General features: G+C 32.4%; 5 protein-coding genes, 1 long non-coding RNA gene and 1 other non-coding gene across 9 annotated transcripts; 3 read left to right on the top strand and 4 right to left on the bottom strand.

The window, feature by feature from the left end:
• Window positions 1-33: 33 nt before the first annotated feature.
• On the bottom strand, window positions 34-2,223 carry LOC110640804 (protein SRG1). The gene is made up of 4 exons (XM_021792305.2): window positions 1,844-2,223; window positions 1,001-1,248; window positions 530-857; window positions 34-424 (listed from the first exon to the last, which is right to left on the bottom strand). The coding sequence occupies exons 1-4, from the start codon at window positions 2,045-2,047 to the stop codon at window positions 188-190; spliced, it is 1,017 nt and encodes a 338-aa protein (XP_021647997.2). The 5' UTR covers window positions 2,048-2,223; the 3' UTR covers window positions 34-187.
• Window positions 2,224-8,019: 5,796 nt separating this feature from the next.
• Window positions 8,020-8,091, top strand: TRNAE-UUC (transfer RNA glutamic acid (anticodon UUC)). Its single transcript has one exon. It is a non-coding gene; the product is annotated as a tRNA-Glu (tRNA).
• Window positions 8,092-30,746: 22,655 nt separating this feature from the next.
• LOC110649822 (probable anion transporter 6, chloroplastic) lies at window positions 30,747-45,876 on the top strand. 3 transcript variants are annotated; one of them, XR_009142558.1, is made up of 17 exons: window positions 30,747-31,346; window positions 31,823-31,968; window positions 33,492-33,591; window positions 33,895-33,947; window positions 34,778-34,852; window positions 39,135-39,215; window positions 39,454-39,515; window positions 39,945-40,012; window positions 40,973-41,088; window positions 41,327-41,363; window positions 42,214-42,309; window positions 42,475-42,616; window positions 42,730-42,782; window positions 43,440-43,526; window positions 43,637-43,756; window positions 44,860-45,177; window positions 45,558-45,876. XR_009142558.1 is itself a non-coding variant. In XM_058132115.1 (15 exons), exons 1-15 carry the CDS (start codon window positions 30,963-30,965, stop codon window positions 43,736-43,738), a joined length of 1,602 nt encoding a protein of 533 aa, XP_057988098.1. In that variant the 5' UTR covers window positions 30,747-30,962; the 3' UTR covers window positions 43,739-44,316. The 3 variants fall into 3 exon arrangements, 1 of the variants encoding a protein (XP_057988098.1); XR_009142557.1 differs by having other exon boundaries at window positions 45,553-45,876; XM_058132115.1 differs by lacking the exons at window positions 44,860-45,177; window positions 45,558-45,876 and having other exon boundaries at window positions 43,637-44,316.
• Window positions 44,999-47,848, bottom strand: LOC110649821 (heparanase-like protein 3). Its single transcript, XM_058132114.1, has 9 exons — window positions 47,442-47,848; window positions 47,267-47,303; window positions 46,971-47,154; window positions 46,732-46,880; window positions 46,416-46,646; window positions 46,129-46,318; window positions 45,897-46,022; window positions 45,506-45,605; window positions 44,999-45,430 (listed from the first exon to the last, which is right to left on the bottom strand). Exons 1-9 carry the CDS (start codon window positions 47,685-47,687, stop codon window positions 45,074-45,076), a joined length of 1,620 nt encoding a protein of 539 aa, XP_057988097.1. The 5' UTR covers window positions 47,688-47,848; the 3' UTR covers window positions 44,999-45,073.
• An 8,271-nt stretch (window positions 47,849-56,119) lies between these two features.
• On the top strand, window positions 56,120-57,293 carry LOC131171901 (uncharacterized). The gene is made up of 3 exons (XR_009142559.1): window positions 56,120-56,268; window positions 56,880-56,975; window positions 57,159-57,293. It is a non-coding gene; the product is annotated as an uncharacterized LOC131171901 (long non-coding RNA).
• A 1,101-nt stretch (window positions 57,294-58,394) lies between these two features.
• On the bottom strand, window positions 58,395-60,658 carry LOC131169217 (heparanase-like protein 3). The gene is made up of 7 exons (XM_058132116.1): window positions 60,471-60,658; window positions 60,232-60,380; window positions 59,924-60,154; window positions 59,620-59,809; window positions 59,383-59,508; window positions 58,992-59,091; window positions 58,395-58,917 (listed from the first exon to the last, which is right to left on the bottom strand). Exons 1-7 carry the CDS (start codon window positions 60,542-60,544, stop codon window positions 58,561-58,563), a joined length of 1,227 nt encoding a protein of 408 aa, XP_057988099.1. The 5' UTR covers window positions 60,545-60,658; the 3' UTR covers window positions 58,395-58,560.
• A 3,906-nt stretch (window positions 60,659-64,564) lies between these two features.
• LOC110649820 (heparanase-like protein 3) lies at window positions 64,565-67,610 on the bottom strand. The gene is given in 11 exon segments (XM_058132113.1): window positions 64,565-64,822; window positions 64,825-65,028; window positions 65,031-65,076; window positions 65,142-65,241; window positions 65,528-65,654; window positions 65,765-65,953; window positions 66,068-66,298; window positions 66,384-66,532; window positions 66,623-66,806; window positions 66,919-66,955; window positions 67,101-67,610. Coding segments are annotated over 11 exon segments (1,605 nt in total). The 5' UTR covers window positions 67,347-67,610; the 3' UTR covers window positions 64,565-64,730.
• Window positions 67,611-72,089: the final 4,479 nt, after the last annotated feature.

Genomic DNA, 72,089 nt, shown 5'->3' with positions numbered 1-72,089 from the left:
ATTAAGGATAAAGGCTAGACAAAACTAGCATAGTAGGTACAGAGTAGAGTTTAATTTTATTAAAAGTGTTGGTTTGATCAGTCGACATAGTTTATTGCCATCTGTTTGCTCTTTGTTTACAGCATGGACTTCTGATAAACAAAAACCACAAGTTAAAAATCAAAGGATTAAAAGTAAATGAAGAAACTTAGATCATTGCTGCTTCTATTGGTCTCTTCCCCCGTTGGTAGTATTGGAAGTAGAGACTAACATAATCTTTCACATTCTTGTATAATCTTGGCCTCGTTTCGTTGACAAGCGCATCAGCTGGTTTGATCTCTTTATCAGAATCTGGTATGCAGAAGACGGCCACAGTAATCCTCTCCTTTTCGGAGTTCGTCACCACCCTGTGTACTGGGCTCTTGAATATTCCGTTGCTCATTATCTGCATACCATTATAGATTCCACTGCCAATCATAACTGAACTAAAATATGCAGGACTTCAAGAACCAAAAAACTATAAATTCAGAATGTGAGTTTAGTTATTTACCTCAACTTGATCGCCAACGTTAACGAGAAGAGCTTGTGGAATGATAGGAACTCTAAACCATTCCTTGTCTTTCAGGAACTGAAGACCTTCCACTTCTTTGTCTGGCAGGAGAATGGTGAGTGCTGATGCATCCGCATGTGGTTTTACCCCAAGAATTTGATCAGGCCTTTGACAGGGAGGATAGAAGTTAAATCTAGCAGTCACTAGTGCTCTTTCTCCATATTGATCCAAAAAGCAGTTCTCCTCCATGTCTAATGATCTTGCCATTGCTTTAAGGAGAATTTCATTTATCTGCTGTGACTTCATGGCAAATTCATGAAGTATTTTCCTGCAGAATTTTTATTATTATTTTTTTCAGTCATTAAATATTCCAGCAACAAGAACTGCATCAGTTTTATTTGCTGCACACTGATCTAAAAGGCTAAGTTGAGCCGAGTATATGTCAATTGCAGGGTAACGTGATTGAATTACCTGAAGGGTTGAGGATTTTCAGGCCAAAATTTGAGCTTTCGCTGGTCTTCTGGGCTTAGTGTAAGATACAATCTATCAGTCCAATCAAGTGTTTGATGCTCTGAAATAACCATGTCATTCCCATATCCTTCAATGCTATCAGCTTCTCTGGAGTATTTCTGCTTCTCTTCCATTGGTAATGAGAAAAATTGCTTGGCAACTTGGCGCATTTGGTCCAAAAACAAACTTGTCATTCCATGATTTCTTACCTGAAACGTTTAAACCAGCCCAGAGTATGCATACAAGTGATGAAATTTTTACATTTTTGCCCCTATTTTACTGATTCGTTCATAAATTCCAGGGGCTTTTCTTGCCCTCAAACTTTTTAAAATTACTTTTCCTTTTGGCTACATTGAAAATCTTTGTGATTTGTCAGAATCAGACCTCTTCCAAAACACTCAAGACCTAAAATATGCTGAACTAAATGGCTCAAAATCAAATTTCAGGAATGGATGATTTTCTCTGTTCCTTTCATCAAGAAATTGCAGAATGATTGGATAAATGAGGATTTGAAATGAAAGGGCATTTGAATTTTACGTTATGTTGGTCTTTTACGAATTTTCACTTGAAACATGAATCCAAACCCAACCACATCTATCCAAATGGATCCTTAATTAGGAAATTTCTGTCCATCAAATTGAAGTCTTGACCTATGTTAATTTACTTCTAATTTCTTGAGTTAAACCAACCTATACACAGAACACACTGGTCCTAAAAATCTCGTAGCTCAAATTATACAGAAAAATAAGTGCTAGTATTATTGTTATTGAACAAGTAATAAGTGCTAGTAGAAGAAACAAAGACCTGAAAGCAACCCCAAGAGCTGAGAGCTGATCGAAGTTTATGGAGCTCATGTGTCCAGGTTGATGGAGATGCGAGGAGACCAATATCAACTACTGGAATCTGGATCAAAGGGACAGAAGCATCTAGAATTCCAGCATCACTTCCTTTATGAAAGTAGTTTTGCGGAGGTTCTTTGCCAATAATGGACAACTCTTGGACAGACATTGAGGTTAAGGCTATCTTGGCAGAAGGGGCTGTGTTGCTATTAAGAGTAAAGCAAAATGAATTTCAATGGTGATGAACTGATGATGGAGGAGATTTTTGAGTTTATCTGTCATGTGGGACTATTTCAATTCAAACAAAGCATTAAATATTAAGCGATCGAGCTTTTCTTGAGGTCTGGTCAAAGGATAGATAGCTCACTGCATACCCGCCCTCATCAACTTTCTAATATTTTAAAGGTAAATTGCTAAAATAATAGTATACACTTTCCTTAAAAAAGTTTTGGCTTAAAGAAGAGGGAAGTTTAATTTTGTTTATTTTTAATTTTTTATTTAATTTAATTTAGAAATTTAAATTTAAATTTAATTTAATTTAAAAATTAATAAAATAAAAAAAATTAAATTTTTTAATTTTTGGCTTAAATCAAAAAATTAAAAAATTTAATTCTAAAATTAAGAAATCAAATTTTTTGATTTTTGATTTTAATAAAAAATAAAGAAATTTAGCCTATAAATTTTAATTTTTGAGTTAAATTGAACTTAAATTAAAATTTTTAAATTAAATTAGATAAAAAAATTGAAATTAAAATAAATTAAACTTTTCAAATAAATATAAGGGTTAAATTGAATATTTTTCCAATAAAAAAAAGGATTTTTATTGGGATCAGTATTGTCCTATTAAAATTTTGTATTATAGTAATTTTAAATTAATAGAATTTAGTTATAAAATTTTATAGTAATATTAAAGTTTTAATTATAATTAAATATTAAATTACATCTATTCCTGTTTAGAGGACTTAAATTTATAAATTTGTTACACTAAAAAATAGTTTTAGTTCATATTTATAATTTATCTAAAAATTAGAACCGAATTGAAACTTAAGTACAATTTTAATTCAATTTGATACATATTTTGATTCTTGAAATAATTGCATATTTAAAAAATTATATTTAAATTATCATTTAAGTTTTAAAGTTGATTATTAATATAAAATATATCCTACAATGCATATTCTAATTGTTTCTAAATTATATAATTTTTAACTATAAGACATTTATATAATTTAAAATTAAATATAATATATACTATAATTATATAATTATATTATATAATGTACTTTAATTATTTCTTAATTATGTAATCTTTAAAAATAAGACACATATATAATTGTCAATTATAAAGTATTTTATATATTTATAATTAAAATTATTAAAAAAATATAGAGAATGAAATATACATTTAAAAAAAATTATAGAAAAACATATATATAATAAATTAATTCTTGATTTAATATGAATTCGACTTATTTTTAAGTATGATTTCAGTTTAATTTTTAATAAAAATTTAGAATTAAATTAAAATATTAAAATAAGTTTAATTTAGAATAATTTTTATCAATTCAGCATATTTTTTAATTCAATTTAAAATTTTTAAAAATTGTGTATAGCCCTAATTATTACATAATTAATATAATGAATTAGTTGCTCGAATTATAAATAATAGAGCAAGATTTATATTATAGGTGATTCTCGCCTAACATTGGAAACACGATTACAAGGCTTTATTTGTACTAAAATTATTAATTAAGAGCTTCTTCGATTCTCACGGAGAACAAGGGCACTAGGCCCTTAGTAGATGCCTTGAGCCACATGCTAAAAGATTCACTCACCAAGTGAATTTTATATATGCATATATAAAATACTATTAATTAAATATTTGTATTAAAATAAATATTAAATTAATTTAAATATATGTAAAAAATACATAAATTTAAATATAAATATTAAAATATTATTAAATTTAGTTTTATATGAGTCGATACTTATGGTAGTTCAACACTTATGCGTGTAGTTCAAACCCTACTTCTGCATTTCGCAAGTGGAACGCTGCTAGGGATATTCTATCCTTCTCTGAACTAGTGGATACCCTTTGTATTGGGCTTTTGGAGATTCCAATCCATTACTCATTATCTTTATCAAATTTTGAAGTTCAATATAATTAAAAAAATTACTCAAAATCTAAGATTTATTGGGCTATTTGGTAAAAGAAATTATTCATCTATCATTTGAGTTAAATTTGTGAGTAGGGATTTTGTAATTTATCTTTTGTTTGTTTGGATGGAGGGAAATGGAGAGAAATCAAAAGAAATGAAATGTGATTTCTTGAATTTTCTTTGTTTAGATAGTATATTAATAAGAGAAATGAGGAGAAATAAAAGGCTCAAAATATTTCTCTTCAATTTGGAGTAAAATAAAGAGTAATAAAGAAAAATATATACTAATTTTGTTAAAATTACTTATATACTCTTAACATCGTATAATAATAAAATTATAAATTTATGATAATTAAGTAATTTTATTGTGAGAGAAATTCTATTTTTTCTCTATTTTAGTAAGATATTTAAACAATAGAATATTTAACTTTTTTTCTTTTTTCTTTTCTCTTTATTTTTTTATTGTAATAAGATAATATCACAAAGTAATTATAAAAAAAGTTATAAAATTTATCTGCATTTTTTAAAATATTGTAAAAATAGTAGCATGGATCAGTTTGCACTTTAGTAAGTTCAACATGCTATAAAACCAATAAGTGTTAAATATAGAGGTAAGCGAGCTACGTATTCAATGTGAGAACTCAGATTCGGTCATTGAAGAAAATATTATTGAGAGAGATAATCATGAGTTTCAAAAAGATTAGTTTTTTGTAGATCTTAAAATAGATATAAAAAGATAACCTAATAAATTCAAAAGAAAATAAAAAAAAAAGACAAGCCATAAAAATTGGCAAAAGAGAAAAATACATTACATTTTTGAGATAAGGCTTGGTATTTGAAAAAGAGGAAATGGTTTAACCTATAATTTGACGCTGCCAAGGATTAGTTGTCTTCATCTAGAGTTCTCTAACTTTGTAGAATTAGCATGAGAGTATGGAAGCTCCATATCATTGGCCATCTTTCAACATTTGAAGACCATTCGCTTCTTAGTCTTGTAAAAGAATCGCTAGAGCTGATCCAAGAAATGAGACTGGCCTTGAACATACAGGATGGTAATTAATAGAATCTTGCAGCCATGGCTTCTTGATCTCCATATATTGTTTCAAGAAGCAATCCTCCTCTAAATTCATTGATCTCGCCGTGGCCTTAAGAAGGGGCTCCACTATTATTGCAATACCATATAGAATCATTGCATGCTAGGTCAAACTACATTCGTGTGAACTTTGTATGATTGTTGCTTTTCTTGGACAATATGCATGTGTGCAACTTTAATACATATGCATCTGCTTGAAATGGTATAATAAAAGAATTTTAAGACGAGCTGATCAACATTAACAAGTGAAGGTTAGTCCAATACTTGTTTAGTATTGGGTGTCTAATATCTTCCTTTTTCATTATCCACCATTTCAAATTCATGTATTTTGAGCTATGGTAATGAATAACAGTAGACCTCTACAAGGAGTAAACCACCACACAATCGTTCCTTCATTTAATTCCATATCTCTCAAGTGGCAACTCCTATTAATAATCTTTATGGTGTATTCTTAAGCACTATTGTATATAGTATTATGGTATAATAGTGCTAAATATTAGGGTTGTGCAATTCCAATTTGGTTCAGAGTCTGTTTAGGGATCAAAATCAAATCAAAATTTTAGTATGATTTTAGTTTCAGTTCGATTATTTATTGTTTCAGTTTTGGTTTAATTCTTTATTGTTTCGATTCCTGTTTGATTCTTAGTTCTTCAAATAATTTTATATAATTATTTTTATAAAAAGTCATACTTAATAACATTTAAGTTTTGAAATGATTTTTTTTTAAAAAAAAAAAGTTTTGAAGCGGTTTATTTAATTATAATATATCATATAATATATTTTCTATCTGTTTTTAACTTATATAACCTTATAAATATATAATTTAGGATTAAGCATATTAATGATATAGTAGTTCAAGTATATCATAAAATATACCCTTTAGTTATTTATTAATTATATAATTTTTAATTATATAATATAAATATAATTATGAATTAAGCATATATATATATATATATATATATATATATATATATATATATATATATTAATTATGTATAATAGTAAATTTTTAACTAAGAATTATAAGATAGTTTAATATATTTATAACTAAATTTATTAATAAAAAGTAAAGAAATGAAATATAATATTAAATTATATTTAGTCCATAATTATACATACATATATAAATATATATAATTATATTAAAAATATATAATATATTTAAAAAAAAATAGAATCACATATGTATAAATTAGCTCATCGATTAAGTTTTAGTACGATTCTGATTAAATTCTTAGTAAAAAATTAGAATTGAATTAAAATATTAAAAAAAATTTAGAATATTAAAAAAAGTTTAGGTGAATACAATTCTTGTTGGTTTGGAACCTCAATAAACCCTACTAAATATAGGTTAGAGTTTAAAAGCAGCCGCTCACAAAGATTGAAAATCATTAGTCATTAAAATTGGAATAGCCATGACTATTGTTGTGACGACGGCTTTGAGCAATGGCCCGCATGTTCAGAACCACGCCCCTTCTAGACATAAAATACTTCTAAATTATCAAGATAAGAAGGTAACAACTTTTGTGCAATCATCTCAATGATGATATCAGAATAATGCGCTTGATACGTTGTTGCTATTCAGAAAAATATTTTTTAAAATATATTAATTAAAAAGTAATTAAAAATTAAGTTTAATAAAATTTATTATGAAAATATTTAAATAATAAAATAATCTTTTTTAAAATATTTTTTACAATAATATTTAAAATAATATTTTTTTTAAAAGAATAATTTTAGCCCTCTAATCTCAATATTAATCAGACACTAAAATCCTGTTTAATAATAATTTTTAAAGTAGCGTTTAGTATTTTAATCATAATTAAATATTATTTTTTTTATTTATACTATTTATCGATATAGTATTTATAGAGATTGAGAGAATGATTAATAAAAAATTAGCTTAAGAGAGAGTTTTGGTCAAGATCAATAAGATAATAGTACTATTTTTATATTTAACCTAATCCAATAAATAGAAAATATTTTTTTTCATATATATATATATACATATTATTTTCTACAAAACAAACAGAAGCTTATTAAAAAAATATATAAGTGAAAATAGAATTTGATATTTAATCTCTATATATTTTGTCAATTTATATAATAATAATAATAATAATAATAATAATAATAATAATAATTCTTGTCATATTCACTATCAAAAGTAAAAATAAATTCATTATAATGAAAATTTGAATGCCAACGACACGTTAATTATATTAATTATTTTTCAATTTTTTAAAAATAAATAAAGTTTTTATTTAAATTTATAATAATTAATTATATATCTCTACACATTTCTTATGATAATTATTTTAACTATTTTTTAAAATAAATAAAATTTTTTGATGTCACATCATCAATTAATTTTATCATATGGCATTTATAGAACCAATAATTTTGAAAAAAAAAAAGGCATAAATGTATATACATATAATGTAATATTGCGTTTGAATTCGTCAATTTGAGTTTTGAAATTTAGATTTTAATTATTGAATTTAAAATTTTAAATTTAAAAATATCTTATTTAGAAATAAAAAAAAATATATTTTTAAATTTAAAATGAATATGAGAATTAAAAAAAAATGTTTCTTAGATTAAATTTGAATTTTAAATAATATAGGTAATATTCAAATTCTTAATTTTTTTAAATCTTTATATTTACGTTGAATTTAATTAAATTTCAAATTAATATTTTTCAAACCTTTTCAAATTCATAAAATCCAAACACAACGGAAAAATTCAAATTTTATTTGATTAATTAATTTTAAATTTAATGATGGAAAGTTTATGCACAAAATTATTTGTTTTTTTTTCCTCCTATTCGGTTTTAAATTAATTCTGCATGATGAGTAAATATAATTATAACCAAAAGCAAGTCAATCCGTTGTCGTCCAGCGGTTAGGATGTCTGGCTTTCACCCAGGAGACCCGGGTTCGATTCCCGGCAACGGAATTCTACTTTTTTCATGCTCTGAGAAACTTAGATTCAACTGTTGTCGGACAAGCCTGACATTGAGAATGAACAACACAGTTTACAAAACCAAAATTACCCTGTGCAATGGGCTTCTGAATACCCCATTACTCGTTATTCCAAACAAAACCCATCAAAAGAAAAGGATTCAGTAATGGCAAGTTTCCAGAAGCAAAGTACTTTGTTTTGCAGTCTACAATTAAGTTTGTAAGCATTGGGAATATTAAGGGTCTTTTCTTGCCTAATTTTTATAGCCGGTGTCTAAATTTTATTTCGAATTTTATTTTTATTTGTTAATTATAATTTATTATTAAAAAATTTATGAATTTTAATTTTATTTTATAAAAAATACTTCTTTAACTTATAATTGTAAATTTTTAAATTAAAAAATCTCTTTAAAGTATAGTATGATGTCTATAAATATAATTTTAAAGGGTAAATTCTCTCTTTTATTAGAAGCAGATCATTGTGATGGCATTAATAATTTTATGATAGATTTAAATGGTAATTAAAACAATGGATATTTTTTTTTAATGAGAGAAAATAAGATAAAAAAAAGTAATTTCATTATTTTTTTTAATCTAAAAATCTGCTATAGCAGATTAGAAGGATTTTTATAAAATAAAATAAAATTTCAAGAATTTTTTAATAACAAATTAAAATTAAGGGATAAAAGTGAAATACGAAACAAAGTTCAGGAATAATTATAAGAATTATTCATCTTTTCTTGTATCATCAAACTCATACCTTTATCAGGATACAAGGTTAATAATTTTATCATATGTTTCTGTTTTTTATTTGTGTAGAAGGAAATGCCCTCATCTAGGGGCAGAACTGAAAATTCATTATTGAGATAAAAAAAATAAATATTAAAAAAAACTAAATGAAAATTTGATAAAAATTTGAATGCCTTCAACTTCTCCATCTTGCAACAGAATTGTAATGCCTGATTTATCAGTATGAAGTTTGACACCAAGAACCAAATAAGTGTTGAACACTGTGGGTAGAAATTGAATCTTGCTTGATTGTTCACCAAACTGGAATGAGAAGCTGTTCTCTTCCAAAATCAGTGACCTTACCATGGCCTTATAGAGAATTGGGACTATTTTTAAGAAACATCTTACTTGTTCATATGATTTGAAGAGTGAAACTTTTTTGACGGCACAAATTAACTCATTTCATACGATTTAATCTATTTAATGCAATTTAATATAACATAATATAATTTATTTGATAGGTTTTTTTATACGATTCAACACTTTTAATTTTTATAAAATAATTTATATTATGAAATTTATACACTAACTTTGATCTTACATAAATTTGATAATATAAAAATGCAAAATTTAATATTAAACAACTAAATAATATTTCACGATATAACGTAATTAATAATAGGGCTGTGCACGGTTTTTAAAAATTTAAATCGAAAAACCAAATTGAATCGAACATGAACCAAAAAAGAACCGTTATTGTAGGAACTGAGTTGAACCGAACCAAAGTTATTTTACTATTTTGGTTCGGTTTTAGTTTTTCATCAAGAATCAAACTGAAACTGGACCGAAACCCAATCAAACCGGAACCAAACCGAAGAACCAATTTTATACATCTGTATTTTTTTATATATTTTAGATATATTATACAGTTTTAATAAAATTATATATATTTTATGCTATTAAGATGGTTATATATATAACTTAATTTATTATTAATTATAAATATAAATATGTAACCCAATATTAACTTTTATTATTTTTAATTATAAATACATTAAATCACTTTATAGCCATTAATTATCTTATTAAATCACCTTTTATTATGTAATATATTTTCTTCTTAAAAATTAGATAATTGAAAAATATGTATAAGATAGTAAAATATATTTATTAAGATATATTATGAAGTGACTTAATTTGTATATGTGTTGTTTAATGGGATGGGATTGAATTATGATCCACTCAAAATATTACTGGTGCGATCCGAATAAAATATTTTGTGAAGTATGTGGTAATAGTGGAGAGTATGAGCCAAAATAATATTTAAGAGTTAGCGTTAATAATTGAACTCACTAAGTTTAAAATTACATTAGTTATCTTATTTTTAATTTAAAAAAGTTTTAATTATAATTTACAAGTTTTTATAAACAATATTTACTATATTAACATTAAATTTATTTTTAATACTTGTTATTCTGAATTAAAATTTAAATTAGTAAAAATTGTATATTGTGTAACAAAATTTTAAAATTTTAACTTTAAATAGTTAGATAAAAATATAATAAAGAATTTCTCTAAAGTAAAAAATTATGTAGTTTTATACTCTTAGTTTATGTTACATTAATTCTGACGTAGTTTTATACTCTTAATTTAGGTTACATTAATTATAACTCATATTATACTCATGTATTTGTTATTATTTTATAATCTGGATAAAAATATTATATGACTTATTATGTGTAGAATCAAGCGCTTACCACTATATCAAAAGTTTAAACTTTAAGTAAATGTGCAACTCTAAACCCTTATAGTGTCATAGCCTAAGTGTCAAAGGCTGAAAGGATCAAGCACAACTCTAACCTCTTATAGCGTAATAGCCAGTGTTATCAAGGCGAAAGGCAACACTAAAGTGACAAGAGACCTTATGGCCTTAAGCGAGTGGCGAGAGGCGAGGAGAGGCCTTTTCGAAATAAGGTGTCATAGTCTAAATTGTCTAAATTATATATATATATATGTGTGTGTGTGTGTGTGTGTTTCTACTTATAATATAAAAATTCATACTTTTAACTAGTTTGATAAGTAAAAAAATGCATATTAAAAAGAAAAAAAATATATTATTTGCATTATGTCTATACGTAAGATAAGAGAAATTAAAAATTGTGTGTACCTACATTTTCAGCTTACGTAAAAGATAAAAGTGAGACTGTAAAATTAAAACTCATAGCATAAGCAATAACACAAATAATAATGAGAGATGTTAATATAAAAGAAAAAGAAATTGTGCATTTCTAACTTAAGTATAAGATAAGAGTTGAGACTATAAAATTAAAATTTATAGTATAAGTAACAATATTAATAAAATAAAAGTTCTTGAATCATTAAATAGAACATGCAAATTCTAAAAGTTCAAATTTTAATAAATAGAAATAAGTCATAAGTCATAATAATCCAAATGCAATAAGTATATATATATATATATATATATATATATATATATATATATATATATATATATATATATAACTTGTAACTAAAACTATTCGTCATCAAGATTTCCAAAATCATCTTCTTTTTCAACAGCCTCTATCAAAATTCTTCCTCCTCTTCATCATCATCAACTTGCGAAGAGGATGCACCTCGTACTGAACGAGACCCTCGAAATGATAGAGTTTCAACTGATGTTGATCTTGTAATCGATATTGATTCATAACAAGATTTAGCAACTCAAGCTGCCCTACTAACATCACCCCAAGTCAACACATCATCCATGAAAACAAGAGTATCATCATCATCATCCCCATCTCCTTTTTCTAATTCGCCAAGCAATCACTCATTATTTTCATTAATATTTGCCAAATCAATTGGCGTAGCAATATCCCCAAAGGTGTATTGGCATAGCAACGCTCTATTGTACTTCACATTAACCAATTTGTCAAATTGTTCTTGAAATAGTCGATTTCTTTTCTTATTATAAAGTTGTCATTAATTTTATAATAACAAATAAGTTAAACTTCAAATTGAAAAGGTTCAAAATAAAATAGCAAAAAATATTATATTTAATAATTTTTTTTTACTTACATGCTCAAATACACTTCGATTTCTCTCACAGCCACTTGCACTACATGTGAGACTTGGAACCTTTATAGCAAAGTTTTGTAGGTTCGGAGTTGAAAAACCATATGTTTTCCACCAAGCAGCTGGTAAATATAGAATCAATGATTGTCAAACTCAAATTCATGATATGACTTAATAAATGAGTAAGATGAAAAATTAATAAGAATATAAATTAATAAACTGGATATTTGGTTGTTCTTCCTCTAATAGCAGAAAGATAACTACAGGTCTCTGTAGCTGCCTTGTACTTCTCAATTTCATCAATAATCATGTCAACTTTTGTTGAATCTTATTCCATTTTATGAATGCATGAAAGCAAGCTTGAATTCACCTTTTCATCACCTTCAATTCTCATCTTGTTTGGATAAAAAAATTCAAGATTCAAGAAGTATCCAACAGCATGCAAAGGATGATGCAATTCAATTGACCATCTTGCATCAATAATCTCAAAAATATAATTGTATGTAACACCCCTATATACATAGCCTGGTATATTATACTGTTCCGATGACCGGTGTCGGTCCGGACAATTAAGGGGATTAGAACTACATTTAAGACATATAGAAAAGCCCTGAATAAAAATAAATAGTGATTGCCAGATAGTTAAGTATAAATAAGAAAAGTAGAGTATAAAAGGTTAAATGAGCCGAGGGTCACAGCGATGGGTAACCTCACCGGGAAGTGACTGCGAGGTCAGTCCTAACCCTACTTTTGAATCGAAAAATGTGACGCTGCGGTCCTAAGAACTATTGCGAACCTAGTGAAAAAGAGAAAACCACAGAAAAGAACTGATAAGTAGGTCAAATAATTAGGTCAAGGATCCGGAAGAAATATTGAATTACTTGCAAACCGGGTCAAATCGGCAAAGGGCAATTTGGTCAATTCACCCCTAGAGGTGACTCCTGACCTAACTGTCCAATAAAATTGGAAAAATGAAAATTTTAGAATGTAGAATTAAATTAAAGAAATAAGAAAAAAAAAAGAAAAAGATTGAAATATGGAATTATTGCATCACTTTGATGACATCACATATGATGTCAAAATAAAATTTAATTTACCCAAAATTTTGACTAGTCAAATAGCCAAATAATTACATAAAACAAAAGAAAAAAAAATTATGGTCAACTTCATCATTTGTGCCGTCCCTCATCCCTCTCCTCCCTCTCACTTTAAAACCTCCATTTCCATCTTCCATTAAAGCTTGATCTCAAGCTTGATTCCTATGCATTTAACCTAAAATTTCCCCAAAATTCTCCATAAAACCTTGCTATCTTCACTTGAGAAGGAGATTGAAGAAGAAAAAGAAAAGAGAAAAGTGTAGAATTGGAGAATTAGAAATCAAAGTTTGAGGTTAGTAATCTAAATTAAAATTTCTAGTTTGATGTATATGTTTTTAGTTAATTCAACTTAAAATTAAAGATAAATCAAACAAAAACAATTATGGGGGACAAATTGAAAATTTCGGTCAGCATTTGAGGTATTAGAATTGTATGATTTTGATGAAATTAAAGGGTTAATTAAGTTGAATTAATGGTGTAGATGTTGGAAATACATTTTAATTTCATTAATTGAAGGAATTGTGTAAATTAGGGTTTTTGAGTGTTGAAATTGGGAAAAAAATTGGAGGAAATGGTCAATTGATGCAAATGACCTTAATTGAGTTTAAAAATGGTCAATTGTGACCATTTGTGATGTGTTGGAAGGAGTGGAAACAAAATGCAATTCGGATTGGGTAGGGTTCCTAATCTAGTTGCTTGACCTAGGTCCCTTTTAGGGACTAAAACTAAAATTTATAAAGCCAATTGAGAATAAAAATAGACACATAATAACACATTTTTCATGTGAAAATCATGCCCAGAAAATGACATTAATATAGTAAACAATTAGGTCAAATCCGGGTAATGTGTACTGCCACTGTACCAAAATGACTAAATGAACAGTATTTGTTCATTTGACCATAACTTGGGCTAGACAGATTCAAATGACCTGACTTTTGTGGCATTGGAAAGGTATGACATAGCACTACAACTTTTATGAGAACACAAACCAAAATTCTGCCCATAACCAAGTGAAACTATCACCCAAAATTAGTTGTCCAAAACTGCCAGAACCTAAACAAACCCAGAATTCTGGGTTAAAAACCAATCCGGCCAGACTTATTCAAATGACCATATCTTAGGCTACAAAACTCCAAATGGAGTAATTCAAAAAGGGAATTAAAGATAAGACAATAAGGAACAACTTTGATGGAGAATTCTTAGCCAAATTCCTACAGCAACTTAACCAATAGAATAGTGCAAAACAGGGTACAAAAACTGAAAATTTGAAATTGTCATTAGGAGACCTAAAAATTGAAGGGGCAATCAAAACCAACAAATCAAACACCCAAAATGTGGTATGTGGGCGTAATTAGAATTCACATACCTATTAAGCATGAGAAAGTCAATATTTTGACTTGAATAATATTATGAATAGTAACCCCGAAATGCAAATTTTTAAGAACATGATTTTAAGTATATTAAGATTAGAATTAAGTAAACATGAATTTATTTATTGGATTTATTATAAGTTGTGATACTGAAATACTGTAAATTGTGTGTTTCAGTTGAAAAGAAAATGGATAAAGGAAAGGAAAAATCGAGTCAAGGCCTAGAGGCGACTCGCACGAGATTTGTGCACAACATAGAAATTTTTGTAAATTTTCTTTTGCAAATTGTTTTGAATGAATTGTGATATTAAATTGTGACTTAATTGTATTGAAATTATTATTGAAAGGAACAATATACTTTTGATCTAAACTATTGGAAAAATAAATTGTGTGTGTTTGAATTACAAAGTAATGTTTAGAAAATTGTTAAGATAGTTTTAAAACCACAGTGTCATGACCACATATCTGAATGCTTCACTAGCTTAACTAGTGAAGGAATTAGTTTTGTATTCCCTCTCTGGCTGAAGTGTTGAGGTGTGTGCTAGTAGAGGAAGAAATTTGAATGGGTACCCATAGTTTGAGCTTGCTAGCCTTGGTATTCCTCATAAGCCTATGGCTATTGAGATGAACAATATATTAATAGCATGATATGTCTGTGTGTTTTTATAAAATTTGTTTTGTGACTTCTGAAGTGAAAAATTATTTGACTAAAATTTTAAATTGTGTTTTGTATTTGTGTACCATTTTCAGTACCATATTTGGATAAGTGTGATTTAATTTATGCATAAATTAGTATTTTTAGTATGTTGTGCACCACTGAGTCATTGTGCTCAGTGATGCTTTTTATTGCTGTCGCAAGTAGAGAGACTAGTAAAGTAGCCGAGTGAGTTGCTGAGGATCATAATACTACCTTTGGATCTTTTGTCGGGTATTACATTATACCCTTATTGTACATATTTATTTTGATGTATGTGACTGTATATATACTCTGTAAATTAGTCTTGAGCAGTTGTACAAAACTTGTAATAAAATATTTTGAATTTTCTGATGTAAATTTAGACTGATGAATGTAAATCAAATTTTCTTTGATGGAATGTAAATAAAATTATTCAATGTTATTTTTGAAAGTATTTGAGTTGAGAATTATGAATTGTGGAAATTTGCATTGAATTGTGGAGATAGAGTAAATTTGTACTGAATTGAGTTGTGTTGGTGGTTGATTTTGATGAAGTGAAATATTTGGAAGTGTTTTCTACAGGTCAAAATTTTTGGTTTTCTTAAATACAGCCGGCACTCTGTCGAAATTTTTCCAAATTTACAGAAAAAAAGGACAGAAATTTTACTTAATTTTTGAACTTCAATTAAACATTTTTAATACTTGTTAGAAATGCTCACCACTTTCAAAAAGCAAGAAAATTATTTTAAAATCTCTTGTAGTGTATTTAATGGGTTATCGGTAGACAGAGTCGATAATTCATTAGGTATACTACAGGATCATGTTATGCCTTACAGAGGAATAAGGTGTGATATATTTTAGTGGTATCAGAGCAAATTTTTTTAAAGTTTGTTTTGGCTTGTGAAATTGTCTATTTCTTTGATAAGTACAACTGCTCAATGTCCTTATTTGATACATACAGTGCATTACATTATAAATATGAACTAACGGAGGGAAATCTCCTTGTGTTACTTGTTCAGAAAGTATAATACCCTCAACTTGAAATGGAAGAAGGGGACCGCTCAGTTGAGTAATCTGTAGAGGTTGAGGCACAAGGGGAAGCCCTAGCCCTTTAAAATGTTAGTGGTTTAGTGGCACCAGCCCCACAAATACCGCAGTTTCATGCACAATTTGCCCAGCAGATGGCTGCGATGTTCCAACAGATTGCTGGAAGTATGCCTGCTCTAGCTCCACTTTAGACACCGGTGGTGCAACCTCAGGCTCCAGCCAGACAGTATGATAAACTACTGAAGTACGGGGCTACAGAGTTTAAGGGTACAGTAGACCCTTTAGAGGCAGAGCAGTGGCTAGAGAGAATGGATAGAGTATTCAAGAAACTACACTGCACGGATGAATTGAAATTCGAATATTCAGTGTCACTGCTGCAAGGGGATGCGTATGATTGGTGGAAAACCATCCTCCATAGCTTGGTAGAACCCCCAGTACTGACATGGGACGACTTCATCTGAGAGTTCAGAAAAAAGTATGTCCCCGATGCCTATGTGGACCAGAAGCTACAAGAGTTCTTAAGTCTGAAGCAAGGAAATAGAATAGTGGTAGAATATGAAAGAGAGTTCTCCCGGTTGACCCACTATGCAGGGAGTCTACTGTTTACCAGCAGAGAAAGATGTAAGAGGTCTGAAACTGGTTTGAAGTCTAGTCTGAGGATGCAAGTGGTTGAATTCAAATATAATAACTTCTCTGAGCTCATCTCTCAAGCACTTGAATTAGAAAGAATTGAGTCACAAGCGACACCAGTGAAAGAAAAAACAGAGAAGACAGAGAAATTAGAAAAAGAGAAAAGTGAAAAGTCAGCGGATTAAAGTTCTAGTGGCAATACTGGAAAAAGAAAGAAATTTGGGGGATCAAGCAGAGGTGGAAGGTCTGGTAGGGGTAGATTTTCTAGGCAGAGACCCCCTTGGTCTGGTCAGCAGACGACCAGGAGTTCTCACCCTCCCTGCCCTTGTGATACATGCGGCAAGACCCATGGTGGGATATGTTACTGGGCTACAGGAGCCTGTTTTAACTGTGGGGGTACGGGCATCTAGCTAAAGACTGTACCAGTGCCCGTAGATTTAGGCCAGCTCCTACAACTGCAGAAGAGTCTATTCAGAGTTCTACTACCAGAGGTTCACAACCAGTTAGCAAAGGTAGAGGCAAAGGTCGAGGCAGCTCTTCAAGCAGTCAGGGTACAGTAAACTAGTCAGAATAAGGTAGTGCTCCAGCTAGAGTCTACACTATGAGACAGAGGGAAGAAGCTGAAACTTCTAACATTATGGCCGGTACCTTCTCTATCTCTGATCAGGATGTATTTGTGTTATTTGATCCGGGTTCTACCCACTCATATGTTAGTACTAGCATCGTTAGTTTCCTTGTTGTTCCGTGTGTCAAAATGGATTTTGAGGTGTTCGTAACTAGTCCGTTAGGATAAGAGGTCAGAGTCAATAGAATGTATAGAGATTGTCCTTTGGTGATCCAAGGACATGTTTTTTTGTCAGATTTGATTGAAATGCCCTTCAGAGATTATGATATCATCTTGGGCATAGATTGGTTAGCCAAGCATCATGCCATGATTGACTGTAGACTGAAGACAGTCACTTTTGGTCTCCCTTTATACGGTGATGTGGTAATACACGGGGAGAGGCAGTTATTACCATCAAACATCATTTCGGCTGCACTAGCCAGGAAGATGATCAGAAAAGGGTGTGAAGCATACTTGGCACATGTGATAAACACCCAAGTGGGGAGTCCAACATTGAGAGACATCCCTACAGTATGCGACTTTCCGAACGTATTCCCTGATGAGTTGTCAGGATTACCTCCAGAAAGAGAGGTGCAGTTTGAGATTGATGTCATGCCTGATGTGGACCCAATCTCCATAACACCATACAGAATGGCACCAGCAGAATTGAAAGAGTTGAAGTTGCAGTTGCAAGAATTGCTTAACAAGGGCTTCATTCGCCCTAGTGTGTCACCTTGGGGAGCGCCAATGTTGTTTGTTAAGAGGAAAGATGACACTCTTCGCTTATGTATTGATTACCGGCAGTTGAATAAGGTGGCAATAAAGAATAGATATCCATTGCCCTGCATTGATGACTTATTTGATCAGTTAAGGGGTGCAGCTGTGTTCTCCAAAATTGACTTGAGATCGGATTATTATCAGTTGAAGGTGTAAGAGCAGAGTATCCCAAAAACTGCCTTTAAAACTCGATATGGCCATTATGAGTTCCTGGTCATGCCATTTCGGGTTGATTAATGCTCCAACTGCTTTTATGGATATGATGAATACTATCTTCAGACTATACCTCGATCAGTTTGTGGTGGTATTAATTGATGATATATTGGTCTACTCGAGGAGTGCAGAGGAGTATGATAGACATCTGCGGATTATACTGCAGACCTTAAGGGAGAAACAGATATATGCCAAACTGTCAAAGATTGAATTTTGGCTGAAGGAAATATCCTTTTTGGGGCATATAGTATCGGCAGAAGGCATTAAGGTAGATACTAGCAAGATAGAAGCTATCCTGTAACACCCTCCCTGTAGCAACTCCGTACATTCTCATTAGGTGACCAAAGGTCGATGCAGACAGCTAGAACATCCGGAAAAATATTTAAACTAAAGTGAGGAACCATAATTAACTCAAATATTAATAAGAAAAATTTTAGAAATAAAATACAACCAAGTTAAATGAGCCAATGCCCTAGCGATGGGTAATCCAGTGGGAAGTTGCGGTTCTCACAACTAGGAGCCCTAGACCCAGGAGAAAATTCATAAAATAATTTTTGGGATTCCAGAGAAGGGTCATTGAGGTTCCTATGGCATTAGAATGCCAAGAAAATACTTAGAAAATTTTTTCAATCGGTACAGACAATTTTGGTCTGTTAAGCCAAACAGAGGGCATTTTGGTCATTTCGCTTTCAGAGGTGATTTTTGGCCGACTTTTCCAGTTAAGTAAATAATTATTATGACACGAAATGTGAATAAATATTGCTAAAAATTAAATTGAAATTAAGTAGACGAAAGAAATTGGAATTATGACATCATTATGATGTCATTAAACATCCTCCCACCCAATCAAACTTTGACACATGGCATTAATTTATTTAAAATGACTAAATGGGCAGAAAAAAAGAAAGAAAAAATCAGTTCTTCTCCTTCCCCATTTCCAGCCGTTTCCTCTCCTAGCCCAAAACCACCATTAAAGCTTATATAAGCTTTCTAACTCACCAAATCTCACTTGAAACCCTAAGTCCACTTCAACAAAATTTATCTATACAACTTAGCATAGTGATTGGCTGCCAAGAAAAGCCAAGAAACTAAAGTTTGTAAAAGGAGAAAATTCTGCTCCAAGTTGTAAGTGACCATACTCTTGCTATTTATAGTTTAATTCATGTTTAATGGCATGATATGTGTAGGAAATGTAAGAAAATGAAACAAATAAGTGTGTGTGTGCACCCTACAAGTTTAGGCAGCTAGGGTTAGTTAGGTTTGGTGATTTTGCTTGATAGCAAAGTGTTGATGAGCAGCCCTTAGTGCTAAATGCATGATTGAACTTAGTTGTGTAGGTGAAATGCAAAGATTAGGCATGCATGAACATGAAAAAATATGGACACTTAACAACATTAGGGTTTGCTCATGTGATGGTTCATTAACCTTGTAATGGTCAATTAGTGACCATTTGAATGTGTATGATGAGGAAATGAAGTGAGTTGAGGCTTGGCATTTGTGTATGGGTAAGCTGCCTTGGCTGACCTACAGGACTGAGCATGAGTCCAGCAGGTTTGGGCAGTTATAAATAGAGTTATAAAGTTCAGTTAGTGCAAGGCCAATTGGACATGAAACTAGACACATAATGGCACAACTTTGGTATAGAAACCTGCCCATAAAACCAAACCAAGTTGACCTAAAAATTGCCCTAAACCGGGTGACTTGCATTTTGCCTGGGCAAAATGATTAAATGAATAATGTTTATTCATTTGGTCATAACTCAGTGTAGAAAAATCCAATTGACCTGAAATTTTACCAACAGAAAGCTGAGATATAGACCTACAACTTCTATGAAGAAACCTAATCCAAATTTTGACCATAACATGTTTAAAAAGTGACCTGCAGTCACTGCACAAAACACTATAGATTTGGTTAGTCCAGAAAATCTGGAAAGTTTGTAATCCGGCTAGTTATGGTGTTTAGGCCATAACTTGAACTACAAGACTCCAAATGGAGTGATTCAAAAAAAGAAATATAACTAGTCACAATAAGGAACAACTTTCATGTTGACAACTTTGCCAAATTCCTACTGTAAAAATAACCAATGGAACAGTAAACACAAGGCTTGAAATCTGAAAATTTTGAATAATTAACACTAAGCATAGAAATGGTATTGGCAACCAATACCAACAACTTTAGAATGCAAAATGTGGTATGTTGGGAGTATTAGAACCAATGTACCTATTGTCTATGCAAAAGTCAATATTTTAGTTGACTAATGAAATGAATAGTAACACCTAAACTTAAATTTTAAGAATTGTACAATTTAAAAATGTAACATGCCTTAGTACACCTAGCAAGATTGGTTTGTATAGGTTGGCATGCCAATAGGGTTCAGTTAGCAGTACTGCACATGGCATTATGCCATTCTGTGATTTTATGGCTTTTAGCCATTCTGACATTGTGATGATACTTGGCCTTGTGCCTAATATTTATTACAGCTCATTAGCTATTTTGTTGCACACCGGGAGATGCATATGTGACCGATGGTGTGACGGCCCGAGGTACTTGATACCCAGTGCTAGTTTACTCGTTTATCCAGTCCAGTCATCCAGTATAGGTTACTTGGACAACAAAAAATGAAAGAGGATAAATTTAATGAAATAATGAATATAACAAGTACAAAACAAATAAGACTACAAATAATTATCAAAAAATGGTCTGCATAAGACATCAGAACATTTACTGCATATTTATTTTTTGTTATTTCTTTTATTTCTATTATTGGCACCACTAAGCATTATTGCTTAGCGCTTTGCTTTTTGCCACGCGTAGGTTTGGGAGAGATCGATAGAGAGCCCAGTAGACCACAGACTAGGTGAGATCATCTGCAGCTCTGCATAGTGTTCGTGTCACCTCACCAACGTCAGTGCATTGGTAGGACACTAGGTTTCATTTTGGGTATTTTGTAATTAACTTTTATTTTCTCATATGTAATTCAAACTTATGTAATGTATTTTGGTATTAATGTAAATAGTGAAAATTGTGTTTATGAATGAAAAAGTGAATATTTATTTATGACTTTTACATGAATATCATATGAGATGAATGATTGAGAAATGGAAATGTTGTTGAAAAATATTGAGATTTTATTAATGAAATGGAGTTTGGGATTGATTGAAAATTTTGGAAGTGTTTTTCACAGGTTCCGAAGAACTGTTTCTCCATTTTTAGCCGGTACTCTATCGGATTTTCTATAAAATTTGTGGAATCTCAAATAAATTTATGATTTCAATAAATGACTTAAATGAATTATACTTTACTTCATAACTATGAAAGAAATAAATTAAGAAGAATAAAAATGATTGAAATAAAATAGGGTGTTCCGGTACATTGTGTGACATATCTTACTCGGCTATACTGTAGACGGGTATGGGGTGTCACATATCCTTAATTGGAATCCACCCAGGAATATCACAAAAATTCGCAGTTTTCTAGGTTTAGCTGGATACTACTGTCGGTTTGTGAAGGGATTTTCCATATTGGCTTCTCCACTGACCAAGCTGCTTCGGAAAGATATGAAATTTCAGTGGACAGATAAATGCTAGCAGAGTTTTGATGAGTTGAAGAGATGTTTGACAGAAGCTCCAGTCCTGACTTTACCTACCCCGGGTAAAGAATACACAGTTTATAGTGATGCTTCTCACAATGGGTTAGGCTGTGTACTAATGTAAGATTGAAATGTTATTGCATATGCATCACGCTAGCTGAAACCGCATGAGAGAAATTATCCAACACATGACTTGGAGCTTGCAGCTATTGTATTTGCTCTTAAGATCTGGAGACACTACTTATATGGGGAAAAGTGCTATATCTACACAGATCATAAGAGTTTGAAGTATTTGGGTACTCAGAAGGAGTTGAATTTGAGATAGAGGAGATGGTTAGAACTGATTAAAGACTATGATTGTCTGATATACTATCAGCCAGGAAAAGCTAATGTGGTGGCTGATACCTTAAGTCGCAAGACTATGGCAAGTCTACAAGTTTCTCCTTTGTCCATGGTACATGAGTTGAGAGCATTACATGCTAGCTTAGAAATTAATGATGAAGGGCAGACAGTAGTTGCATAGCATATACAGCCAGTATTGAGTGATCAGATCAGAATGGCTGCACAAAATGATGAGAAATATCAGAAACTACTAAAAGAAGTCTGGCAGGGCAAGAAAACCGAATTCTCTATGAGAGATGATGGTCTCCTACTACACCAAGGTAGAATGTGCATTCCTAATGATGTTGACTTAAGACAGATCATTATGAAGGAAGCATATGAGTTTCTTTTTGCTATGTACCCTGGTGACACTAAAATATACAAAGGATTGAAAGAGCATTACTGGTGGATGGGTATGAAAAGGGATATCGCTGATTTTGTCTCCAAATGCCTAACTTGTCAACTAGTCAAGGCAGAACATCAAGTACCAACTGGTTTACTACATTCATTGCCAGTACCTGAGTGGAAATGGGAACGGATAACTATGGATTTTGTGATGGGACTTCCGAAGACACAGAAGAGCTATGATGCAGTATGGGTCATAGTGGACAGATTGACCAAGTTTGCTCATTTTCTGCCAGTCCGGATTGACTATAGTTTAGAGAAATTGGCCAAATTGTATATAAATGAGATTGTGAGACTACATAGAGTGCCAGTATCGATTGTATCTGACAGAGACCCTAGGTTCACTTTTAGATTCTGGGGTAGTCTTCAGAAAGCCTTAGGAACTAGATTGAACTTCAGTACGGCATTCCACTCACAGACAGATGGCCAGTCTGAGAGGGTAATACATATATTGGAGGATATACTGCGAGCTTGTGTAATTGAGTTTGAAGGTAGTTGGGATACATACTTGCCTCTGATTGAGTTTGCTTACAATAATAGCTACCAATCAATCATTGGGATGCCTCCATATGAAGCTCTGTATGACAGAAAGTGTAGAACTCTTTTGTTTTGGGATAAAGTGGGCAAAAGAAATTGTTCAACAAATAGAGGAGAAAATCAGATTGATCAGAAATCGACTCAAGGCTACATCAGATCGTCAGAAGTCCTAAATTGATCTGAAGAGGCGAGACATTAAGTATGCAGTGGGTGAAAAAGTATTCCTTAAGGTTTCCCCTTAGAAGAAAATTATGAGATTTGGCAGAAAAGAAAAATTGAGTCCTCGTTTTATCGGACCATATGAGGTTCTAGAAAGAGTGGGTCCTTTGGCATATCGTTTAGCACTAACTCCAGAGTTACAGAAGATACATAACGTCTTCCATGTGTCCATGTTGAGGAGGTATAGATCAGACCCATCTCATGTACTACCAGTAGAAGAGATTGAAGTAAATCCAGACCTCACATATGAGGAAGAACCCATAGAGATTCTGGCTTATAAGGTGAAGCAGCTGAGGAATAAGCAGATACCGCTGGTGAAAGTGCTGTGAAACCATCATTCGAGCCAAGAAGCTACTTAGGAACGAGAGGAGGATATGAGGAGACAGCACGCACAGCTGTTCAGAGATTGATACTAGGTAAAAATTTTGAGACGAAATTTATTTTAAGGGGGGGGGGGGGGAGAGAGAATTGTAACACCCCTATATACATAGCCTGGTATATTATACTGTTTCGGTGACCAATGTCGATTCGGACAATTAAGGGGATTAGAACCACATTTAAGACTCCTATAAAAGCCCTGAATGAAAATAAATAGTGATTACCAGATAGTTAAGTATAAATAAGAAAAACAGAGTATAAAAGGTTAAATGAGCCTAGGGTCACAGCAATAGGTAACCTTACCGGGAAGTGACTGTGAGGTCAGTCCTAACCCTACTTTTGAACCGAAAAATGTGACGCTGCGGTCCTAAGGACTATTGCGAACCTAGTGGAAAAGAGAAAACCATAGAAAAGAACTGATAAGTAGGTCAAATAATTAGGTTAAGGATCCGAAAGAAATATTAAATTACTTGCAAACCGGGTCAAACTGATGAGAGGCAATTTGATCAATTGACCCCTAGAGGTGACTCCTGACCTAACTGTCCAATAAAATTGGAAAAATGAAAATTTTGGAATGTAGAATTAAATTAAAGAAATAAGAAAAAATAAAAATAAGGAAAAAGATTGAAAAATAGAATTATTGCATCACTTTGATGACATCACATATGATGTCAAAATAAAATTTAATTTACCCAAAATTTTGACTAGTCAAATAGCTAAATAATTACATAAAACAAAAGAAAAAAAATAATGGTCACCTTCATCATTTGTGCCGTCTCTCATCCCTCTCCTCCCTCTCACTTTAAAACCTCCATTTCCATCTTCCATCTTCCATTAAAGCTTGATCTCAAGCTTGATTCCTATGCACTTAACCCAAAATTTCCCCAAAATTCTCCATAAAACCTTGCTATCTTCACTTGAGAAGGAGATTGAAGAAGAAAAAGAAAAGAGAAAAGTGAAAAGTGAAGAATTAGAGAATTAGAAATCAAAGTTTGAGGTTAGTGATCTAAATTGAAATTTCTAGTTTGATGCATATGTTTTTAGTTAATTGAACTTAAAATTAAAGATAAATCAAACAAAAACAATTATGGGGGTCAAATTGAAAATTTTGGCTAGCATTTGAGGGAGTTAGAATTGTATGATTTTGATGAAATTAAAGAGTTAATTAAGTTGAATTAAGGGTGTAGATGTTGGAAATACACTTTAATTTCAATAATTGAAGGAATTGTGTAAATCAGGGTTCTTGAGTGTTGAAATTGGGGGAAAAATTAGAGGAAATGGTCAATTGATGCAATGACCTTAATTGAGGTTAGAAATGGTCAATTGTGACCATTTGTGATCTGTTGGAAGGAGTGGAAACAAAATGCAATTCGGTTTGGGTATGGTTCCTAATCTGGCAGCTTGACCTAGGTCCCTTTCAGGGACCAAAACTGAAATTTTACCAACTCAATTGGTGGGAGGCCAATTGATAATGAAAATAGACACATAATGACACATTTTTCATATCGAAACTATGCCCAGAAAATGACATTAACATAGTAAACAATTAGGTCAAATCTGCGTAATGTGTACTGCCACTATACCAAAATGACAAAATGAACAGTGTTTGTTCATTTGGCCAAAACTTGGGCTAGACAGGTCCAAATGACCTGATTTTTGTGGCATTGAAAAGGTATAACAAAGCACTAAAACTTTAATGAAGAATACCAACCCAAATTCTGCCCATAACCAAGTGAATTTATCACCCAAATTTAGTTGTCCAAAACTGTCAGAACCTAAACAAGCCCAGAATTCTGGGTTAAAAACCAATTCGGCCAGTCTTATTTAAATTACCATATCTTGGGCTACAAAACTCTAAATAGAGTGATTCAAAAAGGAAATTAAATATAAGACAATAAGGAACAACTTTGATGAAGAACACTTAGCCAAATTCCCACAGCAACTTGACCAATAGAACAGTGCAAAATAGGGCACAAAAATTAAAAATTTGAAATTATCATTAGAAGATCTAAAAATTGAAGGGGCAACCAAAACCAACAACTTAGACACCAAAAATGTGGTATGTGGGTATAATTGGAATTCACATGCCTATTAAGCATGAGAAAGTCAATATTTTGACTTGAATAGTGCCATGAATAGTAACTCCGAAATGTATATTTTTAAGAACATGATTTTAAGTAGATTAAGATTAGAATTAAGTAGATATGAATTTATTTATTGGATTTATTATAAGTTGTGATACTGAAACACTGCAAATTATGTGTTTCAGTTGAGAATAATACGGAGAAAGGAAAGAAAACATCGAGTTAAGGCCTAGAGGTGACTCGCACGAGGTTTGTGCACAACATAGAAATTTCTGTAAATTTTCTTCTGCAAATTATTTTGAATGAATTGTGATATTAAATTGTGACTTAATTGTATTGAAATTATTATTGAAAGGAACAATATACTTCTGATCTAAACTGTTGGAAAAATAAATTGTGTGTGTTTGAATTACAAAGTAATGTTTAGAAAATTGTTAAGATAGTTTTGAAACCACAGTGTCATGATCACATATCTTAATGCCTCACTAGCTTGACTAGTGGGAGGAATTAGTTTTGTATTTCCTCTCTGGCTAAATTGTTGAGGTGTGTGCCAGTAGAGGAAGAAATTTGAATGGGTACCCATAGATTTGAGCTAGCTAGCCTTGGTATTCCTCATAAACCTATGGCTATTGAGATGAACAATATATTAATGGCATGATATGACTGTGTGTTTTTATAAAATTTGTTTTGTGACTTCTGAAGTGAAAAATTATTTGACTAAAATTTTAAATTGTGTTTTGTATCTGTGTACTATTTTCAGTACCATATTTAGATAAGTGTGATTTAATTTATGCATAAATTAGCATTTTTAGTATGTTGTGCACCACTGAGTCATTGTACTCAGCGATGGCTTTTTATTGCTATCGCAGGTGGAGAGATTAGTAAAGTAGCCGAGTGAGCTGTTGAGGATCATAGTACTACCTTTGGATCTTTTGTCGAGTATTACATTATAACCTTATTGTACATATTTATTTTGATGTATGTGACTGTATGTACACTCTGTAAATTGGTCTTGAGCAGTTGTACAAAACTTGTAATAAAATATTTTGAATTTTCTGATGTAAATTTAGACTGATGAATGTAAATCAAATTTTCTTTGATGGAATATAAATAAAATTATTCAATATTATTTTTGAAAGTATTTGAGTTGAGAATTATGAATTGTAGAAATTTACATTGAATTGTGGAGATGGAGTAAATTTGTGCTGAATTGAGTTGTGTTGGTGGTTAATTTTGATGAAGTGAAATATTTGGAAGTGTTTTTTACAGGTCAAAATTTTTTGTTTTCTTAAATACAGCTAGCACTCTGCAGAAAATTTTTCAAAATTTACGGAAAAAAAATTGGATAAAAATTTTACTTAATTTTTGAACTTCAATTAAATATTTTTAATACTTGTTAGAAATGCTCACCACTTTCAAAAAGCAAGAAAATTGTTTTAAAATCCCTTGTAGTGTATTTAATGGGTTATCGGTAGATGGAGTCGGTAATTTATTAGGTATACTATGGGATCATGTTATGCCTTACAGAGGGGTAAGGTGTGACATTGTATTTCTCTTCATTGTCATTGGGTGAGTTGGTAATGGTTTCTTTGGCCTTATTCATAACTTCATAAATATATCCCATGGCTAGTTTTTTTTCATTATCAACTAGTCGAAGCACACGAATAAGATGACCAGAAACCTTAAGAGCATATACAACATGACTCCAAAAGGTAGGACTCAAAACTGTTCTTTCACACTTTTTGCCTTTCACCTCTTTAGCCCATGTACTAGTTGTCTAGCTTTTTGAAGTAAAGATTTTTCTAATATTGGCCTTCTGCAGATGAATCCTTCCCAATGTAATGAAAGTAGTAGCAAATCTAGTTTGTCCTAGCCTTAGCAATTATAATCCTTTAGTAAAATTCTACAACATATTCACAACTCCTGAAGAGCCATATATGAAACCAGTAAGCTCAATATTTTTAGGGAATATTTCTTTGAAAACCCTTATCTTAAAAATATCTTCTAACATCAAATCTATACAACGGGCTACACATGAAGTCCAGTATAGATAGAAAAAATTTGCTTCCAATATTCTCCCTATGATAGACAAATAGAGAATTCATTTCATTAATAACAAAAATAAATAAATAGATAGATTTCTCTTTTAATAGATAATATTAAGTAAACACTTTACTTGCTGCAACATTATTTGATGCATCATCTATAACAACTTGAACCACTTTTTCAGAACCAATTTTCATAAATTCTTTCTCAATCAAACTAGTCAACAATGTTGCTATCTTTGATTCATCACTTGCATCAACTGATTTAATAAACACACTTCTTTTTGAGCTATTAACTAAGAAATTAATCAAGGTTTTCTCTTTTCTATTCGTCCATCTATAACACAACAATGAACATCCATAATTTGCAAATTCTTCTTTATGAGACTGAAGAAGTTCATTCGGTGTCCAAAATGTCCAGAAGATATGAGAAGTTAAATTCAGGACTTTATTAGTAAAAAATGAAAGCAAAAATTAGTCATGAATATAAAAAGACCGCTTGAATTTAAGGACGTTAAAAAACTAGGAATTGATGAAAATGAGGAAGAAGACGATGTAGTGCAAGGAATTATTAGTGGAAAACAAAGGGAAACAATTCATGATAGTGGAACTAGTACTTCAAGTTAATGAAAATAATACGAATGATCTTTAATGTATCTACTGTATGAGAGTTTATAAAGGGGGAGTTAATAGAATCAAGCAACACCTTGCTGGAGGTTACAAAAATGTGATTAGGTGTCCAAAATGTCCAAAAGATATGAGGAGTCAAATTCAGGACTTTATTAGTAAAAAAAATTTTTGTAACCTCCAGCAAGGTGTTGCTTGATTCTATTAACTCGCCCTTTATAAACTCTCATATAGTTGATGCATTGAAGATTATTCGTATTATTTTCATTAACTTGAATTACATGTGCATCCTGGGTCCATTTTTTACTGCCAGTAGAAGATCCAGTTGTGTTACACTTATCACCTATCTATGATCTAAACAAAAAAAAAATAAAAAATAAAAATTAACACAATTAAAAAGTAACAAAACAACACTATAAAAGTTGTGCTATCTCAATTCAATACTAGCAACAAAAGCAACAAATATAAGAAAATAAGAAATTAAAGCAACAACTATCAATTCAAGTAAATATAAATTAAAATATTAAATATTTGATTTTTTCAATAATTTGCATAATTATATATCATGCTTATATTTAAAAAGTATTTATAACACTAACAAGAATGCAACATAGAGAAGAAAATTGCAAATTGATTAATTAAAGCAATAATTCTCAATACTTCTCCAAACTCCCAATTCAAGCAAATAAGAAATTAAAATATTAAACATTTAATTTTTTCAATAATTTGCATAATTATACATCATGCTATATTGGTATATTTAAAAAGCATTTATAATATTAACAATAATGCAACATAGAGAAGAAAATTACAAATTAATTAATTAAAGCAATAATTATCAATACTTCCCCAAACTCCCAATTTAAGCAAATAAGAAATTAAAGTATTAAACATATTTTTTTATTCAATAATTTACTAAATTACAATTTACACATCAAGAGCATCAATACCCATTTAATAAAAACATATCACATAATCACAATCACAATACTCATTTAATTAGCATATCACATAATACCCATTTAATAATAAAATCACATCACATTAAATTTTTAATAAATTTAACAAAAGAAAAGTGTTGGAATAGGTCGAGCAGCATGCCGGCATGAAAGCAGAGCATACAAAAGAAGAGAAAAAAAATTAAAAAAAAAAATAACCACAGGGAATCATGTAAGTGAGAGGAGAAGAGCAAATGAGAGTGAGGGGAAAAATGTGAAGATGAGAGAGAGAGAGAGAGAGTTGAAGACGACATACCTGGTTTTGGCTTGGTGGTGCTGCGCTATTCTTGGCTTCTTGCAATCTCTGTTTGGGTATTGGGTAAGTAAGTCTCGATACATTTTAGGGTTGCTTTTATTTTTTCGACTATTGAGAAAAAATTAAAAAAAAAAAAACTTCCCGTTACTATTACAAGGTGGCGTCTCAATGCCTCATCGACTATCGTCTTTAAGGTCTGGGGCAGCCGCCTCTTTGTAGTAGCCTTGCCTCGGCCTGGGGAGTCACAGCAACCTCACCTCATCTCGTCTCGCGACTCACTTGGCGCTTTTGGTCGACTTTTACAACACTGGTAACAGCCTAAGCGCCATAGACTAAAAGGATTTAGGCAAGATACTGACCTATTGATCTATCCCCACTCAATACCAATATTATAAATATTTGGTATTATCTTATATTTTTATATGAGGATTATTAGTTTAGTTTTAGTATTTTTGTTAAGTTATTATGTTTATGTTATTTTATTGATATTTTATTTTGATATTAATATTATTATTTTAATATTATTGCTATTATTTTTATTGATATTTTAATATTAAAAATATATAATTATTTTTATTCTTTAAAAAAAATAATAATACTGTAATTTTAAGTGTAAGAATCAGTAAATCAAATTGAAACAAAAATTAAAACTGAAACTAGATCCGAATTTGAACCACAACTTTTAGAACCACACTTAAATTGAAATCGGAATTTGATTCCTCTTTTGATTCAAAAAATGAAAGAACCAAACTCCAATGCTAATTCTAATTCTTAGAAAGAACCAAATTGAAATCGGAACCCCTCAGCCCTTGTTAATAACGTGTACTAAGCAAGTCAACGCAATACCAAACACGATTCCAATTTGTCTGTTAACTATTTGTTTACATCCAAACTTTGCTTAAATAGCTCAAATCTAGGTCAGGACGACAAAGAGAGCCCAACCCATCAAGCAAGAGTGTCCTAGAGCCACAAGCAACAAACTCCTCCGTGGCTATCTCCAGTCCTTGGAGACCTTCCCATGGCTTCCCTCCTTTCACTTGTCACATAACGTCATACACTCTTTCTTCGTCCTTCTTATTCAATTATTTCTCGTTAGACAAGAGGCTGGTTTCTTGATTTTCTCCAAGAAATGGCAAACTTTGCTCTGAAAGCACACGGCTGTTGCTTTCTCTCTCACACCACAAACACACATACTTCGTTTCTCAACGTCAAGCCCCAAAACTTGCATTTATTTCCCTCCAAGCGCAGCTTGAAATTCAGGGTTGTGTGTAGCGTTAAAGAGAAAGAGAATGTCGAGAAAAGCGAGAGGGTCTCTGATGTTATCACTGGACTCCGAGTGGACGGATTGGAGCAGAGGAGTTCAACTACGGATCCTGGGCTTCAATCAGGAAATGCTGGTGGCTCTAGAGAAGTGGGTTTTGATTTGAATTGCCCGCCATGGAATAATATTCCTCAGAGATATAAACTTATTGGCACTGCTTCACTTGCCTTTGTTATTTGTAATATGGACAAGGTTGTTCTTTGTTATCCATCTCTTGCACAATTCAACGAACATTTTATGCGATGTTTATGTTCATGGAGTAATAGTGTAAATGTGGTAATGGGTGGCTAAACATGTCTGAGAGATAGTTAACGTCTTCCTTAATTTTAATGCATTCTCGAAGTTATTTTTAGTTGGAGTTGCAAAGAAGAAGAAGATAGTGAATGGTCCAATTCTAGGTTTGCCCTTAGTTACCGTTATCGTAGTTATGTTCCTAGAGGAATATACTATGTACAGTTGCAAGAGCAGCCTCTAACAATCATATTCCTAGATTAACCACTCCAGTCGAGTTGCAAGGGCAAACCGTAAAGCATATTTATGTAATAGGACAAAGAGTAAAGAAATTGAATTATGTAATGTTGATCAGCTAGTTCCTGGGCAGGTAAACTTATACTTTTTTATGTTTAGGACTAAATTATACTTTTTGATCTATTTTACTAATTGGGCAGGTAAATTTGAGTGTTGCAATTATTCCAATGTCTCACCAGTTTGGGTGGAACGCATCTGTGGCTGGCCTGGTGCAATCATCCTTCTTTTGGGGATATGCATTGAGTCAATTACCAGGAGGTTGGTTAGCCAAGATATTTGGGGGCAGGTTAGCTTATGATGGCATATAATATTTCATGTTTATATGTACTTAATTAATTGGATAAATTTCTTGAAAAATATTTATTTGTAAATTGTGTCATTTCCTCCAAAAAGAAAAGAGCAATGCTTTCAAATTCAAGTGATGATTGCATGTATAGATATATGTGGGTGCTCTTTGAGTTTACACTGATAGTAATTAATAATTTATATTTTGTGTACACGTATATGCTGATGCACAACCATGGGTAAGACATCTAAATGAATGATCTTGTAGGTTTGATTCCCGACTGGAGAGTGTTTCTGGCCGTTGTATGCTAGTTGTAGGATGAACTTTTTATTGGTAGACTACAAATTTTTTAAGGGCAAGAGGTTGTTAGAGTTTGAAACTTTGAATCACTAACCTTATGTACTACGACATTCAATCCTTAAGTAATACCATTTTTGAAGTCTTGAAAAGATGATAAATTATATTTGTTTGAATATTAGAGTTAGAATTGGTAAAAGTAGGTTTAAATTATCTTTATCAGTGGAGTAATCTTCATGAGTTTAAATTACCTTGAAAAAACAGGATTAGTTGGGATTTTGACACAATCTGCGGTTACTCATTTCAATTCTGATGCATTGGCTCTTTTCAACCAGTTTTTCATCATATAGGGATAAGCAATAACGTCAGTGAATTGTAAACATAATGCTTTCTAAACTTGTCCTCTTATGCCTTTTCCATTGTTATGGAAAGTCAACTTCTGTATGTTGTGTACAATTGTATTCCAATTTTGTTAGTGTAGAACACAATTCTAGGGATCTAGAATTCCTAATTAGTTAGCCCAAAGGGAACAAATGTGTATAAATATGTATACAATTATTCTTGAGAAATAGAAGAAAATCTTTCTTTTTTTCTTTCTTTCTTTCTTTCTTTCTTTCTTTCTTTTTGGGTTATTTCACCTGAATGCACCAAAGATCTTTTCAGAACTTTATTCTCCACTTCAATAGATTCGAAGGGCCTTTAACTCTTTTTGAACTACATGGATTAGCGGTAGGTTTTTAATACAATATGCCTTAGCACTCATACAGGGTGGGCTGCTTATCAAAACAACATAAGCTAACTATAATGCAGTTAAAACGAAAGAAAAAAAAGAAAAAAAAAAGAAGTGTACATTTGCATTTAGATATTTATCTATTTTCTTTGTTAGCTCTTATTCTGCAAATATATTTTCTTATATGGGTATCATCCTGTTATACTGATGGTTGATTATTCTTCTCCTTAGCTTTACCTTGCCTTTTTCATGGAAATAAAGTCTATGGAATAGGTTACCCTTTAAAAATGAATGAGAATTTACTAAAGCATATTTAAAAGTCTAATTCTAACATGAGGCTAGAAAAAATAAATCCCAAAACTCTACCTATCTTTTACTGAAAGCCACTGTTCCTTGAGATTCCATGTGCCACTAGTGTTTCACCTTTCTTCTAGGTTTGGTTGTACGTGTGATATGTGTCCTACCTTCCTTTGATCATTTATTTTTCCTTGTGCAGGAAAGTTCTTGAAATTGGTGTGTTGACTTGGTCATTGGCGACTGCATTTCTTCCATCACTTGCTGGTTTTATGCCTGGACTTGTCTTGTCAAGGATTTTGGTATTAGAAACTATTTGAAACTTCTCTTATAGTTTAACTTGCACATATCCTCACGTTGTAACTTTTATTGCACGTTTGGTTGACTATAATGGAGTGTAATGGAATGAACTTTCAACTTGTGCTACTATTCAGTGGCATCCCATTATGTTCTACCAAACATGCTATTAGATCATGAAGTCCATTCTCATGCTTCATACATGATATTTTGACTCTCTTTGTCTCTCTCTCTCTCTCTCTCTCTCTCTCTCTCTCTCTCATGCGCACATTCCTTATGTAGTATTCCTTTTTTTGCTTCAAATATAGGTTGGAATAGGAGAAGGTGTTTCCCCATCAGCTGCAACTGACCTTATTGCCAGGCATGTTATGACATTTTTTTTGGGATGCTTAAATAAAAAAGTATATCATTTATTGTACTCTGTTAGACTTGCATTTCCCTTTTTTTAATTATTTTTATTTTCCTTTTATTGATGCTATTGTGCTTATTGTAACCTTTTACCTCTTTCATTTTCTCATGCATATTAGAACAGCTAGTCTCATTGAAAGGCTTGTGGGTTTTTAAGTGGAGAAATATAATCAGAAAACAAAATTATATTGTCTTATTAATGAGTTTGTGTTTTATAGCAGATTTTGCTATTTAGGCAACTGCTGTTTCACTTGTTTGCATGGATCTGGATATTATCTGTCACTGCTTGGATCATTAGGTTTTGCAGTTATATATGGCACGTGAACTCCTTTAACAGCCTTTTCAGATTCTTCTTGGTTTTGATTTATTTCATGTATCATCTGTTCTTTCATTCTTCTCTGCCTTGTCACACTTATTTTGAGGTTCAATGGGCATATCCTGTTTATTTCATTCTCTGCTACATAAGTTGTTCTCTTACTTGCTTAAAATTAATTTGCTTAAAATTAATTTACTTAAAATCAAACATGAAATTTTTGAATGTAAATTATTTCTCCATGCTTCTTTTTATTTCTTCTGACTGTACACTGCTGAATAAAGAACAATTTTCCTGCCTTCACTGATTTTATATCATTGATTTTCTGCTTGCATCATATTTACCTCTTATGCTGTCAATTAAACCTTATGATATGGCCAATCTCTTTATGAATAGCTCCTCCTGTGGAGCTTTCTCTCTGTTTCGCTTCTTTCCTTTTCCCCTTTTGATAAAGCCAATGCCACATGCAGATCAATACCTTTGGAAGAGCGCTCACGGGCTGTAGCATTTGTCTTTGGTGGACTGAGTATAGGAAGTGTCACAGGGTATGTTCTATTGAATGTGGTTTTATATATAAACTTATCTTACTATTGAAGAAAATGGTAGTCGCTTGATTTGATTTGCACATAAATTTTAACTGCAGAGCTTGACCATGGTGAATATCCAACCCCTTTGACTAAATGGTTGTGAAGAAGAGGAACTCAATACAATATTTCACTATTTTTGTATTCCTTGTGTTGAATTGCATTGGAAAGTGTAGAAAGAGATGATTCTCATTGATTTCAATTAATTTGTACATGGGTATATATATACAATTGATTCCTATAATTGTGTTCTACTAATTAGGAAGAAATCCTAAATAAGAAATCCTAAATAGGAATACAGAATACAAAATATACAGAGAAATAATATAGTGATTGACTTTTCATAACATAATGATTGACTTTCCATAACACTCCCCCTCAAGTTGGAGCATAGATGTTAATCATGCCAAACTTGTTACAAATGTAGTCAATCCTAGCTCCATTCAGAGCTTTTGTGAAAATATCTCCTAACTGCTCTCCAGTTTTGATGTGTCCTGTTGAGATGATCTGTTATTGAATTTTTTCACGAATAAAGTGACAATCAATCTCAATATGTTTGGTCCGCTCATGAAACACCGGATTAGAAGCAGCTTGATTATCACACCACAATTTCACGGGCAGGGAGGTCTTAAAACCTGTCTCATCTAGTAATTGAAGTATCCACATTACCTCACATACTGATTGTGCCATGGGTCTGTATTCGGATTCAGCACTAGATCGAGAAACTACACTCTGCTTCTTGCTTCTCCAAGACACCAAATTTCCTCCAATAAAAACGCAATATCCAGTAGTTGACCTCCTGTCAACCTTAGATCCAGCCCAGTCGGCATCTGAAAAACATTCAACATTCAAATGCCCATGATTACCATATAGCAAACCTCTTCCTGGAGCGCCCTTCAGATAACACAAGATTTGTTCCAAGACTTTCCAATGAGTAACAGTTGGGGAAGACATAAACTGACTTATCACACTAACGGCATAAGCAATGTCAGGACGAGTGACTGTAAGGTAGTTCAATTTTCCTACCAATCTCCTGTATCTCTCTGGATCTTCAAACAACTCACTATCCCCTGCTAACAATTGTAAAGTTGGAGTCATTGATGCGCTACAAGGCTTAGCACCTAATTTTCCTGTCTCTGTCAATAGATCGAGGACATATTTTCTTTGAGACAAGAAAATACCCTTCTTACTTCTCATAACTTCGATACCCAAGAAATACTTTAACAATCCCAAGTCTTTGGTCTGAAACTGAGTTTGGAGGAAGGTTTTAAGAGATGAAATACCTGCAGAGTCACTCTCAGTGATGACAATGTCATCCACATAGACTACCAAGAGAATTAGACCAGCCTCAGATTGCCTATAAAATACTGAGTGATCACACTTACTCTTTTGCATACCAAATTCCTGTACTGTTTCACTGAATCTCCCAAACCATGCCCTAGGACTTTGTTTCAAGCTATAAAGAGACTTCCGAAGTCTACAAACTTTACTCAACTCCCCCTGAGCAACAAACCCTGGTGGTTGCTCCATATACACCTCCTCCTGAAGATCACCATGAAGGAAAGCATTCTTGATATCCAATTGATGCAGGGGCCAATCATATGTAGCTGCTAAAGAGATAAACAAACGAATAGAAGTAAGTTTAGCTATAGGAGAAAAAGTATCAGAGTAATCAACCCCATATGTCTGAGCATATCCTTTTGCTACATGGCGTGCTTTTAACCTAGCCACAGAACCATCAGGATTTACCTTTACTGTATATACCCATTTGCAGCCAATAGCTTTCTTACCAGTGGGCAAAGGCAATAGTTCCCATGTACCATTAGCATCTAAAGCCTCCATTTCCTCTTTCATAGCATCACACCAGCCAGGATGAGATAGTGCCTCATCAATAGTATTAGGGATAGGAACAGAGTCTAAAGAAGTAACAAAACACCAAGAACAAGAAGACAATTGATTATAAGAAACAAAAGAAGAGATAGGGTAAGTACATGAACGTTTACCTTTACGAAGAGCAATGGGTAAGTCTAGATCAGAATCATGATCAGTATGAGGTACAGGATCTCCCAACGAAGTAGTTGATGGAGGATCTGAATCAGGAATCTCCAATCTCCTGGAATAAACATGAACAACGGGAGGTCGAATAGGTCTAGAGACAGAAGGAACAGGCTATGGGAGAGAACTAGACATTGGTTGGACAGTATATATTAAGAGATCATCCTCCTCCCCCTGACTCTCATACACAGATGATGGAGGAAAAAATGGAGTGGACTCAAAAAATGTGACATCTGCAGAAACAAGATAACGATTGAGAGTAGGAGAGAAACAACGGTACCCTTTTTGGAGCCGTGAGTACCCAAGGAAGACACATTTGAGAGATTTTGGATCCAATTTAGTAACCCGTGGACGAACATTATGCACAAAACAGGTACAACAAAAAATACGGGGTTCAATAGGGAACAAAGATTTTGTAGGAAACAAAGTAGTATAAGGAATATCCCCATTAAGGACAGAAGAAGGCATACGATTGATCAAAAAACATGCCGTAGAAACTGCATCTGCCCAAAAGTGTTTAGGTACTTTCATCTGAAAAAGAAGAGCACGAGTTACCTCAAGAAGATGACGATTTTTCCTTTCGGCCACGCCATTTTGGGATGGGGTATCCACACAGGAAGACTGATAAAGAATGTCATTTTATGTCATATAAGGCTGAAATTGTGCTGAAAAATATTCTTTGGCATTATCACTTCTTAATATGCGCACAGAAATATTAAATTGAGTTTTGATTTCATTATAAAAGGCACAAAAGATAGAAAACAACTCAGAACGATTCTTCATTAAATATAACCAGGTAACACGAGAGTAATCGTCAACAAAAGTAACAAAATAACGAAATCCAGTTTTAGATGTAACAGAACAAGGACCCTAAACATCAGAATGAACTAACTCAAAAGGAGATGAAGCCCGTTTAAAATCCATAAAATAAGCCGTGAGAGACTTATCCTCTTTCTCAGCACGGTAGAATGCCTTACAAACATCATAAATACGGGAGATATTCCCTTTACCAGAATACAGAAAATCTAAGTAATCCATCAATTCCTTAACAAATTCACAGTGATTAATTAAACTAATTACCTCACTATGAATCGAGTTCCGAAGCTGCAAAAACAATCGAGTATCCTCCCTTAGCCAAGTTTGTCGTGTATCATCAGTGGGTGGATCTTTAGTAAGGTGATCATCCTTATCAATGCTACGCAAATAGACCCTAACAGTCTTACTCCACTCCAGGTAATTCGAACCATTAAGTTTGTGTTCCGTGATCTTAGTCATCACCGGAATCACATCAGAAATAACATTCTTATTGTCTGTCATTTGTTGAGACAAAGAAAACTAACCGAAACGCTAATCCAAAGTGCTTATAGCAGCAAAAAAACCCAAAATCACAAATCAAGCAAATACCAAAATAGGATCTGAGAGCCAAACCTCAGAAGTCCTTTAATGGTTATACTGGATCAGGCAACAGCACACAGTGGTGGAATGAGGGGGTTGAGACGACGCCGGCGATGTTGATCGGGGTTGAAACGGCCGGTCGGCGGCCAAGGTCTCTCCTGAGCTGGATAGTGAGAACAAATAGTCACCTTAGATTGATGACCTGCTCTGATACCATGTAGAAAGAGATGATTCTTATTGATTTCAATTAATCTGTACATGGGTATATATATACAATTGATTCCTATAATTGTGTTCTACTAATTAGGAAGAAATCCTAAATAAGAAATCCTAAATAGGAATACAGAATACAAAATATACAGAGAAATAATATAGTAATTGACTTTCCATAACATAATGATTGACTTTCCATAACAGAAAGAAATAATCCTTTCTAAGAGTGTTATTCAGAAAATTTACCATCTTAACATAGCCAAACTTCATTAAAAATTCCCTAGGACACTGTACATGCATAGTATCATATTTTTGGATCCTTCATTCATTTCTGAAGGCACCATTTGATTATTCTTAGGGTTTTAAATGGATCATATAAGGTGTCATTCAGAAATTTATTTATCTGCTAATACTCATTTGACATCACCTATATTAATGATATAAGCCAAAACTCATTGGTTTTATGTCTGCTACATATATCTTGTGGACAAATTTATGTTGTGCTTATTGCTGTCGGGAAGAATAAGTAATGAGTTTTCATTTGCTGGTCATTTCTAATGTTAGAAAGTAATTCATGCAGGCTTCTTTTGGCTCCTCCCCTCATTCAAAATTTTGGTTGGGAATCTGTATTTTACATTTTTGGCTTTCTTGGATTAGCTTGGTAAGTAGTTATTGTGACAGAGTTAAAGACATTTTCACATTTGTGTATTATGCAAATAGCCATTTCTTTGAATGTTGAACAATCATAGTTTTATTATGTTTTGTGCAGAGTATTACTGTATAATGCTTTCCTTGGTTGATTTTATTTTACTTATTCATTTATTCTTTATTTATGTTGCTAATGTGAAGAACTGACTGACTGCAACTTTGTACTTTTTACACCACCAAAAACCATGAAGGTTTTTGATATTTCAGTTTCTTAAAGAGGAACAAGCTTCATATGCTTCTGTACCCTCATCAAGTGAGTGCTTGATCTCTAACTGTATTATTGTTTATTTGAAGAATAAAGCTACTATTTCCCTCCAATTTTCATATACATTAAGAACAGTCTGCTAGCTAATTGGAACTGGATTCAAAACTAAGGGCCTCTTTTGCATGATGATAATGTGTTATGGTTAGCACTGCTTTTCTAATGGAAATTGTTTTTAGTTAGTCCTTGAGAATGCTGAATTTTTCTGTGACTTGTACTTTTGTAGTTTATATAATTTAAACTATTTTTTTTACACCTTTGAAATGGTGACACTGGAAAGGTGCCTTAAGAAAGACTTAAACCTTGGGTGCTTACTGATTTGAACTAATTGAACTATTTGCTACAGAAAGTGTTGTCTTTTTCCTCAAGCTTCTCTCATATGTTTATGCGAGAGATGTCATTTCTTAATGTGTCTGACAGGGCCCCAGTCTATCAATTTGGATAAATCATGGAATACTTCTCTTGCAGAATTGGGTGATTCACTGAAGGTGCAATGCTTTTATTTTTTTCCTTTCTTTTTCCAGCATTATTTTTGGCACTTAAGGGGCTTGGAAATGTGGTGACTCTGGTTCATTCATCAGATTATGTGCTAAATGTGTCAAAAATTTCTCAAGTCAGCCAGAAATGGTTCTGGGTGGGTGGGACTTCAGTTGAACATGGTTTGGCCTATTGAGTGTTATAGGATTTTTGTAACCTTAAAAATAGCTGATGGTGATGGCATTAATTGTGATAATCCAGCTTATGAAAAGCCATATCTTGGTTGAAGTGCTGACCCCTACTGTGGAGAATTATGATTCTATCACTGCTGGGAATAGCTTCCTATAAAGCAATGATCATCGAGATTTGGTTTTTTAGTTAATCTGAAATTGCTGGAACTGTTGTGCAAGTCATATATTTATAATCTGTTTCAATGACATTTGAGGGTTTTTGAGTGTCTAGGAGGGTCTCAAGTCTTTTGTTTTCAAGTTTGAGAGTTTTGGTCTCCAAATATACATCCTTTTATTGATTTTGCCATGTTAAGAAGTGAAATCAAGCAAAAATTGTATGTTGTAGGAGTCGTGAAGGATTTAGGTTGAAGAAAGAGTGAAAATGGGGGTCAGAAAGTAGGGGAAGATGAGAGAAATGGTCACTTTGGTTACTTAAGCCAGTAGAAAAGAATCTGTCTCTTTCACACGTTAACATTGTGGTCGTTATTCTACTGACAACGGGTGTTGCAGCCATCAGCACTACAAAAATTTGACCATTAGGTATAGGATGTAATGGGCTGCCAGGGTTTGATCCCTTAACCTCTTGCACTATGAGTCTATGAGGAAGGCACTTGGCCACTGGGCTTCTAGGTTCTAGCCAATGGTATTTATCTAAATTCTGTTGGAATGCAATAGAGACATCCTTAAAAGTTTATTCTTTCTTTATTGCCCTAACGTTTCTTACTGGCTTTGTTAGGGCAGGAAATACCATGGAATGCATTTTTCCAGAGTAAAGCCGTGTGGGCTATGATATATGCTCATTTTTGTGGAAGCTGGGGTCACTATACTTGTTTATCTTGGCTTCCTTCTTATTTTAGGTAACTTTGAAATTAATGTTTAAGTTGACTTTCATCAAGTTGATATTAGCACTTGCCTAAAATATTAATCTAAGAATGGTTCTTTTGACATTATCACGTTGTGAACATTTTTTTTCCTAATTACTGATTTCTTGTCAAATCACCCTTATGCAAAGTACTTGGCATCTGTTACTTCAGTTTGCTTACTATAATCTTGTCATCTGATGGAAACTTAATATTCAATTGATGTGCCATGCAGTGAGGAGCTGAACTTAAATTTGACAGAAGCTGCATGGGTAAGTATAAAGATACATTTTGCTTTTTTTATTTTATATATATATATATATATATATATATATATATATATATATATATTTTAGATCCCTTCGTTGTAAGTGCTAGGAAGAATGTTGTGCCATGATGTTTGACTACATTGTATTTGAGCCATGGTCTCAAAACAGACTAGGAAAGTTATGATTTTAAGGAAAATGTCCTTCATGTGCCAGAAATCACATGGTTCAACATCAAATATAGGTTGGTATTAGCTTCCTACATGCCATGTATTTTGATATATGTTTTTTTAAATCTAAATTGACACCTGCATGTATCTTCTAGCATCAAAAATGTTAAAAAGACAACGCAAGTATTATAGGAGAAGAATGTGCACAATTCTGCTTAGAACTCAGTCTTAAGGTCTGATTAGCTACTAAGGATAGAAACTCAAAACTGCTTGTACTTTAAACCATGGTGAATGAGGAAGATGAATTTCACTATTTGAAAGGGATCGATCTCTTTCTTGGTTATTATAGCACATCGATAGCGTTGAGCTCAGGAGATCCTCAACTGTATTGTGCAGAATGCATTGGTGTGATTCTTTGTTATCCTAAAATAATGGCATATATTTGTTTAGCTAATTCCTTAGCTACTTAGGAAATTAACATGTAATATTATCAAAGCATTGGTTATAACTATAACTGACTTTGGAATGTGTTATTTTACATTTTATAACCTAAGCTTAGGTCTATAATTCAGAAGCTGTTCCTCATTACATGTCTGAACATGGCACAACAAAAAATATATGATTGCTTAAATCTGTTGAAACATTTTTAAGATTTATGTTTATATGAAATATTTCAATGATTTCAGGTTTCCATTCTTCCTCCTTTGGCTTCAATTTTCGTAACTAGCATTGCTGCACAGCTTGCTGACAACTTAATTGCCAATGGAGTTGAAACAACTACGGTATGGAATAACACTGTACTTAATTGCCTGTGGTCATGATCTGACCAGTAACTATCCAGTACATCAAATCAAACCATTTGGCTTTTGGAACTTGGCAGTAACATCATTTTTCACTTGTGTCTGCTTTTCTTCTGATTTTTCTGACCTAGTGCCATTTTGTTGCAGGTGCGAAAGACTTGCCAAGCAGTTGCCTTTTTGTCTCCTGCCGTTTGCATGACTCTCTCCTCTGTAGATCTAGGGCTGCCCCCTTGGGAAATTGTGGGGATTCTAACCGGTGGCTTGGCCCTCTCAAGCTTTGCCCTGTCTGGTAGTTAACCACATAATTCTAGAATTTATTTTCATTTGGGAAACTGTAAAGGATTGACTTGTCCTACTTATTTTGTTTGTTGCCTAATTATTTGATCTTTTCCTTTTGTGAAGGACTATATTGCACGCATCAAGATATATCTCCTGAATATGCAAGTATACTGTTGGTATGTAAACTTGCAATTCTAAATTCTTATAGCACATGCTGGAATTTTATAAATAACAGTTTACAAAGATAGTTGGGAAAATCATGGATTGTTACTCACATACTGTTGAGCACTGTTCTGTTAGCATAAACTAGGCATATTCCACCTCCCATCAACTCAAAATATGGTTCCTGAATTACATGCATCATTACTTATGCCATGGAGATGTAGGATTTGCTCACAGTTATACCTCTTACAAAGTGGAGTTAGTTTCTTATGGGTGTAAAAAAAAATTCAAGAGAGCAAAAGAGCTCCAGCAGTTGAGTCAAAGCATGAATTTAATCCCTTTCACATTCAACTAGCTACTTCATGTCATATAAAGCGACAAGATCTTTTTAGATTAGAGGTTATAGTTAAGCCACTACCATCCCACATCAGCCACTTATTAGGGGCCTGTTAAAGTAAGGGGGAAAAAATTCTCACCAATATATGATGTTGGGTTGCTGACATTTAAAAAGAGAGGAGACCCATTTCATTTCAGACAACCCAGTTAAATCCAGGACCAATTGAATATTTAAATGCTCGTCACTGAAGCTAAAGCTTCTCGTGAACTTCTAAAGAAAAATATCTTATTGCAGAGTAAATAAGAAGTTTCTCCTTGAATTTTTTTGGACTCAGGGTATTACAAACACTGTTGGAGCAATACCTGGGATTGTTGGTGTTGCCTTGACTGGTTATCTTCTTGACACAACCCATTCATGGAGTGTAAGTTCCCTCTATACCCTGCCTCTTAAGTTTGAACATTTTATTGGCAATCCTGTTATTCACTTTAGCGTTGTCATATTAATGTCCTCTCCCACATCTGTGTCATGTAGATGTCATTGTTTGCGCCATCAATCTTTTTCTACTTGACTGGTACGGTTGTATGGTTGGTATTTGCAAGCAGTAAGCCTCAAAACTTTTCCAACAGAGATTAATTTGGATCCTGAGTTCAGGTTGGTTTTTCTGAGCAATAAAATAAGAGAAAGCAGCATTCAAGATACTACTAATTGATTTCTTCCATAGCATTTGGTGAAATTGTCTTCATCCTTCACTAAACACTAACGAGGCTGGTTTTGTTTTTCTACTCCAACCCCAAACACGAACACGAAACCCCCCTCCCCTCCAACAAAAAACAAAGAAGGGTTCCCTTGCACATTCCACATGTAATAGTTTGACAAAGTTGTCATACTTGGCCACCAAAATATCTGTATGATGGCGACGTACATTGTGTTGTATCATTATTTTAGCAGAAAGAACTTTCACTGTATGTGTCAAATAAAAAAAAAAGAAATATTTCCTCTTATTTATCCTTCATTTGATCATTTGCTGTTCCATCTCCTGCTATTTGTCCTTAAGCAAGGAGAACATATTGGAGTTTGAGAATTTGTTACTATTGAGTACATAACTACTTAATGGAATTTACCTGTGGACCGCTGCAGGCAATTTATGTAGGCACCATATTTGTTTCGTATTGTATGATTACAATAAAAAAACTGTACATTATTTAGATTCATCTATTGTCTCTAAATATATATTTATTTTTATTTTTCTATTTTATATTCTAAAACTAAAATCTCCTATGAAATGTTTAAATTCTTATGAGAAATAAACTAGAAGAAAAAAAAATATTTGTAAGGGAGAGATAAACAGAGTGTTGTATTTGAGTAAATATCTTTTTCCCTTTCTCCTGAAAATGAAAATTGAGAATAATTATATAGAAAAATTGAGCTCCATACATTTTATTTTTCCTTTTAATATTTATAAATTTGCAATAAGAAATATCCCAAAAAATATTAGATTTTGATTCTAATTTTTATCATTTATTTGAAATTTTGGAAAGAAGAATAAAAGTATGAAATCTTACTAGTGGGCTATACATCATTTTTCCAACTTTACTAATATCCTTTTAAATGAGGACTACATAAAACTTAATAATTACAAAATAAATATTAATACGGTGAGAATTTATTTGTGGGTTCTCATAATTTGAAAACTGATGGGAAATGCACTATACTTTGAGAGAGTGATTTAAACTTTACATTCCATTTCTTGACAGGGTGACATTGTTGTAAGACTTGCCACATAAAGCAGATGTGTGTCTCCATACTACAAAGGAGTGAATTATATTTGCAAATATAAGTATGACTAGTTCATATAATGACTTGTACTATATTCTTCATCAAGAAAAAATAATGTGACATTTGCATGTATTCTATCTCTTATTTGATCAATCATTATAAGGAACCAGTTTCAGTTCCACCTAGTACTACCTAGTTGCAAGCAGGGACAACATATGGCAAGTGTGCAAATACAACAGAGAAAGGTGCAACCATTATTGGCTTTGATAAATTTACATTCAGAGGATCCAAGACAGGTATGTCCCCAGCTGAATTTACAGTTAAAATGTTCCCATTAAGTAGCATAGTTTGGCTGTGTAAATTTCCATCTTTTGCTGTTAGATGGTATTCCTCTCTTGTGTTACTTTCAGAACCTTGTATTCCTCTCTTGTGAAATTTCCACCTATGATTCTTTTTTGGATGATGCAATGTCCTCGTACTGTTAAATGCGACCTTGACTTCAACAGTTGTGCGGTTGTCTAGATTGATTAGCAGTAATGTGATTCCCTTCTGCTGGATTATAAATTTGATTAGATCACAAACCTTTGCTATTAGTTTGATATTTAAAGTATGCGATTAACGTACTGATTCTTTTGCACAATGAGCATAAGCACGTATCTTTTTTGTCCCAGAAAAGTTCATCGACAGAACATTTCTACCCATCAATCGGTTCCAGAGAAGAGCACTGCAGTGAAGAGAGAAAAGTGCCCAAGTAAGAAATCTCAGCTGTTTCAGTTGGGATAAAAAGATCGAAGTTTAGATTTGTGTTCTAACTAGTGATGAGCCAATCTAGTTCTTTATCAAGTTCTATTAAGCAGGATTTACTGCTCTTAATTTTAATATAACAACTGCACTTCCTTATTTCTACCTGAATGTATATTTGCTTTCAGAATCAGCTCAAAATCATTGGCTTTAAGGCTTGTTTCCAATCAATTGAATTAAGCTTTTGAATGAAATGACTTGATTATTGCATTACCTGTAGTAGTCCGGATTTGGCACAAAAGTAGTTGTGTTGAGTAAACCATAATTTCCGCCGATCAAAGACTGCCTGCAGTATGTTTTTGTATCATAAGCTGATGCCATACCAAGCTGATCCAGGTACCTGTGCAACATCACTAAAGTCAGCAACAGAAAGCTGAAGATTTTGGCAATAATTTTTTTTTTCTCCACTAATCAGAAACTACAAAGATAAATTTGATTCAATGTACCAGAAACTATAAACAAAAGCATTGGATACATGGTTCCTGCCACTGTTGTAAGCCCCTCCTGCCTCACCAACCCAGGCAGTTGCTGATGTTGCAGAACTCTTGAGGGTATTTTGGAGGCCTCTGAAAGTATTAGCCTCACCATCAAGATAAGACGGATCAAGAATCTTTTCAACTAGATGTTCATCAACTCCTTCATTAAGGGGGAAACAAAAAACCAATCTGTCAAATTGGAGTGACTATGAGTTATTGAACTGCAGTGGTTAATCAATCTCTTCAACTAAGTATACCTGGACCGAGATTGTATATGTGATGGGTGACCACATCTACTGAATTTCCTGTTTTATCGATGAATTCTTTGAACCAACTTGCATCAAAGAATCCTCCAGGTGCTATAATTAGGGGCTTATTTTCAGCTCCATTGTAAATATTTTGCACTATCTTATACAGGGAGATCGTGTCAGCAGCATATTGATTTGCTACTATTCTTGTTCCAACTCCATTCCCACTCAATTCATTTCCTGACCAGCAGAGAAAACTTTTTAGTATTCTTGATAAATCTATAATAAGCTTAAATCATGGAAACAAAAGAAGTGAGTTTCTTACCAAGCTCCCAACCATGAATAGAATAGTTCTTTTTGACAGTATAACTTATAAGAGATTCAGCATTGGTATAGTTCCAAGCTCCTGTTGCAGAACCATCAGAATGTATGGACCGCCCGGCGAGAGCATTTAATCCAAATATAATTTTAGCCCTGAGCCAAATCAGAGTGAAGAAACCTGTTCAACTGCTAGACATGTAAAAGTGAAGTGAAACAACAGAGAAGAGATTGGTGTCTAATTACCCTGATTTATTGAAAAAGGCGTTTAATTCGTCCCATCTATACATAGGCAAGCATCCCTGGGTGAAACCAAACATCTCAGTGGTATTTTTAACAAATTGCTTGCAGGGTTCCTTATTATCATCAGTGTCATACATGACCTTGTCTTGCAAAGAACCCCCCAATCTGATCTTCAATGGTGAAAAAGCTGAACCATTGTCCATAGAAATTAACTTCAGCTCCAATCGATGAAGGATCAGTAACAATGTTTGATAGAAGAAATATAGTAAAGAAAGTTCTTAGATTTAAGGAATTCTTACCCTTTATGGCATTTAACAAAATATTGCTGTTAAGATCCTGCATTAGAGGAAAATGAAAAAAAAAAAAAAAGTCACAAAGCAATACACATTTGAGCGATGACTTGCATCTTGAATAGATATCTAATGTTCAGAAACAGCTTCAAAATCAGAAGTGCAGCAGAAACAAAACACAAACCAGATTAATGAGAGAAGCATGGTCCCAGCTGCAAGTCCCGTAGTCACATTTCTCAGGAGGCCACCAATCCAAAGTAGCACAAATGAAATCTTTATCAATCTTTCCAATGGAAGTTTTCCCATCTATAAAAACAGTTCCTTCTACACTACCATTTCCAGCTACGGTTTGTGAACTCACAGAAAAGAAGCTGCAGGTAAAGATGCACACCAAAAAACACAACCCTCTTAGCCAAATCTGAGAACCCATCTTTGAATACAACTGGTAAGTTCAGGATCTGAGTTTTTCTCAAAGAATGGGTAAGGTAGCCATGAAAGTGCAGAGGTGGGATACTACTGCAGCAGGGCACAGGCCCACATAATAAATTATATATAAGAGGAAGAGATAAAGATTTGGAGTATATATTTACAAGTTACAATAGTTATATATATATATATATATATATATATATACATCAAGAAAAAGTGAAAAACAAACAAATTTAATAATCTTTTTTGTCCCTTGGCAAGTATTTGCAGGTTGAACGTGAAAAAAAATCAATTCAAGTTTTTCTTCCTTACTGTGGTATTTGGAAGCTAGCATGTTACAATAATGCTGAGGCTTGTTCCTAGGTGGACCATGGCTTTGCTTTCCTCCGAGAAAGCAACAAGTTGCAGTTGCCAAACAACCCAATCTTTGGAGAGAAGGCTCTGCAGCTCTGTGCCTTACCGCAACGTTCACGTGTAAACCATGGACCCACTTGCCCAACTCCGAATTATGAGGTTTAAACCCGACAGGAAGCCAGACTTTAGTAGGGTTTTTCACTTTTTCTCCTTCACAATTAATCCATCCGAACTTTTCTGATATTTAGTTTGCTTATAAGGTAAAAGAAAGTTAAAAATAAATTAATATTTAATTTTAAATGGAACACATGAGAGGGCTTAGACGAGATATTTGAAGAAATGAGATACACGTATGTCAACAGAACATGTAATTATCATTTTGGGTTCAAAACGACCAATCACTATATCACCTTTTCCCTTTTCTTTTTGTGTCAAAAAAAGTCAGGACATGCAGACATTACATAATATTTTACTTTTGGTCTGTCTTGCACATTAGGTTCGGTCCGATTTTTCTAATTCAAGCAAAATATGTAAACAATTTAATTATTCAATAATTATTTTATTTATTTTTTATATTTTGAAAAATATATATGTACTTTATCATTTTTCTTAAATTCATGTGATCTTTTATTTTTCATGTAAATAATTTATTTTTTTTATATTTTCAAATTAATTCTTGTGATTTTTATTCTTTATCATTTTAATTCTTTTTGTATTGGTATAATAACAGTACAATAAATTTTAATTTAATAAAATAAATCCTTTTATTTTTAGTCTATGATTTATTTTTTCTTTTAATATATTTCAAAATTATGAAAGTTTAATTTTTTTTTTCATTTTCTTAAAAATGGGGAAGTTGCTAGTTTTGCTAAAAATCATACCAAAGTTAATAAAATAAAAATTGAAATAGCATGGGAATGATTCGAAATCATGAGAAATTACATCAACCTGATTCAATCTTAATTCTCCATTTTGTTAAATTGAAATGAACAATTCTAATTAAAAATCAAACTAAACCGAAACGCTAACCATAATTAATTTATCTCATAATACATAAGATTAAGAATCTTCAATCTCTTCTAAAATTTCATTGCATTTTTAACCTACAATCCATTAGAATCTTTGATACAAAGCTTAATTACCGTAACCTGGCTGAGTCACAAGCTTAACCCTATCAGATTGTTGAGTAGGGAAAGCGTTACAAAAAAGTTATCAACACCCATATGGCATATGACTATGAGATCATAGTTTGAGTATAAACAAAGCTTATAAATTTCTTTTTTACAGTTGGATCCATTTGCAGTAGTGTTCTCAAATGATTAGTTTCAGATATGAAGCACATCCTCTCTGCTTATCTTTGATGTCATGAGGATGAGGTGGGATATTGCACAATCTTACTTATAAGAAATTATTCTATATAATTATTATATGTACAACAGATTGATTTTAATCGTTAATTATGATAAGATATACATAAAATTTATAATAATTAATGGTTATAATAAAACTGTTCTACATTCAATGATTATATTATAAAATTTTTCTTTGTAAAGGAAGCAAAATAAGACCTAATCCACATTAATTCAAGGTTAAGTAAAAGAGAAGTTTTTGTTGGTGGAATTTAGTTTAGTTCAAACCTAACAACTTTTTTGTTTAGAAATGGAAGATTCCTTTAAGCTGTCAATGACGGATGTATGAATGTAAATAAGAGATCAATTGACCCTTCATTTTTTTTAAATTACTTCTATGTATATATTTATTGTTATAAATTGACTCTTTTTAAATTTAATCATTGAATCCTTTTTTTATGAAAAATATATTTTTATAATGAGAAATCAATTTACCCTTATCAATTTTTAATAGTTTTCAGGATATTAGATTTCGTTGAATACGGATATGAGAACATATTTATTATATTTTTTTCCTAGAAAAAAATTTTATGGATATGCCACTATAAGTTGTCACCTACTTTAAAATGGTTGTATTTTGTCAGGATCCGATTTCATGGGCCGGACTAGCACAAGGACTTGGGCTGGTATAGCGCCCCCGAGACCCGTAGTAAGCCTTATTATTCCCAAATCTATGACCAGGGCCAAAAACTGAGGCCCATCTTGTAAATAAAATAAAATAAAATATTACATGTTTATTCGAGTCAACCCAACTCGATAACCATCAAAAACTAAAGTTAGGGGAGCCCAGCTTAACCCTGATACCACCATTGCAAATATTTTAAATATCATAAAAATTTTGTATTTATTAAAACACAAAAACTTAAGTTTACATAGTACCTGACAAGATTATTACTACTGCTAACATATGCGGAGTTTTAGATTATAATTTTGAAAAATATTAATACAAATAAATAACTGTTAATAAACCTGCGATTAAGGAATTAGATTATTCTGAAAAAAAACTTCTCCTGTAGCTTGGAAAAATAGAGTGAACAGGAGTGAGTGTTCAACTCATAGAATAAGATATTGATTTTAAGTATAATTTGGATAACTATCTAGCACTAATTTATCCCTAAGGATGAAATGCAATACAGATCATCATATTCAACCAAATTCAAAAAATACTCGCACAAAGAATAATTTGAAGCACTCACACACCCATATATCACATCAGATATATATAGCTGATCCCCTAGGTAGCTCTCTTAATCCAATACCTGCCAGTGAGATCAACTCGAGCCGGACTTTCGCTTAATAATCCAAGTGCAGAGGTCAGCAAGATCAACTCAAAGTCGTACTCACCCCGACTTTCACAAAAATGATTGGGCCCCAAGCGAGACTAGCTCAAGCTGATTTGTTCGTCCTACCCATATCCATTACACCACACTATACGCATGCCGATACATGCACACAGCTCCAAATTACCCTAAGGTGATATTCACATCCATTTTTTTTTCAAATAAGAAAATGCAACATAACGCATGCCTAGTATTTAGCTACGTACATATATTTATATGTAATGCATGAGCATTCTTTGAATATATAATAATATTGAAATTGTAAATAAAATCAATATCTACTCAAAGATTGGTCGACTGGACTGTAGCTGGTCTGGTTGAAAGAAGAAGATGGCCAACACCGATCATCTAAACATACACACTGACCTACATCAAAAGATTAACAAAATTAAATAATTGATTTAAACCATAAAATCAAAATAATTCCTAAGATTTTGCCGAAATTTCAGTAGAATTTCTCTTATACCTGAGACCTACACAACCTACAAAGTAGTTCAAATAACACTACTAAAATCACACATCCCAATCCATATCTCATCAATATCATATGGCCCCTCTTGGGCCCTCTAAACTAGGCAATAATCACAAAATTAAAAAATTATATTTTAGCCCTTAAAACTAACATTCTACAAAAATTATTCAAATGAGCTCTAAAAATTCTAAAATTTTGCCCTGTGGTCTTTAACAAAATTATAAGACTATTACAAAAAAATTATAATTTTCTAATTACTCATGAATATTTTACGAATTTTTATTATAAACTCGATACTAGGTAATTAAGGAAACTTAGGGTTCGAGTTTACCTATGCCAATTATGATGCTTGGAATGCGTCCAGGGCGTCTGAAAATGCTAGGATCAACTATAACATTGGCCACATTCCTAGACGGGCCACCGGGCAATCGGATCTGGCCGAAAACGCGATCCTGGGCACCGTTGAGCTATCATCGATCCGATCACATCTAAATTAAGCCCAAAAATTATTAATAATTATCATAAAATTATTTTTAATTTTTTGGGAATTAAAAAAGCCCTAAAATCTCACAAAGTGTTTTGGACCGTCCGATGATTGTCTTTTTCAAACAGTGTCTGATCGGAGCAAGGCTGGTCCCATCTCGAAGGTTTCATTGCTTTGAGTTCATCAGTACTCTCGGATCACCGATTCGATGGCTAGATCATCAGAAAAATGGCCAAATTTCCGCTGCCTTCTCTCTCTTCCACCTCGCCAGAAACTCCATGAAACCCAGCGAGGTTGGTCTCATTTGAAAGCTCTTCCTTCAAGGTGTCCAATGCCACCGGAACCACTCCGTTTGGAGGTCGAAAATGCCCAAAATGAAGCTTGGAAGTTGAGGTAGCGATTTTTCTCTCTCTTCATGTGGGTTGCCGGACTTCTTCGCCACCAGCTATCGTTTTTCGGCCTCTGAGGGTCACTTAGGGTGGTGGCCAGCCATCTAGGGTGGTTGCTAGTGAGAGAGAGAGAGAGAGAGAGAGAGAGAGAGAGAAGGTGGTGGGGGGTGGTTCTCCCAATTTTCTCTTTTGATTTTTTTTTTTTTATTGTTGCAGCTGACAGTGGAAGTCCACTGGCACATGCCAATGTCACCTCACTTTTCTTTTCTCTTTTTTTTCCTTCTTTCTTGATTATTATTATTATTATTATTATTATTATTATTATTATTATTATTATTATCATCAATAATAAGGTTTAATTAAAATGTCTCACCAATAATTACTAAAATGTTTAACTCTTTCTTATATAACCTTCAATTTCATTAATAGAGAATAATACAATTAACTAAATAAATTATTAAAAGTTGATTTTATATTCTTTACTTTATAATAAATTTAAAACCATTGAATGATAATAATAAGATAATTGAAATATTGTATTTTCTTTTTAATCATATGCTACCTTATAATGTTATAAAATATATACTTGAAGTATAACAATAATAATAATAATTGATATACATTAAATAATATTAAAAAAATGTTTAAATACTATAAAACAAAATTATAAAATTTATATATATTTTTTTTTGTTAAAATTCTGGTTATTACATATTTTAAAATTTTCCATGCACAGAAAATTATTCATTCAGTGTAAAATGAACATATCACAATCGTTGATTATAATGGAACCCATCATAATTAATGATTATAATATTATTATTGTACATAAAATAATTGTATTTTAAAATTTTTCCTACATGGGAATTTATTCATGGCAATTGTTATACGATATTCTAGACATTGATCATGGTAGGATCTATCATGATCAATTATCATAATACTATCATTATACATAAAATGATTCTATTTTAAAAGTTCCCCTATATAAAATTTTATTTAATGTAATCATTGTATGTATAATGAATATACTATCTTGTATTTTAAAATTTTCCCAACTACACATCACCACTATCCATGTCATATCCCTTGACTAAAGGAAGATGGTTGCATTTAATAGAATCAAAGCTATTATATTCTCAAGGCTAGCCCTTCCTTTTGAGCAAAAAGAAAGCACGCAAATATTTTAAAGTATTAAAAGAATAGTTGTTTTGTAAATAATTAAATATCTCCCACAAATACGAAAAAAAAATTATTTAAATTTAAATGTAAATATTGAATTTGTAACTCCAAGCACGGTGTAATTAAGTACAAGATATATATTTGATGGAATTATTAATTTAATATTTAATTATTTTTATATAAATTATAAAAAAATTATGGACATTTTTTTTATTTTTTATATATTTAACTTCAATTAAAATTAAAATTTAAAATCTTACACTTCTATAAATAATAATATATTCTTTTAATTTATTTCACCATTTGATTTGGAACACGAAATGATTACTTTATAATGACAAAATAATTATTTTTTTATTTATATATGAAAAGCTTCTCATTTTATTTTTATACTCGAAAATATTAATTGTTTTAATAACTATCAGCAATTTTAACAGTTAGATATTGATTGTTAATGATTAACTATTTACATAATGCTTTAAAATATAAGAATTTGATAAATTTATTATAAAAATAGTTGTATCATCTTTTTTTATCTTAGTAAAGATGTTCTATTAACCTCTAAAATTAAAAGGAGTAATATTTCATGAATCACTTCTTTAACCTCTAAAAATTAATATAAATACTATGTTATTGAACAATATAAATAAGAAAAATAATATTTTGAGTATGATCAAAATACTAAATATTATTTTAAAAGTTATTATTGAATATGATAATATTTAAATTAAAAAAAATGAGCATTGCTGAGGAGTTAACCAATGCTTTGTGATAATAATGCATGATTAGTATATTGGTACATGGGCCATATATATTTATTTCTTAAATCATGATAGACTAGGTATAGGTAAGAATTAAAAAAAAAGAACTTAATTCTTAAAAAAAATTCAATGCTACTAAGCTAAATATCATTAATTATTATTTTTGCCATTTATTGCTACAATATTAATAAATGTATTTTGCTAAGTATTTATAACATTAATATTGAAAAACTTTTTATTACAAGATTTTTTTTTTATCTATAAAGTGATTTTAACATCAATTATATATATAGACATATATTTCTCTTGAATTTAGTTATAATCTTCTTTTTCTTTGTATGATTGATTTTATTGTAATCCACTCTTTCAATTTTACTTATTAAATAAAAAAAATTTGGTTAATTAATAATTATATATCATTTTTATAATGATACATTATATTTGGTTAATTAAGAAATTTAGTGTCCTATTAATTGTCTATTAAGTATTAACTAATTTTTTAAAACTTTATCAAATAATTTAGATGTTTAGATATTTATCGATTGTCAAAATATCTCCTTAAACATATTAAACATAATATCAAAATATCTGAGTATTTTAGAAATAAAATAAAAGTTGTCAAGGTTTAAATCATTCATCTCCAATATTATAACACAAGATTCAATTATTAACCCAATATTTCCATATCTAAGATATTATCTATGCAATCATATCTAACAAAGAGCATATTGTATCATTGCCTTTCGGTGGAGATTCCTTTTGTCTTAGAGCAGAATTCTCAATCTAGTCTGACTTGGTTCACTGATTAAAAATTTATCAAGCCAAATTTAAATTCTCACTTCTTCAATTAAAAAAAAAAAATCTCCCTGAACAAACAAGAGAGCAAAGAATGGATTTTTAAAGGAAAATATTTATGGTCAGCAAGTAGCAAGCAGGCCCAACTTTGCCTAGTCCACCACTAGAAAATGACATGTAAATTTCCCAAACACATCCTTGTATGTCTATTAGTTGATTATAACGACAAAAATAAGACCTTGATAAGGGCAATTGAATGAACGAAGAAATGAGTTTCTCAAGTCATTCTTTAATAGCTTCAACAATGTAACTTGACATTGGAAACTTACTGGAGAAGCTTTATTAAAGGACAAAGGAATTTGATTTTGGAATCTTAATTCGGAGAAAATCTTCTCATATGGATCTGGGCTAAGATTTTTATCATGATTCTATCACTACTGGGAATAGCTCCCTATAAAGCAATGATCATCAAGATTTGGTTATTTAGTTAATTTTAAATTGCAGGTACTGTTGTGCAAGTCATATATTTATAATCTGTTTCAATGACATTTGAGGGTTTTTAAGTGTCTAGGAGGGTCTCGAGTCTTTTGTTTTCAAGTTTGAGAGTTTTGGTCTCCAAATATACATCCTTTTATTGATTTTGCCATGTTAGGAAGTGAAATCAAGCAAAAATTGTATGTAGCAGGAGTCATGAAGGACTTAGGTTGAAGAAAGAGTGAAAATGGGGGTCAGAAAGTAGAGGAAGATGAGAGAAATGGTCACTTTGGTTACTTAAGCCAGTAGAATCTATCTCTTTCACACTGTTATAATAAGCACCTAAATTTAAGGTACACATGCAACTCACACAATCAAACAGTATTGAAAATAAAAGAAAAATAATGTAGGATTTAACTTGGTTTAACCGTGAGGTCTACGTCAACGGGCATAACAAGAGACACTATGATGAAAAGAGCAAGATACAATCAATTAGAACTCTCAAACACTAACCTCAGTGTGTTTCCCGAATATTTCACAACTCTACCACATACTGATTCATACCGTGGGAGCGTTGCCTCCGCACCCGCAAGGAGATCAGTGGTGGGCTTCGCAATAGAGACATGCTTAAAAGTTTACTCTTCCTTTATTGCCCTAACTTTTCTTACTGGCTTTGTTAGGGCAGGAAATACCATGGTAAAGCCGCGTGGGCTGTGATATATGCATTTTTCCAGAGTAAAGATACATTTTGCCTTTTTTTTTTTTTAGATCCCTTCATTGTAAGTGCTAGGAAGAATGTTGTGTCATGATGTTTGACTACATTGTATTTGAACCATGGTCTCAAAACAGACTAGGAAAGTTATGATTTGAAGGAAAGTGTCCTTCATGTGCGAGAAATCACATGGTTCAACATCAAATATAGGTTGGTATTAGCTTCCTACATACCATGTATTTTGATATATGTTTTTTAAATCTAAATTGTCCACCTGCATGCTTCTTCTGACGTCAAATATGTTAAAAAGACAACACAAATATTATAGGAGAAGAATGTGCACAATTCTGCTTAGAACTCAGTCTTAAGCTCTGATTAGCTACTAAGGATAGAAACTCAAAACTGCTGGTACTTTAAACCATGGTGAATGAGGAAGATGAATTTCACTATTTGAAAGGGATGATCTCTTTCTTGGTTAATATAGCACATCGATAGCGTTAAGCTCAGGAGATCCTCAACTGTATTGTGCAGAATGCATTGGTGTGATTCTTTGTTATCCTAAAATAATGGCAGACATTTGTTTAGCTAATTCCTCGGCTACTTAGGAAATTAACATGTAATATTATCAAAGCATTGGTTATAAGTATAACTGACTATGAAATGTGTTATTTTACATTTTATAACCTAAGCTTAGGTCTATAATTCAGAAGCCATTCCTCATTACATGTCTGAACATGGCACCCCCAAAAATATATGATTGCTTAAATCTGTTGAAACATTTTTAAGATTTATGTTTATATGAAATATTTCAATGATTTCAGGTTTCCATTCTTCCTCCTTTGGCTTTAATTTTCGTAACTAGCATTGCTGCACAGCTTGCTGACAACTTAATTGCCAATGGAGTTGAAACCACTACGGTGTGGAATAACACTGAAAAATTAGTTGTATATACTTAATTGCCTGTGGTCATGATCTTACCAGTAACTATCCAATACATCAAATCAAACCATTAGGCTTTTGGAACTTGGCAGTAACATCATTTTTCACTTGTGTGTCTGCTTTTCTTTTGATTTTTCTGACCTAGTGCTATTTTCTTGCAGGTGCGAAAGATTTGCCAAGCAGTTGCCTTTTTGTCTCCTGCCGTTTGCATGACTCTCTCCTCTGTTGATCTAGGGCTACCACCTTGGGAAATTGGGGGGAATCTAACCGGTGGCTTGGCCCTCTCAAGCTTTGCCTTGTCTAGTAGTTAACCACATAATTCTAGAATTTATTTTGATTTGAGAAACTGTAAAGGATTGACTTGTCCTACTTATTTTGTTTGTTGCCTAATTATTTGATCTTTTCCTTTTGTGAAGGACTACACTGCACACATCAGGATATATCTCCTGAATATGCAAGTATACTGTTGGTACGTAAACTTGCAATTCTAAATTCTTATAATATATGCTAGAATTTTAATAATAACAGTTTACAAAGATAGTTGGGAAAATCATGGATTATTACTCATATACTCTTGAGCACTGTTCTGTTAGCATAAACGAGGCATATTCCACCCCCAATCAACTCAAAATATGGTTCCTGAATTGCATGCATCATTACTTATGCCATGGAGATGTAGGATTTGCTCATTCAGTTATACCTCTTACAAAGTGGAGTTAGTTTCTTGTGGGTGTAAAAAAAAATTCAAGAGAGCAAGAGAGCTCCAGCAATTGAGTCAAAGCATGAATTTTATCCCTTTCACATTTAACTGGCCACTTCATGTCATATAAAGCATTAAGGGCTTTTTTAGATTAGAGGTTATAGTTAAGCCACTTCCATCTCATATCAACCACTTATGAGAAATAAACTAGAAGAAAAGAAAATATATTCATAAGAGATAGAGAAACAGAGTGTTGTATTTGAGTAAAATATCTTTTTCCCTTTCTCCTAAAAATGAAAATTGAGAATAATTATATAGCTCTATACATTTTGTTTTTCCTTTTAATATTTAAAAATTTGCAATAGGAAATATCCCAAAAAATATTAGATTTTGATTCTAATTTTTATCATTTATTTGAAATTTTGGAAAGAAGAATAAAAGTTAGATGAACTCTAACTAGTGGGCTATACATCATTTTTCCAACTTTACTAATATCCTTTTAAATGAGGACTACATAAAACTTAATAATTACAAAATATATATTAATATGGTGAGAATTTAATTGTGGGTTCTCATAATTTGAAAACTGATATGGGAAATGCACTATAGTTTGAGAGAGTGATTTAAACTTTACATTCTATTTCTTGACAGGGTGACAGAGTTGTAAGACTTGCCACATAAAGCTGATGTGTCTCCATACTACAAAGGAGTGAATTATATTTGTAAATATATGTATGACTAGTTCATATAATGACTTGTACAATATTCTTCATCAAGAAAAAATAATGTGACATTTGCATGTATTCTATCTCCTATTTGATCAATCATTATAAGGAACCAGTTGCGGTTCCACCTAGTACTACTTAGCTGCAAGCAGGGACAACATATGGCAAGTGTGCAAATACAACAGAGAAAGGTGCAACCATTATTGGCTTTGCTAAATTTACATTTAGAGGCTCCAAGACAGGTATGTCCCCAGCTGAATTTACAGTTAAAATGTTCCCATTAAGTAGCATAGTTTGGCTTTGTAAATTTCCATCTTTTGCTGTTAGATGGTATTCCTCTCTTGTGTTACTTTCAGAACCTTGTATTCCTCTCTTGAGAAATTTCCATCTATGATGCTTTTTTTGATGATGCAATGTCCCCGTACTGTTAAATGCGACCTTGACTTCAACAGTTGTGCTGTTGTCTAGGTTGATTAGCAGTAATGTGATTCCCTTCTGCTGGATTATAATTTGATTAGATCACAAACCTTTGCTATTAGTTTGATATTTAAAGCATGTGATTAACTTACTGATTCTTTTGCACACTGAGCATAAGCACGTATCTTTTTTGTCCCAGTAAAGTTCGTCGACAGAACATTTCTACCCATCAATCGGTTCCAAAGAAGAGCACTGCAGTGAAGAGAGAAAAGTACCTAAGTCAGAAATCTCAACTGTTTCAGTTGGGATAAAAAGATAGAAGTTTAAATTTGTGTTCTAACTAGTGATGAGGGAATCTAGTTCTTTATCAAGTTCTATTAAGCAGGATTTACTGCTTTTAATTTTAATATAACAACTGCGCTTCCTCATTTCTACCTGAATGTATATTTGCTTTCAGAATCAGTTCAGCATCATTGGCTTTAAGGCTTGTTTCCAATCAGTTGAACTAAGCATTTGAATGAAACGACATGATTATTGTATTACCTGTAGTAGTCTGGATTTGGCACAAAAGTAGTTGTATTGAGTAGACCATAATTTCCGCCGATCAAAGACTGCCTGCAGTATGTTTTTGTATCATAAGCTGATGCCATACCAAGCTGATCCAGGTACCTGTGCAACATCACTCAAGTCAGCAACAGAAAGCTGAAGATTTTGGCAATAAACTTTTTTTTTTTTTCTCAACTAATCAGAAACTACAAAGATAAATTTGATTCAATGTACCAGAAACTATAAACAAAAGCATTGGATACATGGTTCCTGCCACTGTTGTAAGCCCCTCCTGCCTCACCAACCCAGGCGGTTGCTGATGTTGCAGAACTCTTGAGGATATTTTGGAGGCCTCTGAAAGTATTAGCCTCACCATCAAGATAAGACGGATTAAGAATCTTTTCAACAAGATGTTCATCAGATCCTACATTAAGAAGAAGAAGAAGAAAGAATAAAAGAAATACGAATCTGTCAAATTGGAGTGATTATGTGAGTGATTGAACTGCACAAGTTAATCGATCTCTTCAACTAAGGATACCTGGACCGAGATTGTATATATGATGGGTGATCACATCTACTGAATTTCCTGTTTTATCTATGAATTCTTTGAACCAATTTGCATCAAACAATCCTCCAGGTGCTATAATTAGAGGCTTAGTTTCAGCTTCATTGTAAATATGTTGCACTATCTTATACAGGGAAATCGTGTCAGCAGCATATTGGTTTGCTGCTATTCTTGCTCCAACTCCATTCCCACTCAATTCATTTCCTGGCCAGCAGGGAAAACCTTTTAGTATTCTTGATAAATCTATAATAAGCTTAAATCAAATGAATAGGGTTTCTTACCAAGCTCCCAACCATGAATAGAATAGTTCTTTTTGACAGTATAACTTATAAAAGATTTAGCATTGGTATAGTTCCAAGCTCCTGTTGCAGAACCATCAGAATGTATGGACCGCCCAGGGAGAGCATTTAATCCAAATATAATTTTAGCCCTGAGAAAAAGCAGAGTGAAGAAACCTGTTCAACTGCAAGATATGTACAAGTGAAGTGAAACAACAGAGAAGAGATTGATGTGTAATTACCCTGATTTCTTGAAAAAGGCATTTAATTCGTCCCATCTATGCATAGGCAAGCATCCCTGGGTGAAACCAAACATCTCAGTGGTATTTTTAACAAATTGCTTGCAGGGTTCCTTATTATCATCGGTGTCATATATGACCTTGTCTTGCAAAGAACCTCCCAATCTGATCTTCAATGGTGAAAAAGCTGAACCATTGTCCACAGAAATTAACTTCAGCTCCAATCCATGAACGATCAGAAACAATGTTTGATAATATATATAGACATATATTTCTCTTGAATTTAGTTATAATCTTCTTTTTCTTTGTATGATTAATTTTAATGTAATCCACTCTTTCAATTTTACTTATTAAATAAAAAAAATTTGGTTAATTAATAATTATATATCATTTTTATAATGATACATTATATTTGGTTAATTAAGAAATTTAGTGTCCTATTAATTGTCTATTAAGTATTAACTAATTTTTTAAAACTTTATCAAATAATTTAGATGTTTAGATATTTATCGATTATCAAAATATCTCCTTAAACATATTAAACATAATATCAAAAATATCTGAGTATTTTAGAAATAAAATAAAAGTCGTCTAGGTTTAAATCATTCACCTCCAAGATCATAAAGACAAGATTCAATTATTAACCTAATATTTCCATATCTAAGATATTATCTATGCAATCATATCTAACAAAGAGGATATTGTATCATTGCCTTTCGGTGGAGATTGCTTTTGTCTTAGAGCAGAATTCTCAATCTAGTCTGACTTAGTTCAGTGATTAAAAATTTATCAAGCCAAATTTAAATTCTCACTTCTTCAATCTAAAAAAAAAAATCTCCCTGAACAAACAAGAGAGAAAAGAATGGATTTTTAAAGGAAAATATTTGTGGTCAGCATTTAGCAAGCAGGCCCAACTTTGCCTAGTCCACCACTAGAAAATGACATGTAAATTTCCCAAACACATCCTTGTATGTCTATTAGTTGATTATAACGACAAAAATAAGACCTTGATAAGGGCAATTGAATGACTGAAGAAATGAGTTTCTCAAGTCATTCTTTAATAGCTTCAACAATGTAACTTAACATTGGAAACTTATTGGAGAAGCTTTACGGAAAGACAAAGGAATTTGATTTTGGAATCTTAATTCGGAGAAAATCTTCTCATATGGATCTGGGCTAAGATTTTTATTATGATTCTATCACTACTGGGAATAGCTCCCTATATATAAAGCAATGATCATCAAGATTTGGTTATTTAGTTAATTTTAAATTGCAGGTACTGTTGTGCAAGTCATATATTTATAATCTGTTTCAATGACATTTGAGGGTTTTTAAGTGTCTAGGAGTCTTTTGTTTCCAAGTGTGAGAGTTTTGGTCTCCAAATATACATCCTTTTATTGATTTTGCCATGTTAGGAAGTGAAATCAAGCAAAAATTGTATGTAGCAGGAGTCACGAAGGACTTAGGTTGAAGAAAGAGTGAAAATGGGGTCAGAAAGTAGAGGAAGATGGGAGAAATGGTCACTTTGGTTACTTAAGCCAGTAGAAAAAGAATATGTCTCTTTCACACTGTTATAATAAGCACCTAAATTTAAGGTACACATACAAATCACACAATCAAACAGTATTGAAAATAGAATAAAAATAAATTGAGGTTTAACGTCCAAGAGACATAATGAAAAGACTAAGATGAAAATCAATTGTTTAGAATATTCACAACTCTACCATGATTCATACCGTGGGAGCGTTGCCTCCACCTGAGATCAGTGGTGGCTTGCAATAGAGACATGCTTACTCTTCCTTTATTGTTTTAACTTTTCTTACTGGCTTTGTTAGGGCAGGAAATACCATGGTAAAGCCTTGTTAGGGCTATGATATATGCATTTTCCAAGTAAAGATACATTTTGCCTCTTTTTTTTTTTTTTTTTTTTTTTTTTTTTGCTAGGAAGAATGTTGTGTCATGATGTTTGACTACATTGTATTTGAACCATGGTCTCAAAACAGACTAGGAAAGTTTTGATTTGAAGGAAAGTCCTTCATGTGCGAGAAATCACATGGTTCAACATCAAATATAGGTTGGTATTAGCTTCCTACATACCATGTATTTTGATATATGTTTTTAAATCTAAATTGTCCACCTGCATGCTTCTTCTGACGTCAAATATGTTAAAAGACAACACAAATATTATAGGAGAAGAATTCTGCTTTCTGAGAACTCAGTCTTAAGCTCTGATTAGCTACTAAGGATAGAAACTCAAAACTGCTGGTACTTTAAACCATGATGAATGAGGAAGATGAATTTCACTATTTGAAAGGGATGATCTCTTTCTTGGATAGCGTTGAGCTCAGGAGATCTCAACTGTATTGTGCAGAATGCATGGTGTGATTTTTGTTATCCTAAAATAATGGCAGACATTTGTTTAGCTAATTCCTCGGCTACTTAGGAAATTAACATGTAATATTATCAAAGCATTGGTTATAAGTATAACTGACTATGAAATGTGTTATTTACATTTTATATAAGCCATTCCAGAAGCTCATTACATGTCTGAACATGTCTGAACATAAAATATGATTGCTTAAGTCTGTTGAAACATTTTTAAGATTTATGTTTATATGAAATATTTCAATGATTTCAGGTTTCCATTCTTCCTCCTTTGGCTTTAATTTTCGTAACTAGCATTGCTGCACAGCTTGCTGACAACAATAATTGCCAATGGAGTTGAAACCACAAGGTGTGGAATAACAACACTGAAAAATTAGTTGTATATACTTAATTGCCTGTGGTCATGATCTTACCAGTAACTATCCAATACATCAAATCAAACCATTAGGCTTTTGGAACTTGGCAGTAACATCATTTTCACTTGTGTGTCTGCTTTTCTTTTGATTTTTCTGTGCTATTTTCTTGCAGGTGCGAAAGATTTGCCAAGCAGTTGCCTTTTGTCTCCTGCCGTTTGCATGACTCTCTCCTTTGTTGATCTAGGGCTACCACCTACCACCTTGGGAAATTGGGGAATCTAACCGGTGGCTTGGCCTCTCAAGCTTTGCCTTGTCTAGTAGTTAACCACATAATTCTAGAATTTATTTTGATTTGAGAAACTGTAAAGGATTGACTTGTCCTACTTATTTTGTTTGTTGCCTAATTATTTGATCTTTTCCTTTTGTGAAGGACTACACTGCACACATCAGGATATGTCTCCTGAATATGCAAGTATACTGTTGGTACGTAAACTTGCAATTCTAAATTCTTATAATATATGCTAATATTTTAATAATAACAGTTTACAATGATAGTTGGGAAAATCATGGATAATTACTCATATACTCTTGAGCACTGTTCTGTTAGCATAAACGAGGCATATTCCACCCCAATCAACTCAAAATATGGTTCCTGAATTGCATGCATCATTACTTATGCCAGGATTTGCTCATTCAGTTATACCTCTTACAAAGTGGAGTTAGTTTCTTGTGGGTGTAAAAAAAAGAGCTCCAGCAATTGAGTCAAAGCATGTCATATATTTCACATTTAACCATGTCATAAAAGCATTAAGGGCTTTTTTAGATTAGAGGTTATAGTTAAGCCACTTCCATCTCATATCAACCACTTATGAGAAATAAACTAGAAGAAAAAAAAATATATTCGTAAGAGATAGAGAAACAGAGTGTTGTATTTGAGTAAAATATCTTTTTCCCTTTCTCCTAAAAATGAGAATTGAGAATAATTATATAGCTCTATACATTTTGTTTTTCCTTTTAATATTTAAAAATTATAAAAAAAAATATTAGATTTTGATTTTTTTTTTTATTTTGAAATTTTGGAAAGAAGAATAAAGTTAGATGAACTCTAACTAGTGGGCTATACATCATTTTTCCAACTTTACTAATATCCTTTTAAATGAGGACTACATAAAACTTAATAATTACAAAATATATATTAATATGGTGAGAATTTAATTGTGGGTTCTCATAATTTGAAAACTGATATGGGAAATGCACTATAGTTTGAGAGAGTGATTTAAACTTACATTCTACATTCTATTACTTCACAGTGTGACAGAGTTGTAAGACCTGCCACATAAAGTTGATGTGTCTCCATACTACAAAGGAGTGAATTATATTTGTAAATATATGTATGACTAGTTCATATAATGACTTGTACAATATTCTTCATCAAGAAAAAATAATGTGACATTTGCATGTATTCTATCTCCTATTTGATCAATCATTATAAGGAACCAGTTGCGGTTCCACCTAGTACTACTTAGCTGCAAGCAGGGACAACATATGGAAAGTGTGCAAATACAACAGAGAAAGGTGCAACCATTATTGGCTTTGCTAAATTTACATTTAGAAGACAGGTATGTCCCCAGCTGAATTTACAGTTAAAATGTTCCCATTAAGTAGCATAGTTTGGATTTGTAAATTTCCATCTTTTGCTGTTAGATGGTAGTCCTCTCTTGTGTTACTTTCAGAACCTTGTATTCCTCTCTTGAGAAATTTCCATCTATTATGCTTTTTTTGATGATGCAATGTCCTGTTAAATAATGCGACCTTGCTTCAACAGTTGTGCTGTTGTCTAGGTTGATTAGCAGTAATGTGATTCCCTTCTGCTGGATTTTTGATTAGAAACCTTTGCTATTTGTTTGATATTTAAAGCATGTGATTAACTTACTGATTCTTTTGCACACAGAGCATAAGCACGTATCTTTTTTGTCCCAGTAAAGTACGTCGATATAACATTACTACCCATCAATCGGTTCCAAAGAATAGCACTGCAGTGAACAGAGAAAAGTACCAAAGACAGAAATCTCAACTGTTTCAGGATAAAAGATAGAAGTTTAAATTTGTTTTCTAACTAGTGATGAGGGAATCTAGTTCTTTATCAAGTTCTATTAAGCAGGATTTATTGCTTTTAATTTTAATATAACAACTGCGCTTCCTCATTTCTACCTGAATGTATATTTGCTTTCAGAATCAGCTCAGCATCATTGGCTTTAAGGCTTGTTTCCAATCAGTTGAACTAAGCATTTGAATGAAACGACATGATTATTGTATTACCTGTAGTAGTCTGGATTTGGCACAAAAGTAGTTGTATTGAGTAGACCATAATTTCCGCCGATCAAAGACTGCCTGCAGTATGTTTTTGTATCATAAGCTGATGCCATACCAAGCTGATCCAGGTACCTGTGCAGCATCACTCAAGACAGCAACAGAAAGGTGAACATTTTGGCAATAAACTTTTTTTTTCTCAACTAATCAGAAACTACAAAACTTGATTCAATGTAAATTTGATTCAAAAACTATAAACAAAAGCATTGGATACATGGTTCCTGCCACTGTTGTAAGCCCCTCCTGCCTCACCAACCCAGGCGGTTGCTGATGTTGCAGAACTCTTGAGGATATTTTGGAGGCCTCTGAAAGTATTAGCCTCACCATCAAGATAAGACGGATTAAGAATCTTTTCAACAAGATGTTCATCAGATCCTACATTAAGAAGAAGAAGAAGAAAGAATAAAAGAAATAGGAATCTGTCAAATTGGAGTGATTATGTGAGTGATTGAACAGCACAAGTTAATCGATCTCTTCAACTAAGGATACCTGGACCGAGATTGTATATATGATGGGTGATCACATCTACTGAATTTCCTGTTTTATCTATGAATTCTTTGAACCAATTTGCATCAAACAATCCTCCAGGTGCTATAATTAGAGGCTTAGTTTCAGTTTCATTGTAAATATGTTGCACTATCTTATACAGGGAAATCGTGTCAGCAGCATATTGGTTTGCTGCTATTCTTGCTCCAACTCCTTTCCCACTCAATTCATTTCCTGACCAGCAGGGAAAACCTTTTAGTATTCTTGATAAATCTATAATAAGCTTAAATCATGGAAACAAATGAATAGGGTTTCTTACCAAGCTCCCAACCATGAATAGAATAGTTCTTTTTGACAGTATAACTTATAAAAGATTTAGCATTGGTATAGTTCCAAGCTCCTGTTGCAGAACCATCAGAATGTATGGACCGCCCAGGGAGAGCATTTAATCCAAATATAATTTTAGCCCTGAGAAAAAGCAGAGTGAAGAAACCTGTTCAACTGCAAGATACGTAAAAGTGAAGTGAAACAACAGAGAAGAGATTGATGTGTAATTACCCTGATTTCTTGAAAAAGGCATTTAATTCGTCCCATCTATGCATAGGCAAGCATCCCTGGGTGAAACCAAACATCTCAGTGGTATTTTTAACAAATTGCTTGCAGGGTTCCTTATTATCATCGGTGTCATATATGACCTTGTCTTGCAAAGAACCTCCCAATCTGATCTTCAATGGTGAAAAAGCTGAACCATTGTCCACAGAAATTAACTTCAGCTCCAATCCATGAACGATCAGAAACAATGTTTGATAGAAGAAATATAGTAAAGAAAGTTCTTAGATTTAAGGTATTCTTACCTTTTATGGCATTTAACAAAATATTGTTGCTAAGATCCTGCGTTAAAAAAAAAAAAAAAAAAAAGAAAAAGAAAGAAGTCACAAAGCAATACACATTTGAGCGATGACTTACATCTTGAATAGATATCTAATGTTCAGAAACAGCTTCAAAAGCAGAAGTGCAGCGGAAACAAAACACAAACCAGATTAATGAGAGAAGCATGGTCCCAGCTGCAAGTCCCATAGTCACATTTCTCAGGAGGCCACCAATCCAAAGTAGCACAAATGAAATCTTCATCAATCTTTCCAATGGAAGTTTTCCCATCTATAAAAACAGTCCCTTCTACACTACCATCTCCAGCTACGGTTTGCGAACTCACAGAAACGAAGCTGCAGGTAAAGATGCACACCCAAAAACACAACCCTCTTAGCCAAATCTGAGAACCCATCTTTGAATACAACTAGTAAGTTCAGGATCTGAGTTTTTCTCAAAGAATGAGTAAGGTAGCCATGAAAGTGCAGAGGTGGAATACTACTGCAGCAGGGCACAGGCCCACAGAATGTATTTTATAAAAGAGGAAGAGTTAAAGATTTGGAGTATAATTTACAAGTTACAATAGTTATATATATATATAATCAAGAAAAAGTGAAAAACAAACAAATTTAATAATCTTTTTTCTCCTTGGCAAGTATTTGCAGGTTGAACATGAAAAAAAATCTGTTGACCCCACAAGCTCAAAGGAGCATAGATTTTGATGATACCAAAACTCAACTAGAATCAAACTAACATTATTTTAAGTGTTGTGTATCTCAAAGAAAAAGGACAAAAGGATTTCATGATGGATTCGTGCTTATGAAGAAAGGATGACATTCTAAGGATAACACAAGACGAAGCAAAAGAGATAAAAGAAGAAAAGGTTACCTTCCAAGGCTGCATTGAACATCAGAATTGAAGGTACATATAGTATTAGAGTTAGTTTTATTTCTTAGAATTACTTGTGAAAAGAATTGAGGAGTAAAAGTCAATGATCCTTATTTTCAATCCCTCAAATGATTTTTCTTTGAAACATCATGATTATTGGCCTAAAAAATGTTTAACTATGATTTGGTGTAAAGTTTTATAGTTTTGAAAGTTATGCAGAAAAAGTTTTCCTGGTATGCTAACTGGTTTGCTACTTATTTTGGTATGCTAACTGGTTTGCTATTTTCTCAAGTACGCTAACTGTTTCAACTCTGCACAACATCGCAAAAAACGACAAAATAACGGCTATTTTCTTGAAATCCGTATCTGTAACGTTCAAATGAGTTCTGCAACGGTAAAAAACGTTCCAAAGCTATAAATACACCTTCCTTTGGCCATTTTGCACTTAATGAAAGTCCCTCTACTGTTCAAAATCTTTAAAGCTTTCATTCAAAGTGCTCAAAGTGATTTATTGCTCATCATTGGCTTATTTACTCAACTCTTCTTTATAGTTTCTGTTGTAATTGAGTGAGAGTGAGTTTTTCAACACATTATTATCATTTGTGAGAGGTCATTCAAGCACCTATTGAAGCTTGGTTGTGATAAGTGTTTGGGATAACACTTGGTAGAAGTGTGAAGCTACTTGTAAAAGCTTTGTTGAGAAGATTTGTAAAGGGCTTTGTCTCTTGCCTTGAAAAGAGAAGAATAGTGGAGTGAAGACTCAAAGTGGGATCTTTGAGAGAGTGGATGTAGGCTAGTTAAAGCCGAACCACTATAAAAATTCGATGTTCATTTTCTCAACCCTTGCTCTTTACATTTTTGCAATTTAGCTTTATGAATGATATGCTTTTCTGATATGAAAATTGATATCATATCTTTGTTGATCTTCTTGCTATCTGAGAAAAATAGTTTCTTGCAAAATCTGTGATATCGATATATTACATTGGTTATCTGTTGTCTTGTCGGATAGGATATACGGTATCTTGCTCTAGTTCTTTGTGATAAAGCGTATTCGGTTCTTGATATATTTCTTGAATGCTTATATAGTCTGTTATATCGATTATCTTGATTGCATCTGACTTAACCTTGAGTCAACTTGTCAATAGAGCTATATTGTTCATATTTAGCATTAGTTAATTAAGTTGAACTTATTGCAATTTTCAAAGGTTTTGAGCAAGAGCGAAAATTGTTTTTAAAGTCAATTCACCCCCTCTTGGACATATTTTGGGACATCAATTTGGTATCAGAGCCTGTCTCTCTTGCTTGAGGATTAAACCCCTTAGAGTGATCCACACACATGGCTAGTTCATCTAGAAATTCTGCTGGTATACCTGCCCCCTTAGCTGAAGGTTATTCCATCACTAGACCACCACTCTTTAATGGCACAAATTACTCCTTTTGGAAAACTAGAATGAGAAACTTTATACAATCTGTTGACATTGATGCTTGGAGAATAGTTAAAGATGGTCCTTATATTCCTTATAAAACGAGTGAAGGCTGTACAAATTCCTAAAGTGAAGTTGAATTTGATGATAATGATTGGAAGAAAATTTCTACAAATGCCAAGGCTATTAATATTCTTCATTGTGCTCTTGATATTAATGAGTATAATCGTGTTTGAGGATGTCAAACTGCAAAGAGATATGGGACAAACTAGAAGTCACATATGAAGGAATTGATGTGGTAAAAGAGTCAAAGGCAAACCTCCTCATCCGTGATTATGAATTATTTGAGATGAAACACAGGTGAAACTATTCTTTGAGATGAGTGCAGTTCTGGACCTTGTAAATCTACTTAAAGCTCTTGGAAAGAGATTTGAAGAACAAGAACTTGTAAAGAAAATTCTAAGGTCTCTTCCAAAGACATGGGAAGCAAAGACTCTGTTATTCAAGACACCAAGGATTTGAGAAAATACACCTATGATGGTGATTGGTTCTCTCATTGCACATGAGATGATTTATAAGAAAGATGAGAATGAAGGTGATCAAAAGAAAAAGAAAGGGATAGCTTTCATATCCGAAAAAGTAGATGAGAAAAAGAAAAATGTTGCTCTTAAAGCTGGTTCAAGTGATGATTCAAGTGCTTCAAGTGATGATGATGAAGATATGGCTATGATAGTCAAACGATTCAAAAGAGCATTTAGAAAGGTGGAAGCAAATACAAGAAGTTCACAAAGAAATATGCTCCAAAGACTCCAAATCATTCAAGTGAAATAGTTTGTTATGAGTGTAACAAACCAGGCCACATTAAGCCAAAATGTCCTACATTGAAGAAGAAAAATAAGTTTAGAAAGGACAAAAGCAAAAAGGCAATGGTAGCAACTTGGGTGGCGGTGATTCTTCATCAAATGATGAAACAAGTGACAAAGAGGCTGCAAACACTTTTATGATGGCAATTGAAGAAAAAGGTGAAAGCTCACACATCGAAGATAGTGAAAATGAGGTAAATCTTGAACTTTCTAATGTTGATGAATTAGAACTTGCATTTGTGAAGACATATGATAAGTATAGAACTTTTAAAAAGAAATGCAAAATTTTAGTTCATGAAAATTGTGCTTTAAGATCAGAAAATATTTCATTGAGTATGGTTTCAAAGGAAAATGAATTTTATAAATCTCAAATGAAATTATTTAAGGAAGTTAATGATGAGCTTCAAAGATCAAAAGAAGTATGTGAACAACTTCTTGAGAAAAGCAATTCTTGAGGAAAAGTTGAATCTTTGACAAGAGATTTATCTAAATTTACAAAAGGAAAAGAAACACTTGATATACTTCTTGGGAATCAAAGATTTACAAATGAAAAATCTGGAATTGGATATGATGGATTTATGAAGTATGGAAAATACAAACAATTTTTTGTTAAAGCTACATCCTTTTCTCAACCAAGTATTACATGCTTTTATTGCAATCACAATGGTCATATGATTAATGCTTGTCCTATTAGGAAAGGAACCTTTAAGGCAAAGAAAGTATGGGTGCCTAAAGGAACCCTACCTAATGTTACTAACATTCAAGGACCCAAAGTTGCTTGGGTACCTAAGACGATTAAGCGATTTCAGTGCACTAAGGAGTATCTTTGGAAACAGAACATTGGTACATTGATAGTGGCTGCTCTAGGCACATGACAGGAAATAAAGGCAAGTTTTCCTCTCTTACCTTGAAAGAAGAAGGTTATGTGAAATTTGGTGATAAAAGCAAAGCTAAAATTGTTGGATGTGGAACTATTGGTAAAAATCCTTGCATTGAGAATGTTGCATTAGTTCAAGGGTTAAAGTATAATCTTTTAAGTGTTAGTCAACTTTGTGATAATGGTTTTAAAGTCATTTTTACTTCTACACATTGTGAGATTCATGGAAATAATGTTATGTTTGCTGGTGCTAGAATAGATAATATTTACTTACTTGATTTAACAAGTCTTGAAGAAAATTGTGAAACATGTTTTATGACTTCAGATGATAGTGCATGGTTATGGCATAGAAAATTAGGACATGCTAGCATGAGTACACTTGCTAAACTTTCTAGAAAGAACCTTGTTAGAGGACTTCCAAAGCTAAGATTTGAAAAAGAATTTCAATGCAAAGCTTGTGCACTTGGTAAGCATACAAAATCATCTTTTAAATCAAAAAATGTTGTAACTACGTCTAGACCATTGGAATTGTTGCATCTTGATCTTTTTGGTCCAATCACACCTAGAAGTCTAGGAGGCAAGGCATATGCATTTGTAATTGTTGATGATTTTCAAGATTCACATGGACTTTCTTTCTTGCTCATAAAGATGAAACCTTTGATATATTTGAAGCTTTTTGCAAAAGAACTCAAAATGAAAAAGGGTATTGCATTACATCTTTAAGGAGTGATCATGGAAAAGAATTTGAAAATAATTTGTTTGAAAATTTCTGCTCTCAAAATGGTATTTATCATACATTTTCAGCTCCTAGAACTCCACAACAAAATGGAGTTGTTGAAAGGAAAAATAGATCTTTGCAAGAAATGGCAAGAACAATGCTGAATGAAAGCAGTTTACCAAAATATTTACAGGCGTAAATTAAATCTGACATGCTACATTTTAAATGAGTTTCCATTAGAGCTATTTTAAAGAAAACTCCTTATGAACTTTGGAAAGGAAGAAAACCCAATATTGCATATTTTCATGTCTTTGGTTGCAAATGTTACATTTTGAATAACAAAGACAATCTCAAGAAATTTGATGCTAAATCTTGTGAAGGAATATTT

Source organism: Hevea brasiliensis, chromosome 13, assembly GCF_030052815.1.
Source record: "Hevea brasiliensis isolate MT/VB/25A 57/8 chromosome 13, ASM3005281v1, whole genome shotgun sequence".
NCBI lineage: Eukaryota > Viridiplantae > Streptophyta > Magnoliopsida > Malpighiales > Euphorbiaceae > Hevea > Hevea brasiliensis.
The sequence above is the reverse complement of the archived record's forward strand: the minus strand, read 5'-3'. Positions and strand labels throughout refer to the sequence as shown.

Excerpts from the sequence above, each read along its gene's own strand:
- LOC131169217 (XM_058132116.1), bottom strand. The coding sequence starts at position 60,544 with ATGTTTGGTTTCACCCAGGGATGCTTGCCTATGCATAGATGGGACGAA. Across the intron at positions 59,509-59,619 it reads GCTTTTGTTTATAGTTTCTG|GTACCTGGATCAGCTTGGTA; the intron begins GTACATTGAATC and ends GATGTTGCACAG. Across the intron at positions 59,092-59,382 it reads CCAAATCCAGACTACTACAG|TGCTCTTCTTTGGAACCGAT; the intron begins GTAATACAATAA and ends TCTTCACTGCAG.
- LOC110640804 (XM_021792305.2), bottom strand. The coding sequence starts at position 2,047 with ATGTCTGTCCAAGAGTTGTCCATTATTGGCAAAGAACCTCCGCAAAAC. Across the intron at positions 858-1,000 it reads GAAAATCCTCAACCCTTCAG|GAAAATACTTCATGAATTTG; the intron begins GTAATTCAATCA and ends AAAATTCTGCAG. Across the intron at positions 425-529 it reads ACGTTGGCGATCAAGTTGAG|ATAATGAGCAACGGAATATT; the intron begins GTAAATAACTAA and ends AATGGTATGCAG.
- LOC110649822 (XM_058132115.1), top strand. The coding sequence starts at position 30,963 with ATGGCAAACTTTGCTCTGAAAGCACACGGCTGTTGCTTTCTCTCTCAC. Across the intron at positions 39,216-39,453 it reads GGCTTTCTTGGATTAGCTTG|GTTTTTGATATTTCAGTTTC; the intron begins GTAAGTAGTTAT and ends AAAACCATGAAG. Across the intron at positions 41,364-42,213 it reads ATTTGACAGAAGCTGCATGG|GTTTCCATTCTTCCTCCTTT; the intron begins GTAAGTATAAAG and ends CAATGATTTCAG.
- LOC110649821 (XM_058132114.1), bottom strand. The coding sequence starts at position 47,687 with ATGGGTTCTCAGATTTGGCTAAGAGGGTTGTGTTTTTTGGTGTGCATC. Across the intron at positions 47,304-47,441 it reads ATGCTTCTCTCATTAATCTG|GATCTTAACAGCAATATTTT; the intron begins GTTTGTGTTTTG and ends CCTCTAATGCAG. Across the intron at positions 46,647-46,731 it reads TATTCATGGTTGGGAGCTTG|GAAATGAATTGAGTGGGAAT; the intron begins GTAAGAAACTCA and ends TCTGCTGGTCAG.